The sequence below is a fragment of the Symphalangus syndactylus genome, chromosome 16 (genome assembly GCF_028878055.3).
Source record: "Symphalangus syndactylus isolate Jambi chromosome 16, NHGRI_mSymSyn1-v2.1_pri, whole genome shotgun sequence".
NCBI lineage: Eukaryota > Metazoa > Chordata > Mammalia > Primates > Hylobatidae > Symphalangus > Symphalangus syndactylus.
The window spans coordinates 85,223,689-85,295,777 of NC_072438.2; the positions used below are offsets into that span (position 1 = coordinate 85,223,689).

Here is a 72,089-nt window from a genome sequence, read left to right on the forward strand (position 1 = left end):
CTAAAATGTGAATAGACTTTTCTATTTACAAGTTACTGCACATTGTGGAAGCTGTGTGGGTAAAATCCAATGGGGTATATCTGTGTGTTGAAGGGAGTGCGAGGCACCCGTTAGGAGTCTGATGCAGTCCATCTCTGGTGGTCTATATCCCGGAGTGTGATCATTGTCATGGCTGGAATGGTCAAGGCCTTGGACACAAAGGTTGTAGAAGAGGCTCTGGACATGTGTGAGATTTGAAAAGGAGATGCCCCTGAGAAAGCTTGCCTGCACGTTCAAGTTTAAGGGCCACATTTTTATCAAGTACCAAAAAATTATGTGATTTCCAGCCCCAGACTAGAAAAGTAATCCTGCTCCTGAGGGAAGAAGTACCGGCTCCATCTTCCCATAACAGAAGACTCTGTGTGCTGGAGCTTCCGTATCTCAGTCTACCCTGGACTCACCCTCGATTTTAACACCTTCCTCAAACTCTGGCAGAGTCTCACCTAGATCATGGAAGCAGCCTCTTTCATAATCACTTTGACTAAATATGTGTTCCTCCTTGAGTGAATTGAATCATTTTTCTACATCTTCCTAGTTGGAAGGAGAAAAGTGCATGGTCCCTGAGCACCTTTCGATCCGACAGCTGCTTTGAGAGAGAAACGCCTCCCAAGAGACTGTGATGGTTTCCCACTGAAGCCTGAAGTTGCTCTGCCTTACGATTATTTCTGGGTTTTCTTTTCCTGTCAATTAAGTTACTAGTTCATATTTTCTGTTGGATTTTTTTAAAAAGAGCTTACTGATGAGATTATGGCTTTCTCATAAAAAATACTACTTTGGTGAAAGTATATTCAAATGAACAATACTTGAATTTCCGGTACTTACAAGTACAATAGTTGAACATGGCATGGTAGGTGAAAGTGAGAAGTAGAATTTGACAAACACCATTTTACCAAACATTATGTTCCCTTGAATATGTGACTAAGAAAAACTAAGTAGAAAAAAGAAACACCTTATCTATCTCATTAATAGATTTGTTTAGAAGAAAATATTTTTTACAAAATGCTACCTATGTCTTGATATTCCTAGACATGGCACTAACTTAAAATTTCATTAATCGTCTCTCTAATATTCATGTTACTTGAGAAACTACTACAAAGGATTTGACTGCATTCATTTTATAAGAGCCCTGCCCTCTTCTCCCCTGTATATGTATGTTAGCACTCTGTGTTGTACTCTCTTCTGTAGAAAACACAAATCCAACAATTTATCATTTCAGCTTTTTTAGTTTGGGTACAAATTTTTGTGAGTTATACTTTTAAACTTTTTACTTTGTACTTTTAAAGACTAGACCCTAGATATTATGTGCTTGAGAATAGTGGAGCTAGATTGCTTAAACTTTATTTGGGCATATGCTAAGTACTTTTGTGGGGGCCAAGGCAGGCAGTGAGGATGTTAAGCTTATCCCAAAATATTGAATTATTGAAAATAGTCAAGTACAGTCACTTTACTTGTTAGAAATTTCATCACCACCTTACCAGACACTACATTTTTCTAGGCAGTCTCCAAAGGCACATTATGAGATAGACTTTAAGAATAGTGATGAAGCTCCAGGAAAACTTTATTGTCACTAATATGTAATACAACGAGCCATGAAAGCTAACAAAGATTGTGCCTAGAAAGATACCACCTTCTACAGATTCCTTCCTCGAGAGCTGTGGCTATATAATATTACATATTGAGAAGACTTTGAATGTGTAGGGACACTGAACCTTCCCAGCTAATCCATTTTTCCTCTTTGAGAAACAGCACTGTGTTGCTGCTTCTGAGCTGACCTCTGAGATCTCGATGGGAACTTGTTTCTGTCTTCAGCAGTTCAGCCTTACTCAGACCCCACTCAAAGCATTGAGTTCTATGGGGGGCCGGAAAAATGTTCTAAGCTTGTGTGTCCAATCACCACTGTCAATGCTCTCTGCAGTGGCTCATCCCCACTTCAGGCTGCTTGGGCCAGGTTTTCTTTACTCTAGGGTTAAGAGACTGCTAGGCCTGCCACATCTGCCAGAACACAGCTCCCAAGACTCCTCAGTGCCATGGGAAAGGAATGAGCTGAGAGCAATCTAAAGACTGGGAGATATTAAGTCTCTCGGATCTTACTTCTTTTGGTTGCTCAAGCACTTTAATTCCTGAGAGAGCCCTCCCATCTCCACCAGTTCTTCCAAGAACCTGTGCCCTCCTTGTGTCTCTCTAAGACACACTGGTCTAACTTGTTATATGCCTTTACACAGAAGTTGGTAAAACAAAATGAAAGCTAAACAATGTCAGAATATGGAGGTATGAAACAGAATTTCCCCATGCTTGGTAAAATGTAGAAATTTATGTAATGCTCAGCCAAAGATAGATTCTATGTACAATAAGTTCTATTTTAAGAGCAAAAGCTGAGTGTATGAGGAAATAAAACAACATTTTGTGGAGGTATCTTTGGCTTCAAGAAGAAAGAACAGATGTTCTTCTCCACTCAATGTGAGAGCTGAACTGTGGGGGCTTTTAGATCCTTTTTGCTTATACTCTGTGATTCAGGGGGCACATGGCAAAGGTAAACAGACTGAAATAGCACCGTGGATATCTGTGAGCTGTGCTGGGAAGGTTCACAGTGATTCCATAATAAATCTCAGGGCTTTATTCTGTGATGAAAAGTGCCCTTTTCCACAGAAAAGGTAAAGTAGGGTATGAACAAGTGGAGTGTGGAATAACTTTGTAACTCTTGATAAACCTACTTTGTCTGGAATTTTAATAACTTCTTTTCCTCTGTTGCTGTACTCAGGTTTGATTTTCTGAACGGATCACTGGCAGAATGAATAAAATCAAGAACACTCTAGGCTGGGCACAGTGGCTCACACCTGTAATCCCAGCACTTTGGGAGGCCGAGGCGGGCAGATCACGAGGTCAGGAGATCGAGACCATCCTGGCTAACACGGTGAAACCCCGTCTCTACTGAAAATACAAAAAATTAGCTGGGCATGGTGGCAGGCACCTGTAGTCCCAGCTACTCGGGAGGCTGAGGCAGGAGAATGGCGTGAACCTGGGTGGCAGAGCTTGCAGTGAGCCGAGATCGTGCCACTGCACTCCAGCCTGGGCGACAGAGTGAGACTCTGTCTCAAAAAAAAAAAAAAAAAAAAGAATACTCTAAAGCAATGTTTTGAACTAAATTTGGGTACCTATAGAAGCACCACAGCAAACCTGAACTATCAATACGCTCTTTCTATCTGTGTCTTTTAAACTGCTTAGATGATCATTACAAATGGCTCTTTGCAGAAAGGTGGTTTTTGGATTCTGTTTCTGTCACTCTAGTCTTATAAGATGCTCCTGTATTATGTTACTTTATAATAATGTAAAGGATCACTAGCTGACATAAAGCACAGTAGGCAGGAATATGAGAACAGTCAAATGAGAGAAAAAAATGCTTTGTGATTTTATCTTTATTTCTGCAGGCTGGAAAACAGTTTAACAGTTTAACTGTTTTTAAGATGACTCACCAAAATCCATACCAGAATTTAAAATACATACAAGGACAACAAATCCATTGCCCCTGCTCAGGCACAGCCTTCAGGGCAGAATATCACTTGGGAAAAGTTTTTGGAGGCTTCACTTATTGAAACCCAGACATAAGCATACGAGCTAAGGCACAGCAAGTCCAGGCTTCAGTATGAAACCATAAAACACTCTTGGAAGGGATTTCCCTCTCTGAAAGCAGCTATCTGTCTACAGGATGATCAAGATCCATGCATCTTTCTTCTTCCAACCAGGAAGACACATAAAAATGACTCAATATGTCCTAGGTGACCCAAATATTTAGTCAAGGCGATTATGAAACGCCACAGTTTGAGAAAGATTGTGGCTAAATCCAGGGTAGACAGATGCAGAAGCTCCAGCAAACATAGTCCTATCATAGCAGACTGGATGCAGTACTTATTCCTGCACAAACACACCCTTCCCTCTGGCCTTGGGCCTAGAACATGATTTTTTTGGTAGTTGCTGTTGGGGAAGAGGCCCTTGGGCTTTAACCTGCGAACAGCCTCCCTTAAATGCTTGGGCTGCAGTGGGGGCGTTTCTCCCCACATCTCACACACGTCCAGGGCCTCTTCCACCACCTCTCCAACCAAGACTGGCTATTCCAGCCATGGCAATGGCCACGTTCTCAGGCACCGATCTGCCAGTGATAGACTGCATCAGACTTGCAATGCGTGCTTTTGGGAAAGCTGACCGGCGACACACTTCGTAGTGGGCCAGCTGCTCCTCAGACATGGCAGACAGCAGGGTTGTCATCCTCTGAGCCTCATCTGCATCCACGGTGGGCTTCCTCTCCTTCTTTCCTTTGGTATCTGTTTTCCGTCTTTTGGCTGCAGGAGGAGCTGAGGCTGAGGCTTCATTGTCACCTTCTGTGAGGTCCATGACATCCTGACTCCTGAACTCACCTTCCTGACCCCTGGGTTCTTCCAAGTTCCCATCTAGGTCCTCAGGGATTCCATCCTTGTTGCTGCCCTTCAGACCTCAGGGCATGGCGAACATCTCAGCAGACGCAACTGCTTGCCTGCCTGTCTCCATGGGTGAGATTCAGGTCTGCTCCATGACAGCAGCTGTAGAGGCAGAAGTTCCGACTGGGGTGGTTTGATTATGGATCTGCAGTGAGAACCTTTCAAAGATTTTAGCTGCTGTGTTTCTGCTGAGCCATAGTTTAGCCACAACCGAACACAGCTCCCTGCCTCCCCTTCCCACACACGAACACACACACTGGTTTTTCTCACTTCCACAATGTGAAGAAACTTGTGCATGGAGAATATATTAGTTTTAGATCAATGCAGAATAAATTCTCACAAATTTTGGATATTTAAATCAAACCCCAGCTCACAGGTCAGAAGTCCCACTAGGCAGAGTGACTGCCTCCTGCTCAAGGTGGAACAACGGACCTCTAGGGTGGGCCTGGCTGCGTCGACGTTGCCTTGACCTGGGAAAGGTCTGGCTGTGATCTGATTCCGTGGTGGAATTCGATGCCTTAGGGTTGTGAGACCCAGGCCCGCTTGTCTGTTCTGCCTGCTGCTGTGAGGATGCTCTCAGCTTCCAAAGTTTCTCCCAGGTCTGGTTGTGGGGCTCCCTGGATCTGCAGAGCCGGCATAGAAGAATCTCCCGCATGGGGCAAGGGGGGCAGATCTCCCTCTGGCTGGAGAGCTCTGTCATTTCAGGGGTTATAAGCAAAAACAAATGGCAACTCAAAGAGGGGAAACCATCCAGAACTTGAAAATTAACCCCTGAAATAAAACAGAGATACATAATCTTTTAATAAAAATCAACTACTGTATATAATTATCTCTCATTATGATAGCTCAGATGATTGAATTAGACCCAGTAGTTAATGTCCATTGTTTCAGGGTATTCCTAACCCAATCAGGGATTTGTAGGCACATTAATTTCATGGTTTCATCCACACTCAGGGGAGGGACAGATGCAGGGCGTGCCTCTGAGGGGCAGGAAATGCATGGGACATCTCAGAATTCTGTCTGCCTCAGATATTCTGAATGTTTGCATTTCACAATAATAAAGAACATATTTTCTCTGAAAATATGACATTTTATGAAGTTGCATGTTAGACAACTTAAATGTCTGAGCAAAAATCCCCCACTGATTCGGCAACAAGTCATTTATCAGGTACTCTGAGGATAAACTGGGCTGGTAAGGGGAATATGGAAATATTTATTTCAATTTTTATATTATATACATATATGTATACACAGGTTGCAGAGAAGCACATAGGAGATAAAATTATTTCAAGCACAAAAATATGTATCACATTCGGAGAAAATTATGTTGGGTAAAAATCATAAAATTAGTTCAGAAGATAAAGTAGACACCAAAATACCTGACTTTTAAAGACCTTTCATATATTTTAAAATATTTGGTAGGAGATATGAAATTACTATATTATTGCCACTATGCTGAACATATTTAAAATAATGATCTAGTTATTTTATTTTTAAATAACAAAATTTGCAATATGTCAAACATCTTTTGCAACTATTTAAACTTGTAATGAAAACTTAGATGTCTACATAAAAATATATGAGGACTATAAAGATTTAAAAGCTTTTAAAGATTGAAAACCAATGCCCCCCATACTTTGTTTATGCCATTAATTACTAAACTGAGAATTACTCAACTTCTCAGTTCAATAAATTAATATAAATGTTAAACTTAGAATTACTCAAATTCTAAGCAATTTGCCTTCTCAACATTTCTTTCCTAAATCTGATTTTGCTGGTCCTAAAAGAATCTGAGAACTTGGCAGCACTTCACTGCATATGAAGATATTAGTCTGTACTTGAATCAAGTAGTTGAAGCATTCTTTTGATGGGTTTTATTTTTCATTGAGAAAATAAAAAATAAATTTATATTTTATTATATTGTCCTCTAATTAACATCATACTAAGTATTAAAGAAACTAGATTTTAATACTTCAATGTAAAAATTGGTCCATGTTTATATGGGCTTCTTTGACTTGCCTTCTGGTATTTAATTGAATGCAGAACATGATAGCAAGATCTGGAACTCACGTGACAATGATATTTAATACAAGTTCATTTAATAACTAACATTGTTGAAAATTTTTCCTTGCTATAACATTAAGGATAATCTAATCACTTGGATTACTGGTGCTTCTGGAGTAAGATTAACAATGAGAATAATATAGTGATAGTCTTCAATAAATAGAGCTGAAAATGGAATCCATGACAGTCAATGAAAAGAGTGACTCAAAGTTCTGAGACCTCATTATACCTTGATACTAAGTAACCAGCTTTACTTAACTCACCTGAGGGGGCATGAATGTGGTATAAGAACACCTGCGAAAGTTATGCATCATCCAACACCTTCACTTCCCCATCTCAGCAACACATATTTACATCACAGCCTTTGCAAGCCACCTAAGGCTTTCCCTTTTCAATATTTCCTAGTACCTAAGGCATGAGCAGTAGCTTATAAGCAGAAACAAATGGTAACTCAAAGAGGGAGAACCATCCAAAACTTGAAAATTAACCCCTGAAATAAAACAAACAGAGATACATAATCTATTAATAAAAATCAACTATTGTATACAGTTATCTCTCATTATACTCTAAGGAGAGACTGAATGTATCTAAGCTTTTTATATCCCCCATTTCTCTCTTAAAGACTATGTGGTTCTTTACCTACAGGCTAGAGAAGGGCCTACATTTATGATTTCTAAAATGAAGTGGGGATAGGCCGGGCGCGGTGGCTCACGCTTGTAATCCCAGCACTTTGGGAGGCCGAGGCGGGCGGATCACGAGGTCAGGAGATCGAGACCACGGTGAAACCCCGTCTCTACTAAAAATGTAAAAAAAAAATTAGCCGGGCGTGGTGGCGGGCGCCTGTAGTCCCAGCTACTCGGAGAGGCTGAGGCAGGAGAATGGCGAGAACCCAGGAGGCGGAGCTTGCAGTGAGCCGAGATCGCGCCACTGCACTCCAGCCTGGGTGACAGAGCGAGACTCCGTCTCCAAAAAAAAAAAAATAAATAAAATGAAGTGGGGATGAAAAGGATATATACCCCAAGAAATATGCAAGATAATTGAGGCATAAAGAAAAAAATTAATGTCCATTTATGCTTATTTTTATCTAAAAAGCAAGAATTAAATTTCTAATATTTAATATACAACATATAGCACATAAATAAAGTTTATAAGTAACAAGATATATGCTGGGTTATTCCAAAATATTTTACTGGCTCACGCCTATAATTCCAGCATTTTGGGAGGCCAAGGCAGGCAGATCACTTGAGCCTGGAGACCAACCTAGGCAAGATGGTGAAAACCTGTATTTATTGCAAAAACCTCAATTGCTTTTGCACCGGGCTAATACAAAAATCAATAAAATTATCCGAGCGTGATGGCCTGTGCCTGTAGTCTCAGCTACTTGGGAGGCTGAGGTGGGAAGATGGCTTGAACCTAGGAGGCAAAGGTTGCAGTGAGCGGAGATTGCGGCCCTGCCCTCCAGCCTGCGTGACAGGGCAAGACTCAGCCTCAGAAAAAAAAAAAAGGTACATGATCTTCTGCACAGATTAGATAACCTTCCACGTAAACTATCACAGATGGGGGAGAACCAGCTCACATTTTATAGTGCTCCAGAGAAAAATTAATTATAGACACTTTCTAAGCATCAGTGTCAGGATAATTTTTGAATTGCTTTTTAAAAGGATAAAAGCACTTAAAATTTTTTCCACTAAAAAGTGTCATCATTCTTCATCCCATTATGCTTATTTCAGAGCATTATTCTTGCTCTGAAATCCCTTGTAATGTTTTTAAAGCGTTTCTTCCATTTCTGATCTATGCCCAATTAAATTAAAAAAAAATTTATGCCAGAACTGCCAATATTATTTTGCAGAATGTTTGCAAAAGCATTCATGACAATCAGAGCCTTTCTGGATACATCTATAAAGGTGCTGGCAGAGGAAAGTGGTAAAACTCTTACTCCCCCAAAATAATGATGCGGCTCTAGTTTTCAATTAAAAATAAGAAAGAAACATACCAATTAGGTGGCTGTTTTTCAGATCCTTGACAGGCTCTTTTTAGACATATCCTCTTTTTTGAATACATACTCAAAAAATATTTTCAACAAATATCTATTGAACATTTTTCTACATGCTATGTATTGTGGAGGAAATGGTGTGAATATGTACAAAATTTAAACTCTTCCTCCCTAGACATGAAGGATCTGATATTTTAAAGTATTTTTTATTTTTTTTTAAATGTTATCCCTGGCAGGGGAATTTCTTAACTGTCATGGTCTTTCAGAAAACCGGTCAATGCCTTGGATGCCCTAAATCTACCAAGCAAAGTTCCAGGCATTTATTTCCTACTTGGTTTATCCTGTTGTAAATTCTTTAATTATTACACAGATACTGAATTTAAACACATAATTGAAAGAGTTTATGATATTCAGAGACCATAAGTGTTTCATTTTATTGTCGCAAAATTTCTTGTTGGGTATCAAATAGGTATAAGCAGAAGTTAGCTCTGTGATGACTCTAAAATGAATCTGAAGTTTACAAAAACCAACACCGTGCTTACAAATTATTCTGATGCTTCCTTTTTTAGCTGAACAATATAAAAGGGAGCTGGAAAAGAAAGATGCGTTCCCTTCATGGTAGAACATAGAAGCTACATGGACGGGGAAGATTGATTCCAACTCTTCATTCTACCAGATCTGAATCGACTCTGCTCTCTAGTGGGCACCCCCATCCTTTAACTTCGGGGTATGGAAAGATCAAGACAGAAGAAAATAAGGGGCAAGGGAACAGAAAAGAAAGAGCGGTATGCTCTATAGGAACTGGCATTTCCTTAGGAGTGGAACAAGAAAATTCAAACCCAACTACGCCCCTCCGTCCCCTAACCTCTCCCTATCGAAGCAAGCTGCCTCCTCTCAACCACTGTACCGAGATCTCTAACAATGCTGTGCCAGCTTTCCCCTGCCTTGTTCCTCTAACAGCTCTCCTCCCATCCTTGAATAATGAGAATCAGCTGACAAACTCTGGGTCTAAGAGATCTATATGCTTCATTTGTTTTTAGCATTGGACATGAAGATCCAAGGGGGTGACAATCACAGAGCATGGTAAGAAACACGTATTTATTCCTAAAGGCTTTCAGGTTGACTGTAGGGTGCATTTACATTGGATGATTTGATTTCTGGGGTGTGTGTGTGTGCATGTGAGCATGTATGTGTTGTGTAAGGATTGTATTACCACTAAAACTCTCTGGAATATAGTAAGACCAATTTAGATTTAACACTTCGGTTAGTTGGTTGATTTTATTTTATTTTTTCTCCATAAAAATATATAATTATTTATTTTTTCTCCATAAAAATAAATGATTATTTTATTTTACAATTTCTGTTTAGGTACCATCACTGAGTGTTATTGAAAAGGGAAAAAAATGCAAGCTAAAAAGAAAACAAAGGGAGAAAAAGGTAATTACCAACAAATTGTTAAGAGTATATACATCTGTTTTTTTAACATTGCTTATTAGCATTTATTCCATAAGTATTTAGTGTTCACTGAGATTATAGCAATAATCTCCGGCTTCTCAGCAGACCACCTCCCTCAAAAAATTATATATATGTATAATATACAGTACTTATATCTATTATATATTATACTTATATATAATTTTTATATATAGGTATGTATATCTATATGCCTATATAGATATATACACACCTATATGTGTGTGTGTGTATATTATATATATATATAAAGCACATACATATCAGATGGAAACACGTCAGTTCCTACCCTTAAAAGTGTCTACATCTGTATCCAGATCAGAGTTTTCAGATTTCTCTGTTCTCTTTCATCACAATGATGATTCCTCCCCCACCTATAAATTATTCTCTACCTGTGGTCTAAGTCCCACAGTAGCCTCTCTGAAAACGTCCCTTGTTTATTTATTTCTGTCTTTCCTCTCTACCACCTTTATCCCAGAAGCAGTTAAATACTGTCAAATATCTCCTGCCTTGAAAATAATTAACTTCACTCTCCTCATCTACCCACTAGCTATTGGCTCTTCTCCTCCCACCTAAGAACTGGGCTCCTTCTGAGAGTCGTCAATCCAGCCTGTCTCCTCTTGGTCAACTTCTGCTGACTTCTCAAGTCTTGCTTCTGCCTTCATCATGCCACTGACACTCCTGTCATATGTCAAATGCAGGAGTTGACAATGTTCACCACTCACTTCCTTTAAAAAAATATCCTCTTCCTGTGGCTTCTGGATCATGTTCCCAAGCTATTCTAGGTTGATTTCCCTGTGTTGACATACTTCCTTTTTTTTGTTTGTTTTTTTTTTTTTTTTGAGACAGAGTCTCACCCTGTCGCCCAGGCTGGAGTGCAATGATGCCATCTCGGCTCACTGCAACCTCCACCTCCTGGGTTCAAGTGATTCTCCTGCCTCAGCCTCCCGAGTAGCTGGGATTACAGGTGCACGCCACCATGCCCAGCTCATTTTTTGTATCTTTAGTAGAAACGAGGTTTCATCATGTTGGTCTTGAACTCCTGACCTTGTGATCCACCCACCTCGGCCTCCCGAAGTGCTGGGATTACAGGCGTGAGCACTGCGCTAGGCCGACATACTTCTAAGTCTCCTACTGAGCTCATCCTTTTCTAGTTGGCTGAATGGTCATCAATTATCAGGGTCACTCTCTCAGCCTCTTACTTTCCTCTTTTTCCTGGTTCTCCTGACAACCTCATCCATTCTTGCCTCTTACAACCATCACTATGCTAATGAATACACCTCCCTTTTTCTCCCTTCATTTTCAGCCCATAGAATTTCAAAAATTGAAGAAACACAATGGAAAGAGGAATAACAAAAATATATTCCTCACACCATAGGTCTGGCGCCAACTTTGAAGTTGTTTTATTTCCCCAAAACTTTGTAGCATTTATGCATCTAAACATTGCATTACAGGCTTTGGTTGTGAAGATCTTGATAAAAGCAGAATTCTTTGCACAGTATATGTTTTTAAACTGGAGATTAAATTGTCAACAAACTGCTTATTATATGTTTAGTAATATGACAAGAGGTTAGATGATGTTAACTTTGAATTGAATTATTAAATGTTGAATCTGGGTAATGAGTGCATAGGGACACATTATCTAGCATGTGTTTAAATTTTCCATAATAAAAAGTTTCTTTTTAATTTCTACCCTCATAGTGCTTATGTGCTACTTTACAAAATACAGAATTCTCAATTCAAAGGAATTGAACCAAAAATTGACCTAATCCCATCACCCTTCAATGGGACTAGAGAAACTAAGTGACTTTTTCATGTTTTCTAGTTTCTTACACAAAAGTATTGATGAAAATGACAGCATATAGACTCATCTATTAAATATGAAATTTAACCAGGGCTGACTGTGTATTGAGCCCTTTCCAAGGGTCAAGAGAATTGAGATGAATCATTTGTGCAAAATTTATACTACAGCCTTTGAACCAGTGAACAAGCTAGAATAATGTAGAACATTTAGGGCAGACATCTTTAAGGTTCACTATAAAAATCGCAGAGAAAGGAGCACACCACAAAAGCCTTCCACTCCTGACAACATGGAAAACATGGATCTCTGAATCAGCTTTGAGAAGGTAAAAGCTTTGGGTTTTGTGCTTTGAGGACACCTCATTTAAAAATGAAGGCGCCTTGCGTGTGCACTGAACACCTTCCCAAATGTTGTCACCTTGCCTGCAGAAATTTTTTTTTTTTTTTTTTTTTGAGATGGAGTCTCGCTCTGTCACCCAGGCTGGAGTGTGATGGCGTGATCTTGGCTCATCACAACCTCCTTCTCCCAGGTTCAAGCGATTCTCCTGCCTCAGCCTCCCGAGTAGGTGGGACTACAGACGTGCACCACCACGCCTGGCTAATTTTTGTATTTTTAGTAGAGACGGGGTTTATCCATGTTGGCCAGGCTGGTCTCGAACTCCCGACCTCGGGTGATCTGCCCACCTCAGCCTCCCAAAGTGCTGGGATTACAGGCATGAGCCACCGCACCTGGCCTCCTGCTTGAATATCTTAAACACTCCTATCAACATGGGTGCCTGTAGTGGGCTGAATGGTGGCACCCAAAAAGATGCACATCCAATATCATCTGTCTGGGCTCTCAGTGCAATCACATGTTCTGGGCTCTCAATGCAACCACCTGTATCCTTTTAGGAAAGGGTCTGAGTTTGGGGACAGACACACAGAGGAGAGATACACATAAGAGGAGTAGGTGACATGAAGATTGATCAAGGAGAGACACAGCCACAAGCCAAGGGACAGCTGTAGCCACCAGAAGCTGGAAAAGGAAAGGATCACTTTCATCCCTGGAGCCTCTGGGGAGTAAGGCTCTGCTGATACCTTAATTTCAGACTTCTGGTCTCCAGAATGTGAGGAGAGTAATTTCTGTTGTTTTAAGCTGTCTAGTGTGTGCTGATGTGTTACGGCAGCCCTGGGAAACTAATGCAGTGCTACGTTTCCTTCCTTCTGTTAAAGCTACTCAGCTATGCAACATGCTACTGGCTGCTACCTTAGAGTTGAAGAGAATTTGTGTCTCTAATAACATGATGACAGACTTTAAGAGGATTCCTTCAAGAACTTATTTGCATGAAGTAAAGATTCAGTCTTCGAGTTTTCAATATTCATCACATGAGGCTATGAGAAGGTCCCTTACCCTTCACTGCATGGGCCTCAGTGTGGGAGGGGGTGTGGAGTGAGTGCTTAACATCTGCAGATAGAGCAGAGTTCACCTAAACACTTACTGATCCGTATCATGAGCAAAGTGGTGTGCTGTCACTGCTGCTGTAATGGGCACGGCTGAGGACTGGTCCTATGACTTTCCGCAGCTCAGAAGGATGCTTAATGGCATTTTGAAACAGGACTGCTTCTATAATTGGCAGGAACCTGTGAAAGATAAAAATGTAGTGCTTCTTGTTCAAAAATTATCCAGAATATCAAAACAGGAGAGAATTAAGTCAAGTACCGGGCTCTTCTGAGAATGGGACCCTGTGCAACTGCAAAGATCAAATGTCCGTGAAACCAGCTGTGGTTAGACATACTCAGTTCAGGGAGAGTGTACTATCAGGGAAAAACCTTCAGAGATGATTCTTCCAGCAAAAAAAAAAAAAAAAAGTGGGGAGTGGAACAAGCTTCCCCTATACCTCAGTGTGGCAGAGACCCAGGGGCAGAATACTCTGGCAGCTGGTGAAGACAGAACCTCTCAGAACAGAATGAGAGGCAACGAGCCACTTCTCCCAAACAATTAGAGACGGTGATGGGAAATAAACTGAAGCTCGGCCTGGTGATGGGTATCAGAGGAAAGCAAGAGCGCCTTAGCAACATAATTAACAAAGGCTCTAATCTAGCCTTGAGCAAGCATATGTATTAGCAAGCTAAATATAGATAGATATTAGCACACAGTAATAACATCAAACATATTAATATGTATATGCTAACATATTGAAATTTATGTACATATACATGTATATCTATCTTTTAGCTATTTTCTCCTTATTATCTTTATCCCATAGCATTTAAATACTGCCAAATATTACGTATTACATGTATATACTACTATTTCATATATATTAATATACAATACTATTTTATGTAATATATTTAATATTTTATAAAATTATATATAAGTTATCTTATACAATATATGATTGTGTATGTAATACATGTGGCTTTTTTTTGAGACAGAGTCTCACTCCGTCATACAATATATGATTGTGTATGTAATTCATGTGGCTTTTTTTTTTGAGACAGAGTCTAGCTCTGTCATACAATATATAATTGTGTATGTAATACATGTGGCTTTTTTTTTTTTTTTGAGACAGTGTTGCTCTGTCACCCAGGCTGGGGTGCAATGCCGTGATCTCGGCCCACTGCAACCTCCACCTCCCAGGTTCAAGCAATTCTCCTGCCTCAGCCTCCTGAGCAGCTGGGACTACAGGCGCGTGCCGCCATGCCTGGCTAATTTTTTGCATTTTAGTAGAGACGGAGTTTGTGTTGCCCAGGCTGGTCAGGAACTCCTGAGCTCAGGCAATCTGCCTGCCTTGGCCTCCCAAAGTGCTGGGATTACAGGTGTGACCCACTGCGTCCAGCCAATACATGTGTATTTTATACTATGGAAGGACCTCATGGGTGCACTGAAGGAAGCATTTAGACCAGTGAATTTTTTTTTAACATTTACCTTAGGTTTGGGGGTACAAGTGAAGGTTTGTTAAACAGGTAAAAACGTGTCATGGGGGTTTGTGGTACATAGTATTTCATTACCTGGGTACTAAGCCCAGTACCCAATAGTTATCTTTTCTGCTCCTCTTCCTCCTCCCACCCTCCACCCACAGGTAGACCTCAGTGTCTGTTGTTTCCTTCTTTGTTTTTTGGTTTCTCTTTTTCACAAGACACAGTTTTAGTCTGTCACCCAGGCTAGAGTGCAGTGGCACGATCTCGGCTCACTGCAGCCACCTCCCAGGTTCGAGTGATTCTTGCACCTCAGTCTCCTGAATAGCTGGGATTACAGGCATGCACCACCAGCCTAACTAATTGTTGTATTTTTAGTAGAGATGGGGTTTCATACCATGTTGGCCAGGCTGGTCTCAAACTCCTGACTTCAGGTGATCCACCCGTCTTGGCCTCCCAAAGTGCTGGGATTACAGACGTGAACCACCATGTCAGGCTATTGTTTCCTTCTTTGTGTTTATAAGTTCTCATCATTTAGCTCCCACTTATAAGTGATAACATGCAGTAGTTGGTTTCCTGTTCTTATTTTAGTTTGCTAAGGATAATGGCCTCCAGCTCCACCCGTGTTCTCTCGAAAGACATGATCTCATTTTTTATGGCTGCATGGTATTCCGTGGTGTATATATACCATATTTTCTTTATTTAATCTGTCATTGATGGGCATTCAGGTTATTTCCTGTCTTTGCTATTGTGAATAGTGCTGCAATGAACATTTGTGTGCATGTGTCTTTATGGTAGAATTATTTTTGTTTCTCTGGGTATATAAGCAGTAATAGGATTGCTGGGTCAAATGGTAGTTCTTCTTTCAGCTCTTTGAGGAATCACCATACTGCTTTCCACAATGGGATTTACACTCCCACCAACAGTGTATACATGTTCCTTTTTCTCTACAACCTTGCCAGCATCTGTTATTTTTTGACTTTTTCATAATAGCCATTCTGACTGGTGTGGGATGGTATCTCATTGTGGTTTTGATTTGCACTTCTTTGATGATGAGTGATATTGAACTTTTACTCATATGCTTGTTGGCTGCATGTAGGTCTTCTTTTGAGACGTGTACGTTCATGTCCTTTGCCCACTTTTTCATGGGGTTGTTAGTTTTTCTCTTGTAAATTTGTTTAATTTCCTTATAGATGCTGGATACTAGACCTTTGTCAGATGCATAGTTTGCATATATTTTCTCCCATTCTGTAGGATGGCTATTAACTCTGTTGATAGCCTCCTTTTCTGTGCAGAAGTTCTTAAGTTTAATTAGATCCCACTTGTCAATTTTTGCTTTTAGTTGCAATTGCTTTTGGTGTCTTTGTCATGAAATCTTTGCCCATTCTTATGTCCAGGATGGTATTGCCTAGGTTGTCTTCTAGGGTTTTGATAGTTTTGAGTTTTACATTTAAGTCTTTAATCCATCTTGAGTTGATTTTTGTGTATGTTCTAAGGAAAAGGTCCAGCTTCAATCTTCTGCATATGGCTAGCCAGTTGTCTCAGCACCTTTTATTGAATAGTGAGTCTTTTCCCCATTTCTTGTTTTTGTCAGCTTTGTCAAAGATCAGATGGTCGTAGATATGCAGCCTTATTTCTGGGCTCTCCATTCTGTTCCGTTGGTCTATATGCCTGTTTTTATACCAGTACCTTGCTGTTTTGCTTACTGTAGCCTTTGTAGTATAGTTTGAAGCTGGGTAACATGATGCCTCCAGCTTTGTTCTTTTTTCTTACAACTGCCTTGGCTATTCAGGCTTTTTTTGGTTCCATATAAATTTTAAAATAGATTTTTCTAGTTCTGTGAAGAATGTCATTGGTAGTTTGATACAAATAGCATTGAATCTGTAAATTGCTTTGGAGAATATAGCCATTTTAATGATATTGATTCTTTTTATCCATGAGCATGGGATGTTTTTCCATTTGTTTGTGTCTTCTCTGATTTCTTCAAGCAGTGTTTTGTAATTATCTTTGTAATTTGTAATTGAACAATATTTTGCCAATTCTTTCACCTCCCTGGTTAGCTATATTCCTTTGTATTTTATTCTTTTTGTGGTAATTGTGAATGGGATTGTCTTTCTGATTTGGCTCGAGATTTGGCTGTTGTTGGTATATAGGAATGCTAATGATTTTTGTACATTGATTTTTGTATCCTGAGACTTTGCTGAACTTATTTATCAGCTGGAGGAGCTTTTGGGCCAGGACTATGAGGTTTTCTAGATATAGAATCGTGTCATCTACAAACAGAGATATTGTGACATCCTCTCTTCCTTTTTGGATGCCCTTTATTTCTTTCTCTTTCCTGATTGCTCTGGCTAGGACTTCCAATATTATGTTGAATAGGAGTGGTGAGAGAGGGCATCCTTGTCTTGTGCCGGTTTTCCGTGGGAATGCTTCCAGCTTTTGCCCATTCAGTATAATGTTGGCTGTTGGTCTGTCATAGATGACTCTTATTATTTTGAGGTATGTTCTTTCACTATCTAGTTTACTGAGAGTTTTTAACATGAAGGAGTGTTGGATTTTATCAAAAGCCTTTTCTACATCTATTGAGATAATCATGTGGTTTTTGTATTTAGTTCTGTTTATGTGATGAATCACATGTATTAATTTGCATATGTTGAACCAGACTTGCATCCTGGAGATGAAGCCTACTTGATCGTGGTGGATAAGCTTTTTGATGTGCTGCTGGATTTGATTTGCCAGTATTTTATTGAGGATTTTTGCATCAATGTTCATCAAGGCTATTGGCCTGAAGTTTTCTTTTTTTGTTGTGTCTCTGCCAGGTTTTGGTATGAAGATGATGCTGGCGTCATAGAATGAGTTGGGGAGGAGTCCCTCCTCCTCGATTTTTTGGAATAGTTTCTGTAGGAAAGGTACCAGCTCTTCTTTGTACATTTGGTAGAATTCAGCTGTGAATCTGAATCTGTCTGGTCGTGGTCTTTTTTTTTTTTTTTTGGTTAGCAGGTTATTTATTACTGATTCAATTTCAGAGCCCGTTATTGGTCTGTTCAAGGAATGAATTTCTTTCTGTCTGGCTCAGTCTTGAGAGAGTGTATGTGTTTAGAAATTTATCCATCTCTTTTAAGTTTTCTAGTTTTTGTATTTTATATGTAATTCTATATTATATGTATAAGATACTAAGGAGGGACCTGATAGAAACACTGAAGGAAGCATTCAAACCAACAGATTTCAAAAAAAAATTTTTTTGAGACAGGGTCTCATTCTGTCCCCCAGGATGACTGCAGTGCCGCAATTACAGCTCACTGCAGCCTCAACCTCCCTGGCTCAAGCAATCTTCCCACCTCAGCCTCCCAAGCAGCTGGGACTATAGGCATGCACTACCATGCTTGGCTAATTTTTTTTTTATTTTTTGTAGAGGCCGGGATCTTGTTATGTTGCCCAGGCTGGTCTTGAACTCGTGAACTCAAGCAGTCCTCCCGCCTTAGCCTCCCAAAGTGCTGGGATTAGAAGCGTGAGCTATTGCACCTGGACTAAAAATAATTTTTTATTTTTTATTTTTATGGGTCCATAGTAGCTTTGTATATTTATAGGGTACATGAGATATTTTGACACACACATACAATGCATAATGATCACATCAGAGTAAATGGGGTATCCATCACCTCAAGCATTTATCCTTCCTTTGTGTTACAAACAATCCAATTATACTCTTATTTTTAAATGTACAATAAATTATTGCTGGCTGTAGTCACCCTGTTCTACCACCATTCTGTCTAATTCATTCTGTCTAATTATATTTTTGTACCCATTAACCATCCCCACTTCCCCCTAACCCCACCCCCACTACTCTTCCCAGCCTCCAGTAACATACTTCTATTCTCTATCTTCATGAGTTCAAATGTTTCAAGTTTTAGCTCCCGCAAATGAGTGAGAACGTGCAAAGTTTGAGTACCTGGATTATTTCAGTTAACATAATAACCTCCAGTTCCATCCATGTCCTTGCAAATGACGGGATCTCATTCTTTTTTATGGCTGAATAGCACTTCATTGTGTATATTACCAGATTTCTTTATCCATTCGTCTGTTGATGAACACTTAGGTTGCTTTCAAATCTTGGCTATTGTGAATAGTGCCTCAATGACCATGGGACTGTAGATCTGTCTCTAATATACTGATTTCCTTTCTTGTGGGTATATACCTAGCAGTGGTATTGCTGGATCATATGGTAGTTCTATTTTTAGATTTTGAGAAGCCTCCAAACTGTTCCCCATAGTGGTTGTACTGATTTACATTCCCACCAACAGTGTACAAGCGTTCCCTTTTCTCCACACCCTTACCAACACTCATTATTGCCTGTCTTTTGGATATAAGCCATTTTAACTGGGGTGAAATCTCATTGTACTTTTGATTTGCATTTCTCTGATGATCAATAATATTGAGCAGGTTTTTATACACCTGTTTGCCAGTTGTATGTCTTCTTTGGGAAATGTCTATTCAATTTTTTGCCCATTTTTCAATTGGATTATTAGATTTTTTTCTTATTGAATTGTTTGAGCTCCTTGGATATTCTAATTATTAATCCCTGGTCAGATGGATAGTTTGCAATTATTTTCTTCCATTCTGTGAGTTGTCTCTTAACTTTGTTGTTTGTTTCCTTTGCTTTGCAGAAGGTTTTTAACCTGATATGACCTCATTTGCCCATTTTCACTTCGGTTGCCTGTGCTTGTGGGGTATTACTCAAGAAATCTTTGCTAAGACCAATGTCCTGAAGAGTTTCCCCAATGTTTTATTTTAGTAGTTTCACAGTTTGAGGCCTTAGATTTAAGTCTTTAATACATTTTGATTTGATTTTTCTATATGGCGAGACATAGGGGCCTAGTTTCATTTTTCTGCATACTGATACCCAGTTTTTTCCCAGCACCACTTATTGAAGAAACAAGTCCTTTCCCCAATGTGTGTTTTTGGCACATTTGTCAAAAATGAGTTCACTACAGATGTATGGATTTGTTTCTGGGTTTTCTAGTCTTAAGCCAATGGATTTTATCATGGCTCAAAAACAGAAACAATGAGAGAAATAAGTAGTAGAGAAATAAGTTGTAAAGAACTTGTAGAACACAAGAAGTAGATTCTAGGATAAATCTGAATAAAAATTTTTCTGTATTGTATCCAATTGAGGGCTTTTCACTGATCTTTAATTAGAAGGCAAATGAGTTTATTATCATATGCAATCATGTTTTAAGGTTTTATAGCAATTTAAGCTTCCATTAACTTCCTAGTAAAATGAATGTATTTTATATTACATGGTGTAATTCAGTCATACTCAATCAAATTTTAGTCATCTCAAAATGCCGTGAGGTTTAAAAAAATGTGTAATCACAGTTACAGAGAGCAATGTAGATCACTGTATAAATTCTGCCATCAAAGTCTAGCATTCCACAATAAGCATTTCCAGAAAACAAGAGCCGTTTACAGAATGTTATCACAACCAAAAGTGTATTTCTATCTTGGCACTGTATTTCACCAAGCACAGGGGAGGATAGAACGAAGAGTCAGACAAAGACCCTGCCTCAGAGAGCTTACACTCCAGGAACTGAAACCAAAATAGATACTTCTATATCTATATATCAACCTGCATCTACATCTATAAGAAAAGTGGTAAATTCCAATGGAGCCTGAAATTTAGAAGTTGGGAATAATCTCAATACTTCTTGAATCTCTCGAAATTGTCAATTTTCTCATTCCAATCCAAGTACTGTTAGTTGCCTGCACCCTTTTGTCTGTTCATATAGTGATACGTCTTCATGATGAGCCACCTCCTGGCTCACCCAGGGCCCAGTTCCATTTTCAATAATCGAAATCCTTTTGCCTCTCATTCTCTCAGAGGAAATCACCATCTTACTAATAGCTAACACTGATTGAGCACTCTCCTAATTCCTGGCATGAATTATCTCATTTAGTACCTATAAAAATGCACAAGGGAAGTACTTTAATGTTTTCATTTTACAATTGAATAAACTGAGGTCCATGGAATATAGGAAATTTGCCCAGCATCATGGGTAATAGGTGGAGGAGTCAGCATTAGGGACTGTGCACAGCTTGAACTCTTATTCTGCCTCTTGTACTGCCTCTGGATTAGGGAGAGCAGCTGCACTCTCAGTAGGTGAAATATTGTAACACATGTGCCAGAGTGAGAATTACAGCTTAGAACTGGGCCCCAAGTACAGTAAATTATCAGGGCTTGCATTCTAGATACAGCTTCTTTCAGTGCTTTCTTATCCTCCCTTTTATGTACCTTACATAATTCCTATCTCATACAACCTGGCCTCAATATTTAGATTGCCCCTTCACTGTGTTATAGGGGTATGTTTTGATAGAAAATTTGTTACTGATTATGCACTTTCCCAAGGTTTATTCGAAGCATTGACTCTTTCCCAATGAAAGAATTGCTTCAGCGCATATGCTGTATTTTCCTGGGAGTGGATTGGGGATAAGAGTTCTATTCACATAATCCTGCACCTTCCTTATTCTTGGTAGAGTGCTTTGTTCTGACTACTCGCCTTTGAGGCTGCATCCCCTCCATTCCCCATGCCTCCCCCCTTCCAGGTGCTATAAACCACCATTCTAAAAGTTTGAAACCTTGAACCCCTGTGGCAGGTAATCAAGCGAGGAACTACTCATTTAGTCCAAGCCGAAAACAAATTCCCCTATTCTGTAGAACATAAACAGGGTTACACCTGTATCACACCCTTAAATACTTCTGATCTGAAGAATCCTGGAATTCATACTGTCTACTCATGTTCCTCCCAACATCACCTATGCTACCTTTATCACATATATGTGTTCTTCTTGTTAAAATGAAGGTATATAAAAATGCTGCTTAAGTATAAATAATCAACACACACACACACACACAAACACACACGCACACTAAGAATTCTTCCCAGAATGCATGTATTTATGCCAAGTAAGAGTTAGCAAGAAGAGAGTAAAATGTGTAGAGTTCTGATATGTTGGAGAGCTTCTTCAAAGAATGGAATATGGCCTCAAATTCCACCTGTAAACTGGCAACCTTGATTTACAAACAAGAGAACAGGGTAATATACTCACATAATTAACACTACACAAAGACTGTAAAAAGTAAAGTAATATGTAATGTACCTAGTAAATCTGTGAGTCAACAATCCTTTGTCTTTTCATTGCATTTATGTTCTTAATCATTGGTATTTGCGGGCCTTAACCATTGGAGCTTTGGAGCCTCAATATTTCGAATATTCTGTCTAGAAAATCTTTTACATAAAAATATACTGTCATTCAGCTTTTTCATATCTTTGATTTTTTTTCTTAATTTTTTGATTTTGACCTTCATTTTGGTTCATTCCTTTAAGTATTTCAAACTCATCTTACTGAAGGTACCCTCTCCCCTGATTTCACATCTCAAAGCAAATGAATACAGACACACATACACACACACACACACACACACACACCCCAAGATGGCAAAGGATGAATCCAAACTCACAAAAGCAATCAATAGCAAAACAGACACACTTAAGTACAAATATTTTTACATTCTAGTTCAATCAATGTTCTGCCCACTGAATCATGCTATTCCAGTGGGACATCTAGTACATTGTACTGATCAGCAATTGCCAAATGTTTAACTACGAGTAAAAACAGCTTTGTGTTCAACCTATGAATGATACCCAGGTCAAAGCCAAACAGCCTCCAACCACTGCATTATTATCCCATCTATTGTTCCCAATTCAATGCTGCAGCCAGCCAACGCAAATCAGCCTTTCCTGGTGGGTTTATTACCTTTCTATCACAGCCATACCTCCCCCAGCAAGAATAGGAACCCTGACTAAAGCAAATCACAATGTTACCGTTCTGGAAAGAGGGGCTTGAATGCAGGCAGCCACCAGTACCAGCATTTCCTGCCAGGTCGAAGCACAACTCTGTGTCACAGGACTTCTCAACAAAGACACATTTGGTTACCTCCTGACACAGAGGGTCAGATGGGCTTCATCAGCTATTCATTAAATTTTACCACAGTTCTTCATTTTCTCTGCCTACATCAAGCTTCCCCTATCTGGAATTTTCTCAGATGAACTGAGCTTTTAGCAGCATCCACTCTACTTCCAAATCATCAGTTTATTACAGGATTTATTCACCAAAATAGGTGCAGTTAAAAACATATTCAAATGGTATACTTTTACTTTTGATATTTGCATCAATGCCTTATTCTAGCAATTGTTCTACTGTCTTCAGAGAAAGAGTATTTCAAGGAGGAAATAATTTGATAATTATAAAACGCTGGAGCCAGAAGGGCCTCAATTCCAACTGCTGTCTTGGAATTGTCTCTGTACCTCGGTATAGAGAAGGTATAGAGAAGTTGAGGCAGTTTCAGATCACACTAGAAAACTAGGCTAATATCTCAAACTGAAACTGTAGAAACTTTTCATCACCCACAATGTGTTGCCCCCTTACTGCACCATCAACATGAAGCAGCCGCTATCAGCAACTGGTCATTAGGCATCGGCAAGTGACCTGCGTGATGGGCTGGCTTTTATTCTCACTATTAGCTATTTATTTTCTTCATATTAAGTAACAAAGATAAAAAAGTAATCCAATAGCTCTTGTAAATTTTATTTCCTATTCTTATTCACAAAACAAGTGAACAAGTATAAAGCTCCTATTACACAATAAATAAAAACACTCAGTACATTCATAAGCATTTTCACTCATATATAGATAATGGCAACCAGAACCCTTAGCAATGGATTGGCTTTTTAAAAAAACTAATTTGAGATATTCAAAAAGTCTTTCTTTCATTGCTAATCATTATGGTATCAGAATAGTAACTATATAAAACATCTTTTCATTCTGTAATTATTTAGAAAGAAAAAAATTAAATTAGCATCGACGGACCTGATTACAGAAATTAGTTGGTATCATGGGAATCATGGCATAGCACCATGGTTCTGAGTCTCAGCTGCACATTTGAAACAACTGAGGAACTTTTAAAATCTCAATAGCCAAATCATAGTTACAACTGGTTATTTTTTTAAAAAGTCTATAGAGTTGGGATCAAACCATCAGTAGTTTTAAAACTCCCCAAGAAATTTCAATTTGCAGCCAAGTCTGATAATCACTGGCATAATTACAAGCTTTATATAAAATATATACAACATTGGGGGCGAGGGCGGTGGCTCAGGCCTGTAATTCCAGCACTTTGAGAGGCTGAGGCGGGCAGATCACGAGGTTAGGAGATTGAGACCATCCTGGCTAACACGGTAAAACCCTGTCTCTACTAAAAATACAAAAAAATTAGCCAGGCGTGATGGCGGGGGCCTGTAGTCCCAGCTACTCGGGACGCTGAGGCAGGAGAATGGCGTGAACCCAGGAGGCGGAGCTTGCAATGAGAGGAGATCCTGCCACTGCACTCCAGCTTAGGCGACAGAGCAGGACTACGTCTCAAGGCTGGGCGCGGTGGCTCATGCTTGTAATCCCACCACTTTGGGAGGCTGAGGCGTGCATATCACGAGGTCAGGAGTTCGAGACCAGCGCTGCCAACATAGCAAAACCCCGTCTCTACTAAGAATACAAAAATTAGCCGGGTGTGGTGGCACATGCCTGTAGTCCCAGCTACTTGGGAAGCTGAGGTGGGAGAACCACTTGAACCCAGGAGGCAGAGTTTGCAGTGAGCTAAGACCAGGCCATTGCACTCCAGCCTGGGTGACACAGTGAGACTCCGTTTCAAAAAAAAAAAAAATACACACACACACACGCACAACATTGAATTCTGCATCTGTCCCTTACTTTATCAACCTGGGCAAGTTTGTTATCACTCTGTGCCTCAGTTTCTTTTCAGTAATACGATGGTGATGATTGATGATGATGATGACGATAATGATACTTACCTTGTAGTGTTGCTATGTGGATCATTGTTAAGGTATATAAATCTCTCCCACAGCACAGGACAAAGGACTGGCAGGCAACCAATATTAGATATCAGTTTATGCAAAAATTCTATTTCTACTTGTGGTAGAATAGCTCGTATCAGACTAAATCTCCTATAATAAGAATTACAAACTCCAGACAAATTTTTTTTAAACTGTTTGAAGGCACTGGTGTACAATCCAAAGCAGGCAGAAACTGAAGGAACACAGAAGGTGAGCTCCGTGATTAGTTGGCTTTTCCCCTGATAACACGTTCAGGCTCCCTGCAGTACAAGGAGAAAATGAAAATCAACCAAGAAATGTAATCCTATTGGGAAAAGGACAGGAAGACTGAAGTTCAGAGATTCTAGCAGAACATGAAATTGGAAGAAAAATATTCAGAAAACCGGAGACACAGAGGGGATACTGCCAAATCTGCAAACAAACTCTCCTCGAATCCTTGGCTTTTACCTAAACTGTCTATTTTCATGGTGAGAATCTAAGCAATCCAGAAGAAAGCAGCACCTGAAAGGATAAAGAACTGAGAAACTATCTCAGCAGCTACCTAACGACTCTCCAGCCTGCAGCTCAAGTCTGGCTAGGTTAGAGGAGCTTGATAAATACCGTTGCTGCTCATTAAGACTCTACAAGGACCACACATTAGGAGTAAGAAACACATATCATGACTAAAGTCTATGGCACAGAACTAAGGGAAAAACTAAAACAGATGCCCATTCAAAAACTCTAAAACCAAGCCTCCAAAAGATCAAGGGAATATGCTAGTAACTTAGTCACCTTCCAAAGCAAAATTTAACACTCTATAAAAAGATGACAAAAGGTTTATCATCTTAAATGTTTATCATCCAGTCAAAAATTACTAGGCATATAAAAACACATGGAAATATGACCCACAACTAACAGAAAAAAAAGTAGTAAATAGGAGCAGACCCTCAGACTGGTGATGTTGACATGTTGACTTTGATGTTGAAATTAGCAAAGGCTTTAAAACAGTTAATAGAATTCTGACTAAAAATTTGGGGGAAAAAGTGAACAAAATAGATGAACAGATGTGGAATCTCAGCACAGATGTAGAAACCTAAAAGAAAAAAACAACCAAATTGTAAAAATTATGAAACTGAAAATACATCACCATAAATAAAAAGTTTGTTAAATCAGTTTAATTGCAGGCCAGACCTACAGAAGAAAGAATAAGCAAATTAACTTAAAAACAGAAACATAGAAAAAAAAGAATAAATTCACACACAGGAACAGAGCATACAAGACCTCCAGGGCAATATTTTATCATCTAACAGATGTGTAATTGAGGTTCCAGAAAGAGATTAGAATGAAACAGAGGAAATACTTGAAGAGGTAATAGCTAAAACCTATTCTAAAACTGATAAAAATACATCAACAGATCCAAAAAATTTGCAAACTGCAAGCAGGACAAACACAAAGATAAACCCATCTAGGAATTTTTTGGCCAAACTGGTGAAAACTAATGATTAAAATAAAATATATTAAAAACAATTAAAGAAAAAAATTATGCATTACATTCAGGGTGACAGCAATAAATATGACCGTTGGCTTCTCATGAAAAAAAGAAAGAAGATAATGAAATGATATCTTTAAAATGCTAAATGAAAAATGTTAACTGTTCATTTTTCAAAAATGAAGGTGAATTAAAGCCATTTTCAGACAACAGCTTAGAGAATTTTATTGTAAGCAAAACCTCACTACCAGAAATGTTAAAGCAAGTTCCTCAGGCTGAAGGAAATGACAACAGATGAAAAGCCCAATCTGCAGAAAAGAATAAAAGAGTGGCTGGGCGCAGTTGCTCACGCCCGTATGGGAGGCCAAGGTGGGCAGATCATTTGAGGCCAGGAGTTCGAGACCTGCCTAGCCAACACGGCAAAACCCTGTCTCTACTAAAAATACAGAAATAGGAGGGGCCAGGATGGCCGACTACAAACAGCGACATTGGGTGGCTCCTATTAAAAAAAAAAAAAGAAAGAAAGAAAAAGAAAACATAACAAGCATGTGACTCCTTCACTGGCAACCAAGGTATCCAGGTTCTCTCATCAGAACTGACTAGAAGGCTGGTGTGGCCCACGGAGAGAAGGAAGAGCAGTGTGGTGCTGCAGCCACATGGGGCAGGGGAGCACCCTCCCCTCAGCCAAAGGAGGCGGTGAGTGAGTGTGCTACCTAGCCAGGGAAACCGTGCTTTTTCCACAGAACTGTGCAACCCATGGATCGGAAGATCCCACTTGTGAACCCCTGCCGCCGGGGCCTAGTGTCCCAACCCCAGAACACACAGATTCTCAACAGCTGGAATCTGCTTAAACCCACTGAACCTCTGGGAGGATGGTCAATCAGCAACACAGCTGAGGCTGCCTGCTGTCTAAGCCATTTGAGCTCCTTGGAGGAGGGGCAGCAGCTTGCACTAGGACTTGCAACTGCCTAACACGGAAGCTCCCTGGGTGGGGGAAGGGTGGCATCCATCTCTAAAGCTCCAGGCTGCTCTTTTCCCCTGCTAGAGCCAAGGAGACTGGACGGCTTGCTCCCAAGACTTGTACCCACAGCCTAACACACCAGTTGTGGCAGTCAGCAGCCAGAATGCCTCTTCAGGCCTGACCCTGACCCATCCTTCCTCACTGGGCGGGGCTTCCCAGCAGAACTCCAATAACTCCAGCCAGAGGCTCAGGGAAATAAGCTGAATTTCCCTGGGCCTAGTCCCTAGGGAAGGGGGTGGCCACAGTCTCTGCGAACCTTTCCTCCCAGTAGTTCTGAGGAATCCGGGCAGCCTAGATGAGTGGGTTTCCCCCAGAGAAGCACAACCCCTCCACCAAGACACAAAGTGCTTTGTTAATGGGTCCTGCTCCCCGTGCCACCAAACTGGATGAGACCCTCCAACAGGGGTTGTCAGATACCCTATACAGAAGCGGTCCTACTGGCATTAAGCTAGTGCCCCTCAAGGTCAGAGGTCCCAGAAAAAGGAGCAGGCACCCATCTTTGCTGTTCTCCAGCCTCCTTGAGTGACATCTCTAGGCACCGGAGCGAATCAGATGAATAGAGCCTGAAGTGAACTCCCAGCAAACTGCAGCAGCCCTGCGGAAGGACCTGACCATTGAAAGAAAAACAAACAAGCAAAAAATGACAACAACAGCATCAACAACAACAAAAAGCCCCCACAAAAACCCCATCTGAGGGTCAGCAGCCTCAAAGACTGGAACTAGACAAACTCATGAAGATGAGAAAGAATCAGTGAAGAAATGCTGAAAACCCAAAAGGCCAGAGTGCCTCTTCTCCAAATGATTACAAAGTCTCTCCATCAGGGCCACAGAACCAGATAAGGGATCAGATAAACGAACTGACAGAAGTAGGCTTCAGAAGATGGGTAATAAAAAACTGCGCTGAGCTAAAGGATCATATTCTAACCCAATGCAGAGAACCTAAGAACCTTGATAAAAGGTTAGAGGAATTGCTAACTAGAACAACCAGTCTACAGAGGAACATAAACAAACTAATGGAGCTGAAAGCACAGCATGAGAACTTCGTAAAACATACACAAGTATCAATAGCCAAATCAACCAAGGAAAAGAAAGGATATCAGAGTTGGAAGACCACCTTGCTGAAATAAGACATGCAGACAAGATTAGAGAAAAAAGAATGGAAATGAATGAACGAAGCCTCCAAGAAATATGGGACTTCATAAAAAGAGCAAACCTGCAATTGATTGGAGTACAGGAAGGAGACAGGGAGAAAGGAAATAAACTGCAAAACACTTCAGCATATTATCCAGGAGAACGTCCCCACCCTAACAAGACAGGCCAACATGCAAATTCAGGAAATACAGAAAACACCATTAAGATACTCCATGAGAAGATCAACCACAGGATACATAATCATCAGATTCACCAAGGTCAAAATGAAGGAAAAACTGTTAAGAGCAGCCGGAGAGAAAGGCCAGGTCACCTACAAAGGGATGCCCATCAGACTAACAGTGGATGTCTCAGCAGAAACCCTATAAACCAGAGGAGATTGGGGTCCAATATTTGACATTCTTAAAGAAAAGAAATTTCAGCCCAGAATTTCATATCCAGCCAAACTAAGCTTCATAAATGAAGGAGGAATAAAATCCTTTCCAGACAAGCAAATGTTGAGGGACTTCGTTACCACCAGGCCTACCCTACAAGAGCTCCTGAAAGATGCACTAAATATGGAAAGGAAAAACTGGTACCAGCCACTGCACAAACACAACAAAATATAAAGACCAATGACACTATGAGGAAACTGCATCAACTAGTGTGCAAAATAACCAAATAGCATCATGAAGACAGGATCAAATTCACACATAACAATACTAACCTTAAATGTAAATGGGCTAAATGCCCCAATTAAAAGACACAGACTGGCAAATTGGATAGTCAAGACCCATCAGTGCGCTGTATTCAGCAGACCCATCTCACATGCAAAGACACACGTAGGCTCAAAATAAAGGGATGGAGAAAAATTTACCAAGCAAATGAAAAGCAAAAAAAAAAAAAAAAAAAAAAAAAACACGGGTTGCAATCCTAGCCTCTGACAAAACAGACTTTAAACCAACAAAGATCAATAAAGGCAAAGAAGGGTATTACATAATGGTGAAGTAAAGTGAACGATTCAACAAGAAGAACTAACTATTATAAATATATATGCACCCCAATACAGGAGCACCCAGATTCATAAAGAAAGTTCTTAGAGACCTACAGAGAGACTTAGACTCTCACACAATAATAATGGGAGACTTTAACACCCCACTGTCAGTATTAGATCAACAAGACAGAAAATTAATAAGAATATTCAGGACTTGAACTCAGCTCTGGGTCAAGTGGACTTAGTAGACGTCTACAGAACTCTCTACCACAAATCAACATAATATTCATTCTTCTCAGTGCCACATGGCACTTATTCTAAAATCGACCACATAATTTTAAGTAAAACACTCCTCAGCAAATGCAAAAGAACTGAAATCATAAGAAACAGTCTCTCAGACCACAGTGCAGTCAAATTAGAACTCAGGATTAAGAAACTCACTCAAAACCACATGATTACATGGAAATTGAACAACCTGCTCCTGAATGACTCCTGGGTAAATAATGAAATTAAAGCAGAAATCAGGAAGTTCTTTGAAACCAATGAGAACAAAGAGACAATGTACGAGAATCTCTGGGACACAGCTAAAACAGTGTTAAGAGGGAAATTTATAGCACTAAATGCCCACATCAGAAAGCAGAAAGATCTCAAATCAACACTCTCACATCACAATTAAAAGAGCTAGAGAGACAAGAGAAAACTAATCCAAAAGCTAGCAGAAGACAAGAAATAACTAAGATCAGAGAAGAATTGAAGGAGGCAGAGACAGGAAAAACCTTCCAAAAAAATCAATGAATTCAGGAGCTGGTTTTTTGAAAAAATTAACAAAATAGACAGACTGCTAGCTAGACTAATAAAGAAGAAGAGAGAGAAGAATCAAACAGACACAACAAAAAATGATGAAGGGGATATCACCACTGACCCCACAGAATACAAACTACCATCAGAGAGTACTATAAACACCTCTATGCAAATAAACTAGAAAATCCAGAAGAAGTGGATAAATTCCTGGACACATATACCCTCCCAAGACTAAACCAGGAAGAAGTCGAATCCCTGAACAGAAAATAACAAGTTCTGAAATTGAGGCAGTATTTAATAGGCTACCAACCAAAACAAGCCCAGGACCAGATGGATTCACAGCTGAATTCTACCAGAAATACAAAGAGGAGCTGGTACCATTCCTTCTGAAACTATTCCAAACAATTGAAAAGGAGGAACTACTCCCTAACTCATTTTATGAAGCCAGCATCATCCTGATACCAAAACCGGGAAGAGACGCAACAAAAAAAGAAAACTTCAGGCCAATATCCCTGATTAACATGACCCAAAAATCTTCAATAAAATACTGGCAAACCAAATCCAGCAGCACGTCAAAAAATTTATCCACCATGATCAAGTCAGCTTAATCCCTGGGATGCAAGGCTGGCTCAACATACACAAATCAATAAACATAATCTATCACATAAACAGAACCAAGGACAAAAACCACATGATTATCTCAATAGATTCAGAAAAGGCATTTCATAAAATTCAACATCCCTACATGTTAAAAACTCTCAATAAACTAGGTATTGATGGAACATGCCTCAAAAACAAGAGCTATTTATGACAGTCCCACAGCCAATATCATATTGAATGGGCAAAGACTGGAAGCATTCCCTTTGAAAACCGGTACAAGACAAAGATGACCTCTTTCACCACTCCTATTCAACCTAGTATTGGAAGTTCTGGCCAGGGCAATCGGGCAAGAGAAAGAAATAAAGGGTATTCAAATAGGAAGAAAGGAAATCAAGTTGTCTCTGTTTGCAGATGACATGATTATATACTTACAAAACCCCATCATCTCAGCCCAAAAACTCCTTAAACTGATAAGCAACTTCAGCATTCTCAGGATACAAAACCAATGTGCAAAAATCACAAGCATTCCTTTACACCAACAATATACACGAACAGAGCCAAATCATGAATGAACTCCCATTCACAATTGCTACAAAGAGAATAAAATACCTAGGAATACAGATAACAAGGGATGTGAAGGACTTCTTCAAGGAGAACTACAAACCAGTGCTCAAGGAAGTAAGAGAGGACATAAACAAATGGAAAAACATTCCATGCTCGTGGATAGGAAGGATCAATATCGTTAAAATGGCCATACTGCCCAAAGTAATTTATAGATTCAATGCCATTCCCATCAAACTACCATTGACATTCTTCACAGAATTAGAAAAAAAAGCTATTTTAAATTTCATATGGAATCAAAGAAGACCCTGTATAGCTAAGACAATCCTAAGCAAAAAGAACAAAGCTGGAGGCATCACACTACCTGACCTCAAACTATACTACAAGGCTACAGTAACCAAAACAGCATAATACTGGTACCAAAACAGACATATAGACCAATGGAGCAGAAAGGAGACCTCAGAAATAACACTACACATCTACAACCATCTGATGTTCGACAAACCTGACAAAAACAAGCAATGGGGAAAGGATCTCCTATTCAGTAAATGGTGCTGGGAAAACTGGCTAGCCATATGCAGAAAACTGAAACTGGACTCCTTACTTACACCTTATACAAAAATTAACTCAAGATGGATTAGAGATTTAAATGTAAAACCCCAAACCACAAAAACCCTAGAAGAAAACCTAGGCAATATCATTCAGGACATAGGCATGGGCAAAGACTTCATGACAAAAATGCCAAAAGCAATTGCAACAAAAGCCAGAATTGACAAATTGGATCTAATTAAACTAAGGAGCTTTTGCACAACAAAAGAAACTATCATCAGAGTGACAGGCAAACTACAGAATAGGAGAAAATTTTTGCTATCTACCCATCTGACAAAGGTCTAATACCCAGAATTTACAAGGAATGTAAACAAATTTACAAGAAAAAAAAACCCCATCAAAAAGTGTGCAAAGCATATGAACAGACACTTCTCAAAAGAAGACATTTATGTGGCCAAGAAACATGAAAACAAGCTCAACATCACTGATCGTCAGAGAAATGCAAACCAAAACCACAATGAGATACCATGTCATGCCAGTCAGAATGGTGATTATCAAAAAGTCAGGAAACAATAGATGCTGGTGAGGCTGTGGAGAAACAGGAATGCTTTTACACTGTTGGTGGGAATGTAAATTAGTTCAACCATTGTGGAAGACAGTATGGTGATTCCTCAAGGATCTAGAACCAGAAATACAATTTGACCCAGCAATCTCATTACTGGGTATATACCCAAAGGAATATAAATCATTCTACTATAAAGACACATGCACATATATGTTTATTGCAGCACTATTTACAATAGCAAAGATATGGAACCACTCCAAATGCCCATCAATGATAGACTGGGTAAACAAAATGTGGTACATATACACCTTGGAATACTATGCACCCATAAAAAATAATAAGATCATGTCCTTTGCTGGGACATGGATGAAGCTGGAAGCCATCATCCTCAGCAAACTAACATAGGAACAGAAAACCAAACATTGCATGTTCTCACTCATGAGTGGGAGTTGAACAATGAGAACACATGGACACAGAGAAGGGAACAACACACACCAGGTCCTGCTGAGGAGTGGGGGTAAGGAGAGGGAACTTAGAGAATGGGTCATAGCAAACCACCATGACACACGTACACCTATGTAACAAACCTGCACATTCTGCACATGTATCTCATTTTTTAATAGAAGAAATAAAGAAAAATAATAAGAAATAAATAAAATTAAAAAACAAATACAAATACAAAAATTTGCTGGGTGTGGTGGTGCGTTCCTGTAATCCCAGCTACTCAGGAGGCTGAGGTGGGAGAATTGCTTGGGCCCAGGAAGTGGAGGTTGCAGTGAGCTGAGATCTCCCCAACACACTCCAGCCTGCGTAATGGACTGAGACTCTGTCTCAAAAATAGATAAATAAATAAATAAAAATTAAAAATTAAAAATTAAAAAAAAAGAAAAAAGCACAGGAAATGGTATTTGGGTAATAAAGACCAAATAAGGGTCAGTTTTTTTTGGTTTTTTTTTTTTTGAGATGGAGTTCACTCTTGTTGCTCAGGCTGGAGTGCAATGGTGCCATCTCAGCTCACTGCAACCTCCGCCTCCCAGGTTCACGTGATTCTCCTGCCTCTGTCTCCCAAGGAGCTGGGATTACAGGCGTACGCCACCACACTTGGCTAATTTTGTATTTTTAGTAGATACAGGGTTTCTGCATGTTGGTCAGGCTGGTCTCGAACTCCCAACATTAGGTGATCTGCCCACCTCAGCCTCCCAAAGTGCTCAGATTACAGGAGTGAACCACCTCGCCCAGCCAAGGGTCAGTATTTAAAGGTCAGTTGGTTGGCCAGTCCATTAGCTGGCTGGTTAAATAATACTACCAGAATCTCAACACACTCAGATGCTCATGCCATGAATAACACCCAGAAACTGAGGCTGAGATTACAGCTTTACATCACCCATCTCATTCTCATGGCAGAGCACATGCTCACTGGGTGACATGAAAGGCATAGTCATTTTCTATATGTAAATTCTTATTTCTTGTCAAGCTGTAGTAGAATCTGCCTGTCTTAAATGGGCATATAACATGAATCCATTGTGTCAAAAGAGTTCATTCTTGACAGCATAGCTTTAGCATTCACTGGGTCCTAGAAATCGGGAAAAGATCCATGTATTCATGAACAATTAAGGACATTAACAACAAAGAAAATATAGATAAATATTTCTTATGAATTTCTTTTTTTTTTTTTTTTTTTGAGACAGAGTCTCGCTCTGTTGCCGAGGCTGAAGTGCAGTGGTGCAATCTCGGCTCACTGCAGCCTATGCCTTCCAGGTTCAAGCGATTCTCCTGCCTCAGCCTCCTGAGTAGCTGGGACTACAGGCCATCATGCCTGACTAATTTTTCTATTTTTAGCAGAACGGGGTTTCATCATGTTGGGCAGGCTGGTCTCAAACTCCTGACCTCAGGTGATCCGCCCACCTTGGCCTCCCAAAGTGTAAGATTACAGGCATGACCTACCAAGCCCAGCCATGAATTTTCTTTTTTTGTTTGTTTTGAGACACGTTCTCACTTTGTCACCCAGGCTGGAGTGCAGTGGTGTGATCTCAGCTCACTCAGCCTCAACTTTCTTGGGCTAAAGTGATCCTCCCACCTCACCCTCCCAAGTAGGTGGGACGATAGGCGGTACTGTACCACCACGCCTGGCTAATGTTTAGTATTTTTTGTAGAGATGAGGTTTTGCCATGTTGTCTATGTTAATCTCAAACTCCTGGACTCAAGCGTTCCATCCACCTTGGCCCCCCAAAATGCTGGGATTAAAGTGTGAGCCACCACGCCCAGACATAAATTTCTCATAGTACTTTTATTTTTAGTTTGTTTTTCCTCTTGTCTGTTCCTCTTTTCTTCCCACCAAATGGAGGAGAAGATAGGGAGTAACCCATCAGAAAAAAGACTGGGCTGAATTAACATGGTTCTGGTATAAAGGATTAAATTGAAGGACACCAAAATATATAAATATAAATTCTCCTTATAATTTAACTTGGGAAGAAGAGTCGGTGTGCAGTGGCACTTCAGTTCCAAGGCAAACATGAATCCTCTCCCTTCCCTTCTGAAAACTTCCACTTCCCTTCCCTCTTCTTTATGGTTCTTCCTATTGCCAATATCATCATTTTGCCCATTTGCTGTCCAAAGTCCCTCACGTTTACCAGAACAAAACAAAAACAAGCAACACTTCTCTTTCCAAATCCCTACCTTATCTCCTTTCGATAGAGTTTTTATCTGATGAATAATTCACATTCAGTTTGGCCAAGAAAAATACTACAATGCCACCTGGGTAGAATTTGTAGTTTAAAATAATTTGCTACTCAAAATAGTCTTTGCTTATAGAGGAGCATGCCTCAGTTCTAGGTTTATTCCTTGCAACCCCAACACATCCTATGCTGTGTTTTCATGCACACTAACGCACACCCATTGTAGTAAAATCAGAACTAAATAAAAACAGCCATTCTTTCAGGAGAATACAATAACTGGCTCAAAAATGCAAGTCACAAATACAACAGTAAGGAGAGCCTTTTAGACTTTATTTCTGGCAAACCACTTGAGCCAGAGCCCAGAAAAAAACGCCATTACATTTTTTAGTCTAGTATTTCCTGCTAAAATTATTTCAAATAATAAATGTAAAGGAAGCCACCAAATTGATTTCTTCATCCAGTTTGGGGATTTTGACCAACTTCTATATGGCCGTACAATCAATCATGACTCCCATTATGGATGTCCAACCTCACTATTATCATAGCTAAGTGGTTCGGTTAATTCATTCTCAAATCAATATTTTAGTTATAAACCATCACCTCAGGCTCTTATAATTTTATCCTGTTTCTCTCCATTGTCATCAGTTTTCTGGTAAATTTCATAATTCCCCAGAGCTTGAACTTGCCTCAACAGTGGCTCCATTTTTAATTGCTAACATTATTAGAGAGATGGACTTCATTATTGAAAATTGAAACAGACAAATAATGAAAGTTACTAATTAAAGTGAATTTGCAAGATGTTAAACATATCGACATGTAGTAGACATTTAATAAATATTTGATGAATGTATAAATGAACTAATGAATAAATGAATGAGAAAATATTTCTAGGCTTTAATATAAAGAAATGATACTTTGAGGAGGATTACACCTTTTTCTTACCTGAGCATAACCATCCACTTTGAGAGTGCCCCTCTGGTTTCCCTTTATAATTATAAATATATTCCAGTTTGAATTATGCATCAGAAATTTACTTCTCTCCATTTGTTCAAGCACCACACCTAGGTCAGGCAGAACTTATTTTCTGCAAACCTCATGCTCAGGCCTTGTCGAAATTGCACATCAGTTCTGTGCATACACAGGAAAGAGACGATCCTGTGGCACTGGGCTTGGAACCAAGCTTCATTCTTGTACCTGACACCCCACAACCCAGCACCTGTGCTGATATCCAAAGCTTTCCTTCCTGGAATCTTTGACCAGGCTTATTGATCTTTTCTTCCCAGCGTATAGGTCTAGACTCTGGGTTCACCACACATTTCCTCTGGGTTTCTGATCCGTTGCCTGACTTCCCCATTGCCTGCCTTAGCTGCTGAGACCCATTGTGCACATTGACTGCTCCACGATCAACTAACTTCTATGAGCCAGAAATCTTGACCTAGTCCAAATTTCAGAACCAACCTCCTCATCCTATTATGTGCTTTTGCCATGTCCAATGCCACCTAGAATTTTAGCTGTTCATGAAAGGAAAACCAGGGCAGATGCACTGCCTTTATGAGTTAGTGCCCGAACTGGCCTTTCTCTTGTCTACAATAGAGTTGCATCTCTTTCAACCCCATTCCCACCCTTACTACAATTTCTCAGTAATGAACCTTGCTTCCTCAGTAGTGAGCTTTGCTTTCCCTGAGCTTTGCTTTCTCAGTTTTCTCAGTTTGATGAACCACTTATTCAGGTCTTTCCAGTTCCCACCGGCCTCCTTTATTTCCCAATTATGACTTTGTCCTCTTTTTTGGCCAGTGATTCCTTGGACTGGTACAGTAGTGAAAACAAGCAAATAAAAATAAGCAAGCAAAGAAAAACAAGAAAAAGCCAAAAAATGCTTTTTTTCTTGGATCAAAACATCTCATACTTACAACCTGCATAGATAATACGGACTAGGCACAATTCCACAGAGATCTCCGGTGTAAAAAATGCTTTTGCTGCAAAGGAGGGGGAGTGTGATTGTCTTCAGCTCCTCATGTTCTGAGAGCAGGTACTGCACTTTAGTGCAAATTAGAAAATTTCCCTGTTCAGGTGGATGATTCCAAAAAAAAAAAATACTCGCTCTGAATGTTTGATGCATCGCAAGTTGACCCAATTCTATCAAACAGAGCCCAGACGACCCTGCCACACCCTGAGCTAAGTACTTCCTAATTATAGTTGAACTTTCGTGTGATACCTAGAAATCCAGAATCCAGTGGAATAACGTTCTAAAATATAATAGAAGTTATAAAATATGTGTGTGTTCATGTAAAGCAGGCTTCTTGATTTTCCGTTTTCCTCCCCCTTAAATTCTGATTACTTATTGCTCCTTGTGGCAGACTATTTTTGGAAAAGGCACAACAGTTGCTTCATATTTAATACTGAACAGGAAAGGCGAGATGTTGAACTAAAATTTTTATTTTTCTGTGTACATGTCATTACATATTTGTCTAAACCCCTATGATATACAACTCCAAAGAAGCCTAAATTAAACTCTGGGCTTTGGGTGATAATCATGTGTCAGTGTAGGCTCATGGATTGTAGCAAGTGTACCACTCTGGTCAGAAGTGTTGATAATGGGGGAGGCCAGGTGAGGGGGACAGGAGGGATATATGGGAAATCTCTGTTTTTTTCTCTCAATTTTGCTGTGAACCTAAAAGTGTTCTTAAAAAATAAAGTTTTTAAAAAATGTTTTAAATTATTCTCATTCTGACCATCTAATTCCTAACAAAAGACAAGCATGGCTGGAAAATGGCATGGAAGATGCAGACAAACACACAGGAAGAAAGCGTGCTTGCTGCAAGTTTCTGTGTCTACTTGAGAATTTCCGTATGCAAACGAAAAAAGAGAGATTGCAGACTAATCAGATGAACTCACTTTATTTTACATTTTTACAGTTGCTGTGTATTCTTCCCCTCAAAGTAAGAAAGAAACCCTCATCAGTGAGAAGCGGGAGGTTGGAAGAGGAGTGATATAAAAATCTTAGATAACTGACTTCAAGAATTCCAATTTATAGTGTTTCAAACTGTTGCAAGCATTTTTCTCTTTTCAGATAGAGCAGACTGAAGACTGACTTCCATCCAAATTTTGAAAAATAAAGTTGATCCTCCAACCGGGTAAGACAAGAGAGAAAATTCTTGTTTTATAAACTAGAAGGCATATGACAAATGGAACAGTTTTAACCAAAGACTTTTTTTTTTTTTGCACTATTTTATATTTGGTACTACAATATGGAAGTGTCTTGTCCTTCACATGCAATTAGTGCCGTGGGAAAGTTGCTCTGCGATTTCTACTCACATTCCAGTCTTTGAAGGGACTCAAGACAAATATGACCCATGTGACTCATTTTACACTGCTGAGAGAAATAGGCTGTTCAAAATCCATCCTTAGATTTTGAGAGCCATGATTATAAAAAGTCACATGAAAACAAATACTTGAGAAAGACTTCCCTAGAAAATGTATCAATAATTGAGAGAAGGAAAAACTTTAAAATCAAACATCATAATTAAAATGAGTAAAGTACACATTTTAAGCGTAATTCATAACTGAATTACAAAAATAATTGTCATCATAGTTTTACTGCTTAATCAATTTCCATACTCAAGTACACTAATTCCCACCTTTTTTTGTGTGTGACTTTTCTTTCCTTTGAGGCAACTTCATCTTGATGTTTTTTCAAATTTATTCTATTTATCTCATTTACGTGAGATCATGAAAATATTATTTGGTCTTTCTGCTCCAATGGATATGAAAGAGAAGGAAACACCAAAAAGAGGACCCTTAAAAGGAAAACAGAAATCAAAGCAAATAACCCAGGAAAAAAATAAAATATTAATGCTTATGATAATTAAAAAAGTAAATAAAATAGGAAACTAGCAAAAACTCCTCAGTAGAAATTATTCACAAATTGCTCAATATCAAGGCTTACACACATTACCGAAATCCGTTTGGTCAAAGGGTACATGTAAGCCTTTGGGGGTGATGGAAGTGTTTTGGGTCTTGATGGTGATGATGATCTTACAGGCATGTTAAACTGTCAATATTCATCAAACTGTACACTGGATGCAATCTATTACACATAAATTACACCTCAATAAACTTGATTACAATAAGAAAGCAAAACACTTCTTTATGGTGCTTAGATAAAAGTTAAATGCACTGAAAATAAACGAACTATGAGTGATAGCAAATATTCATATTTCACGAAAGCCATTGCTTTAAATGTACACTTACACTCCAATATTTCTCAGTGAGAGGTTTCAAAAATTATGATATGTAATAAATGTGAGGTATCATAGGCACCATATTCATTTGCAATCACAAGGACAAGCAGATGTAGTAGTTTTTGACTTTTTGTTATTTCAACTATATATCAGTCTGTTTTCACACTGCTGATAAAGACATACCCGAGACTGGGAAGAAAAAGAGGTTTAATTGGACTAACAGTTCCACATGGCTGGGGAGGCCTCAGAATCATGGCAGGAGACGAAAAGCACTTCTTACATGGTGGCAGCAAGAGAAAAATGAGGAAGAAACAAAAGCAGAAAACCCTAATAAACTCATCAGATCTCGTGAGACGTATTCACTGTCACAAGAATAGCACAGGAAAGACCAGTCCCCATGATCCATTTACCTCCCGCTAGGTCCCTCCTACACTTGGGAATTCTGGAAGCTACAATTCAAGTTGAGATTTCGGTGGGGACACAGCCAAACCATGTCAATCTACAACTTAGAGTTCCATCCTCTCAATGCTGGAAAAGTTGGAATGTTTCATATTTTATGGTAGAATAGAGTCTACGGATTGGAAGATAAGACACTAAAGTGCATTAACCATCAAAAACTGTGAAGGAGGCTGGGCGCCATGGCTCATGCCTGTAATCCCAGCACTTTGGGAGGCCGAGGCAGGTGGATCACGAGGTCAGGAGATCGAGACCATCCTGGCTAACACGGTGAAACCCTGTCTCTACTAAAAATACAAAAAATTAGCCGGGCATGGTGGCACACGCCTGTAGTGACAGCTACTCAGGAGGCTGAGGCAGGAGAATCGCTTGAACCCAGGAGGCAGAGGTTGCAGTGAGCTGAGATCACGCCACTGCACTCCAGCTTGGGCGACAGAGCACTACTCCATCTCAAAAAACAAAACAAAACAAACAAACAAACAAACAAAACTGCGAAGGGTCTGAGAGTTCACCCTTCTTGCAAACTAACCAGTTAGCCTGACAAAAGTTTCATGAATGCTGGTAGAAGACACAAGACTCCTGGGTCACAGACAAAGAATAGTTTAGTACTCATGACAATGGCAGTAGCAAAAGTATTAGCATTTTTTGTACCAGTTAACCAGGCCTCCATTTTTGCAAAGTGATGCAAAGAGGACCAGATGGTAGCTACATGTTCAGTGATTGTGCTATAGAAGAGGAATATTTAATTTAGGGAATCTGAATCCTTTATAATGGGCAGTGAGCATGCCTGGCCTTTGCTCCAGAGAGAGACACTGGTTCTATGTTCCAAGACTGTTCACAACACAAATATCCCTGAAAAGATAATTCAGAATGAAGGACAGTTAGTTGCTCACTCACAAGAGATGCAGAAATACAAAAAGTCTCTGGAGAATTGACCTCCAACAATAAGAATTCAATCATTAGAGAAAGTACTTCAGGGTACCCTGAATTCTTCAAAGAAAATGTTGGCTAATTTATTAGAAATCTCTGCTTTTCCAGGTCCAAGTTTTACATTAATACGTGTATATAAAAATGTATACATTTTCTCAATTTGAGTCAGAATACCAAAAACTACACAACAACACTTGTATTGATTAACAGAAAACAGACGTGGCAAGGATTAGCACACTACATGCATGTGCTGGACCTCCCTGTAAATCACCTCATGTAATCAATGACAATCCAACTGTTACCATCTATTTCAAATGATGAGTTCTTGTCCATGAAATTTATTTCTTATTTATCAAGGTAACAGGAGTAGAAATGAATCAATCTTCAAACCAACTGCTCATAATCACAAAGTACATTTTATTAATGTGCTAGAAGAACCAATATTGGAAAGTTTTATTTGGCTTCCAACTTGACCCTACTTAGAAATAAGGTGACAGTATATTCCACTTCAAAAAATATGTATTCCCCATCAGCTCAATAGCCCAAGCCAAAATATACATCATCCTAGATTCCACTCTCCTTGTTACTCTTCTCACATGTGGTCAGTTGCCCACTTCTGCCATCTTTGTTTAATAACTAGTTATCATATCTGCTTCTGAACAAGACTGTGCCTTTTATTTGTATCAACTGCACCTCCCATTATGCTGATGCATAGTAAGCATACAATAAAGATTTGTGAAATGAATAGATCTACTGCTTTATCAATGTCAGAAAATAATGCACATGGGAATGTAAATTGGTACATCCATTATGGAAACCCATATGGAGATTCTTCAAAAAAATTTGAAAATAACTACCATATTATCCACCAATCTCATCTCTGAGCATACCGCATATATCCAATGGAAATGAAATCCATGTGTCAAAGAGATATCTGCACTCCCATGTTCATTGCAGCATTATTCATAATAGCCAAAAGATGGAATCAGCCTAAATGTCCAACGATGGAGGGATGGATAAAGGAAATGTGATATATATGTACAGTGGAATACTATTCAGCCTTAAAAAAGAAACTCTGTCATTTGTGAAACATGGGTGAACCTGGAGGACATTATGTTAACTGAAATAAGCCAGGCACAGAAAGACAAATATCACACGTGGAATCTAACGAAGTTGAACTCACAGAAGCAGAAAGTAGAATGGTGGTTACAAGGAACTGGTGGGGAGGGAGGTGGAGGTTGGAGACATGTTTGTCAAAGTATACAAAATTTCAACTGGACAGGAGTAGTAAGTCCAAGAGTTCTATTGTGCAATATGGTGACTACAATTAATAACAATGTACAGTATTGTATTCTGGAAAATTTCTAAGAGAGTAGATTTTAAGTGTCCTCACCACAAAAATCATAAATATGCATGTGAAAATTAGCTACATTTAGCCATTCCAAATATATGCAGATTTTAAAATATTACATTGTACACAATAAATGTATACAATTTTTGTTTAATTTTTTCAAATAAGCTTTTTTAAACAGAAAACTCCATTAAAAATGAAAAGGAAATTGTAAAACCACAGTGCACAAAGAGAGATATGGAAAAAATTGATTTTTCCTGGCAAACGTGCGCTTTATCTTTCTAACAACTATAGATATTTTCACATAATCGATAATACAGGCACACATTTTGTGTACTGGTAAACACAAACCCCATTCAAAATGGTGAAATTTTTTCCTGCAGCTCCTGTTAGCAACCTGGTTGCACTTATCTGTTAAACATTAGTTTCCTAGAGAAGAAGATACTATCATTTCAAACTGCAGCAAACAAAATATTCTACAGGACATATAAATCCTGTATAAAACCTGAACTTTGAGCTACGAAATTCTGGTGGCTTTCTCAACCCAGTCAGTTTGACGCTGTGAAATCCTAGACTATACCAGAAATGCTCATTCATTTTAAGGTATGTGTGTTTATTTAGGGCTATTTTGCTTTTAACCAAGTGGTTATCCTCAAAATATACGGCTTCTGTCGGGGAGGATAAAAGGAGAAAAATGAAAGTTTAATCTCCAGTTCTCATGGGAAAAATCTGAAGAGCAGTTGTCCTCCTTTAAAAAAAGTTAATAAAAAATGTTTTCATGAAAAGATAAGATCCTGGCATGTTAAGAAAATTTAACCATTTTAATCTGATGCAATAAGTTCCTCTAAAATAGATACTGCATTTGCTATCCAATGGGCAGTGGTTTGGGAGAGCATTTCTGAAAGATCCTTCGGTTAGTAGTTGTCCAGGACAGAATTTACCTCGGGAACAACGATATCCACACACAGTGACCGTTCCCACCATTCTTTTGACTACACAGCTTACACTAAGGTAATAAAAACATCAGCTATGTTTTCAGGATGCAGTCAAGACCCCATCCAAAAATAAAATAAAACCTACATTTTAAATTAACTTAAATGTCTATATTTTATTCAATTTGCTTCTTCAGTGCTAATGTTCATCTGTCAAATAAAAACTGTACAATGTTTACAGTCCAAATAAGAAGAAAATGAAGCACAATGATCAGGAAGCTTCTTCAGACAAGTTACATTCATAACTCCAACCGTAGCATAAAATGTTTGAAACTTAATTTTTCAGGTTTTGATGCACTTTTCCAACATATATGTCTAATTTTTATATTTTAAATCACATAAGCACTACAGGAACAAATATAAATAATAAATAAAATAATCTTTCAGCCTACCTATCCTGACTTCATACCCCCAAACACTTTTTTCTACACATTTGCATAGAAAATACTAGAATGTTTGAGTGTCTATTATATAGAGTATCATTTATTCAACAGAAAGAGCTACCAAGTGAAATGGTACACATTAGAAGAGAGTGATTTCGCAATTGCTGGATCACTTGACTGTGACTTGAGAGAAGGTTTCTAGAAGAAATTCAAAGTTTGGATGAATGCCTGAGGGTAGTCTCTTCTTACCTTAATCTACATGTTTCTAACCCATCATTATCTCAAAGTTATGACACACACATACACACACACACACACACACACCCCACACACAGTTTCTCGACTTCACTGAAACCCACTGTCCCCTAAGGATACTGCTTCTCCTCTCAAGCAGGGGCTGGGAGATGTTTTCCGTCAAACTCCAAATATCCCAGCATCAGAACCAAGGCAACGTCCTCCTGACTACCCAGTGCCACTTGCAGACAAGTGACTGCACTCTCTTTCGTAAGCTGCTCCTTTGAGTAGTTGACAATAAGAGCCTCTTCTCCCTCTAGTCCTCACTTAATCATTTGGTCATTCCTTAAAGAATTTAGCACCCAACTCATAGTCTCCTTTTCACCCAACCCTACCATCGTGCTAAGCAGATTTAACATCACCTAGATGCACCATCAACACCTTGCCCAGCAGTTCCTTACCCTGATACCCACTGATAGTTGTCATAATTCACCTCAAGCACCAACTTCCACAGTCACACCATGAATTTGGTCAACATTGGAAACTGCACTTCAGATAATTCTACAATAATATAAATACCTTCACAAACACCACCACCACCACCTTCAACTTCCCTTTCCAATGGCCTTGTTTTCGTTCCCTCATACAACACTTCTACCTATCAAGAACTGCAATCCAGTGACACTTCGACTTTCTCTACATTCATCAGCCTCCTCAGCTCTCCACATCTCTCCATCAGTACAATGTCACCTCCCTCCCCCATGTCCACCTCCAACTCCTGGCTTCGTATTTTATCTGGCCTATTCCTATTCATCCTTACTCATAGCACTTTCTTAGAAAGGAGCTATCCAGACTTCTAAGCTAGATGAAGTTCTTCTGTTAAGCCATCTTGTAAGTTCTTTGTGCTTTTCTTAGCTATTCTTCAAACACAACAATGATCATATTGCAATTAATGTCATTGTGGATTTGAACATGGAAGGTCTATTTTATCCTAGATTGTAAATTGGTTAAGAGCAGAGATCATGACTGTTTTACTCTCAATTACCTATGTCAACCAACACCATGCCTGGCACATAGAAGGCACTCTAGAAATATATGTGGAGTCACACACACACACACACACACAGACACATTCTTATGCATACACACTCATACACTTACCCATGAAGATTTCTTCCAGTAAATGGGTATCTGTATTATGCAAGCAACGTGAAATCAGAAAGAATATTTTGGGGTTTTTGCTGCCTAACACCAAAACTAATTGCAGCCACTCTTCAAAAAAGTGCAATAACTTTATAAACAGCCACATCCTGATTCTTACTGTAGAAAGCTCTCCATTCTCTGCTGAATATTCATCTGTTGGGAGGGACACTCGCCTAGAAGCTCAGCACTTTCTGAAAAGAGAAGCAGCAGGAATAGAAGATGTGTGGAGAGGAAAGAAAGTCAAAGGCAGGCTCCCGCAATGCAAAGGTGCCAGGAAAAGGGGTGCAATCCCAGGCTGTGTAACACAGGATGGAGGAGGGAGATCTCACTTTTGTTGTAAATAGCAGAATTATTTAAAGGTAGCTACATTAGCAATCAGATCTCAAAGATGGTGGAAACCAAAACACCTCCTTTCTCATTAAGGGTAGGGGGCTCCAGCATAATTTCTCTGGACCAGGAAGATGGAGGAGTCTTACTTCTCTTCCCTTCCAACTGCATCCCCCACTCAATCCTAGATTGCACAAAGAAGTCAACACTACCTCCCCCAACACGTTCCAAATCCCTATCTTCACAGCATTGTCAACTGATTCTCTTCATCCAATCTCGGAAACAGTCTGGAAAAAGAAGCAGAAGAGAGAAGAAAGGGGAAAAGTTCAAAAGTACTTTAAACTCTGCCAAAAAAAAATCAATTAATACCAATATACACCGAGAAATGAATGACAGAAATCATCGCAGCAAGGTATTTCCTCATGACTCCTTCAACTGGCCAGAGCCAAACCAAGATGTGCAAATAATCTGAGCAACTGTACACTTTGGCACACCTTTGTGTGCCTACCTTCGACATGTATTTACAGAAGTTGGAAATTGAACAGGGCCGGACCAGGAAAGAACTGACAGAAATGTTCAACTGCATGACCAATGTCCTGAGCTTTAGTCCCAGAGTTGTGTGTTCTACTCTGAAACCCTACAAGTCATAGGACCCATTCACCCCAGAGCCAGTGTAGCCTATTTCTTTGAGATCTCAGTCCCATCCCTCTAATGGTATCGAAGTAACCTCCATTTACATATAGTGCACTTTTTGAAAGGAGCCATGATAGACTTTAATCCAAATTAACAAAAACAAAAACTGGAGTCCAAAGAACTATATAATTAGCATAAATACTGGGACTACACCCTGCCACATAATAAAACAGAAAGCATCAAAATATATAATTATGTATAGCACCTATACACTAGCATAGGTCAAACAGCTGAATGATTTAAAGGAGTTTTGTTTTGTTTTGTTTTAATCAGTCAACTAGGTACTTCTTTTTTTTTTCTTTTTGGATCAATGATAATAACTCAATCCTCTATTTGACAAAGAAGAAGGAGAAGGAAGAGGAAGAAAAAGAAAGTGGGATAAAGGATCAGAAAGGGAGTAAAATAGAAAAAATTAGAGTATGACTCCGGGGTAGACCTGTTTTGTTGTCGCTGGGTTGGTTGGTTGGTTTGTCTGTTGTATTTTTCGTATGTTTCGCCATGTTGGCCAGGCTGGTCTCGAACTCCTAGCCTGAAGTGATCAACCCGCCTCGGCCTCCCAGAGCGCTGGGACTACAGGCGTGAGCCACCACATCCAGCCCCCACATTGCTTCTGGCCTCCGTGGTAGACCTCCCAGACGGGGTGGTCGGGCAGAGGTGCTCCCCACATCCCAAAAGGGGCAGCCGGGCAGAGGCGCTCCTCACTTCCCAGACGATGGGTGGCCGGGCAGAGGCGCTCCTCACTTCCCAGATGGGGCGACCGGGCAGAGACGCTCCCCACCTCCCAGACATGGCGGCGGCCGGGCAGGGGCTGCAATCCCAGCACCCTGGGAGGCCAAGGCAGGCGGCTGGGAGGCGGAGGCTGCAGCGAGCCCAGACCACACCACCGTACTCCAGCCCGGGCAACACCGGGCACCGAGTGAGCGAGACTCCGTCTGCAGTCCCAGCACCTCGGGAGGCCGAGGCAGGCAGAGCACTCGGGGTCAGGAGCTGCAGACCAGCCTGGCCAACATGGCGAAACCGCGCCTCCAGCGAAAGGAGAAAAAGCAGGCAGCGGTGGTGGGGCGCGCCGGCAATACCTGGCAGCCCGCAGGCCGGGGCAGGAGAATCACGGGAGCCGGAGGCAGGGGGGTCTGCAGTGAGCCGACTAGATTCCAGCCCAGGCCACAGAGGGGAAAGGAAGGAAGGGAGGGAGGGAGGGAGGGAGGCAGGCGGGCGGGCGGGCGGGCAGGCAGGCAAGTCAACTAGGTACTTCTTAATGCAGTCACTTTGGCATGATACAAACAAAATCTTTCAAACTACAACACATCTTAGAAACAGCAAATACTACTGCTGTTCACACAGCAAGGAAGGTTACAAGTAAATCTCGCAATATCTCAGGTGTAAAGAAGTATTCTAACAAGTTCCATTTGTATTAAATCAAATCACCAGACTAAGGCATCTATTTTGCACCATTTACTCAGAGCAACAGACAAAAAGACAGGGCTTTGGGTTTATTTACATAAACATTCTTCCACAGGTAGTCAGAGGAGGAAGGAGTACAATGTAATTTGATGGTGGATGAATTTGCCCAAAAAGGAGACTAAAAAAGAAAAGTTATTGTGACCCAACACTCGCTCTTTACTTTTTAAAGTTGTGGGGAAAAGAAATGGCAAAGCTTTCTATTTCTGTAAGCTTTTGTTCTAAAGAATTGAATCAAAAATAACAATACCTAATCATCTCTAAATTACTTTAACTAAAAACACCACTAAAGACCTTATAATTTTTTTTAAAGAGTTCATTCTCATAATTTCTTCCTTGGCCCTGAAAACGATGGTTTAAAAATAGCTTGATTTGCATCTTATTCTTATAATGACTTTCTACAAATACATTTTGAAATGCTTACTTATGGAAAAGCTGTTGCCTGCTTAGCTTTCATCATGTATGAGATCGCACTACTTCGCTCACCTGGAACTGTCCTGTTCTCTGTTCCCAGCAACGTGAAGGACCGTCCGATAAGGAGCCTCCTTGCTAAATGTTACGTTTAAAGTATGTATAGCTACATGTATTTTCAAATGCATAACCGATTTCTCAAGAGAGAAGGGAACTTATGCCAGAAGCAAGGAAAAGATTGAAAGGCAGGGCTGGAAACAGAGCTGGCCCAGTAGCAGCTCCAAATATGGCAAAATGCTAGTGTTATTTAAGACACCAATACAATATCCCTGATGATGAAACAGGAAACGTTCCCTTGCCCCCCTCGCAGGCTGTGCAACAGGAGGAGTGACTCGCTTCTTCTGTGCCCCGCTGCTCAAACCTCTAGGGGAGCATGCTGACGACTGGGTTATGGGGCCCAACCCAACAGCAGTGTCTAGGGGTGAATGTTTACAGCTGAAGCCCCAGTGGGCACACGTGTGTTACAGGGTGCTCTTTTAGTTTTGCCATCTGTAGGAGACTTGTGTTAGTCAGCTCAATTAGACCCCCTGGCTTATCTCAAGGACAGAGGACTTTCTGTATCCCAGGGTCCTTGCCTTGGTGTACAGGAAGAATCAGATCACACGTGGGCTTGGAGAATGAGTGCTTGGTTTTATTGAGTGGAAGTAGCTGTCAGCAGACAGGGGAGGCAGAAGGGAGATGGAGTGGAAAGGTGTATTTTCCTGGAGTCAGGCCACCTAGCGGCCTGGCTCTCCTCTCACCGCGCAGCCAAACTCCATGTCCTTCCGCCAGTCGATGGCCTGCCAGGGTCAGCCTGTGGGCGTGCTCTTCTTGACGTCCTCTGGATGTCCAGCCGCTTGTGTGAGTGCCCACTAGGGTTTCGGGGTTTTTCTAGGCACAGGATGGGGGCGTGGCGGGCCAGGGTGGTCTTGGGAAATGCAACATTTGGGCGCAAAGGCAGGAGTGCCTGCCCTTACCTAGGTCTGTGGACACAGGCACTGGGGTGGAGCCCTCGCCAGAGACCTGCCTTTCTCCTCCCAGCACTTCCCTGCCCCCTCCCTTACCAATAACATCTCCATTTGTAGCTGGGTAACCAGGGTATTCTTCATATAGCTGCAAGTGTCTGGCTAATATATTGATAGAGTTTGGATCTGTGTCCAGGCCCAAATCTCATGTTGAATTGTAATCCCAGTGTTGGGGGTTGGGGGTAGGGCCTGGTGAGAGGTGACTGGATCATGGAGGAGGATTTCTCATGAATGGTTTAGGACCATCCCTTTGGTGCTGTCCGCAAGACAGCGAGTGAATTCTCGAGAGAGAGTTCTGATTGTTTAAGAGTGGGAGGCACCTCGCTCACTCTTTCTTGCTCCTGCTTCAGTCACATGAGGTGCCTGCTCCCATTTCATCTTCCACCATGAGTCAAAGTTCCCTGAAGCCTCCACAGTAGACCCAATATGTTTCCTGTACAGCCTGCAGAACCGTGAGCCAATTAAACCTCTTTTCTTATAAATTACACAGTCTAAGGTATTTCTTTATAGCAATGCAAGAACAGCCTAATACACACATTATGTCTTCAAGTGGGGGTGAAGACATGCTGAACATTTACTTCTTGAAATATCCACTATATAGTCAAGGTGTTGTATGTTTAAAGCATGTATGTGTATAGCTTACACTATTAAAAATTATTGTTTTAGAATAGAAAAAGGAAGAGTGATAAAATATTAGGCCGAACCATATGAAATTGCTGATATTTTATAATTTTTAGGCAACAAAATTCTCGAATGAGAGCTTTGGGTCCAATAAGTTTGCTTTGCCCCAGGCAACTTGCCCCACTAGTGTAATTCAGGGTCAAGCCATGTTCAAGGCCATCAGACTTTTTGCATATCCAAGCATGACCACTCCATGCTATATTATGCTAAGACAGTCTCTGTAACTTTCTCTGCTTTGAGTTAAGTTACATAAGTCCTCTTTCTGTTACCCAACCTTTGTGGGTGCCAGGTCCCTGAAAGGAAGCTATAGGAGCAGGTAAAAATTCTTTCCATATTTATTTGTGTGGAATTTTTACTTTTTGACTGTATACCAGATGTAAGGAAGTGTTCTTGCTCTAGGGCCATCTGTCATTGCAGAGGTAGGATAGATTCACATAATGATAGAGTAGAAAAAATAAGTAAAGTGACCCAGGTTTAAATCCTGTCACCTGCTGTTATTGGTTGTGTTTCACTTCTTGACCTACAGAATCCTTGTCTATAAAACTGAACTGGGTACCGTGCCTAGTCATGTAAGTTCATTGTAAAATTCAAACAAAACAAAGTCTGTCAAGGATTTTGAAATGCCAAGATACAACCATGTGATCAGGGAAATTTACATAAAGAACAGAGTTGGGATAACATGATGTTAGAAAAACCAGAGAGCGGTCAGACACAATGGTTCACACCTATAATCCCAGCATTTTGGGAGGCCAAGGCAGGTGGGTTGCTTGAGTCCAGGAATTCAAGACCAGCCTGGGCAACAAAGCAAGACCTTATCTTTACAAAAAAAATTATTAAAAAAAAAAAAAAAACAGATGGAAAACCAGAGTGGGCCAAAGTTAAGGGCACTAGAAGTTCAATTCCAAAAGGAATATGTATTCAGAACACATCAAAGGGTCTACTGGAATTGGAAACACAGTCATCATTCTTAAGGATAAGGACAGCCAGTTCCTTAGATGCAGGTCCTCTGAGTCAGTGGACTCCACACACCTGGGCTTGCATCCAGATTATCATTGACTTCTGTACTGATGCTTGCAGGGGAGGCTCCGTGGACTCCCTGTATCTCTGGACACACAGAAAAAAAGGACAGTCAAGTTTTTCATGTGGGACAGTAAGAATTTAATTTGTAATCTCTATTTGTCACATATGTCCATACTTTTCTTTGTGATAGTCTCATCTGAAGCTTCTGGAAAAATAGGGGAAGATCTTATGGACTGTTAGGTTGGAAGGATATAGCTGCCCAAGGCTTCTTAAAAGTTGACCCTAAGGGGACTTGTGGTTATGAATAGAATGCCTTTGGTTGTGGGAGAATACAATCCTGTTAGACTAACTAAAAAAGATAAATTAATTGCAAAAAAAAATCCATTTAAAGAGATCAGTGAATTATGGAAACAAAAAGAATTAAAAGAACAAAAATTCCAGAGAGCAGAGTGTTTTGCCAAGATTAGCTACCTTTCACAGGCTATTTTCTTTCTTGGGATATTTGCTGATTTGAAATACAGATCAGATCTGGTTCATGCAGAAGCACTGTAGGAAGGAAAGAGAAGCCAGCAAAGCTTGTGGCATTCAAAGAAGCAACCACAACAATTTGGAAACAAAAGTATCCCCAAATGCCTTGCCAATTTTCCTCATAGTACCCTTGCTAAATTGAGACTGAGTAAAAGGTTAGGAGTTTCTGCAAAGTAAGTTAAAATCTTCAGAAGTCCCATAATAATTGGGAGGAAAAGTTCCACTGGAGGAAAGGAGTCTGCTCAGAATGTGGCTGGTCTCCCCAAGATGCTCATCAAATTTGGATGGAGCATATGGCAGGATATTAAAAAGCCTGAAACTTCCATTGTCTTTCAGAGCTGTCAATCAACAGTGTGGAAGAGACAGGCCTGAAGAATAAAAACATAACTAGAAGTAGAGGGGATCTTACTAAAATGTCAACCCAGTCTTGATCTAGCTCAGCCTCTTGGATTGGGGTGATGACCTCCTCACCTTATCTGCCCCACAGAGAAAGCACAGATTCCTATCTGGTCGAAGTAGCATCATACAGAGCTTTGACATGTGCTTTGTCCACAATATCTGGCATACAGTCACATATTACTAACATAAAAAGAGGCAAGAGATTGCGATCAATTACCAGGTGAAACATACAAACAATATAAGCAGATGCAAAGAAAGAAAATGATATTTTATTTAGCATTTAAAATTACATTTTGATACAATGATCAATATATTAAAAAGATTGAAAGACAATATGAATGAAAGTGATGAAAAGATGTGGGGTTTAATCACTGAATCAAAATCTATAAAAAGTAATCATTCTAAGACTGAAAAATACAGTACTTGAAATGAAGACCTCATTGGATGAGTTGAACAGTATAGCTGAAGATTGGCTCAGTGATCCCAAAGACAGATCAACATGAAATATTTGACTAGAGTACAGAGAATACAAAAGAATACACATATCAGTCACATGCGAGTCATAGTGCAAACCCCTTTATTCCTATTATTGGAGTTACTAAAGAAAAAAGAAAGAATAGGGCAAGACAAATATGTAAAGAAAACACAGTCAAGAATTTCCCAAAACTCTTAAAGCTAGCAATCTTCACATTCAAGAATCTTAGCCAACTCAGGATAGCTATAAAGAAAACCACAACTAGGCATTTTACAACTAAACTGCTGAAGATGAAAGACTTGCTGTTTCTAATGGGCTAGATGATCAATGTGCCACAGTCCTTATTTTAAACCCAAACAAAATATTTCACAAATTATTTGAATATCGCTAGTTTAAAAAGGAAATTCACTTCAACAAAGTCAAAACAAGGAACAGATGAAAGATGGATAAATTGTGTTTATCATTTGAAGGTTGTAGCTGCTTTTCAAAACAAATAGAAACCATTTGTTTCTAACTGTCTCATAACTGAGATAAATAAAACCAATTTTAAGGAGAAACTTTATGCCTGACTAGTATGACTTAATTGGAACATTGAGAAAATAATTCAAAAGAAGTAGAGTTTAGAACTTTACATCTTAACTCTTACTTTGTTTTGTTTTGTTTTTTGTTTTTGAGACGAAGTTTCCCTCTTGTTGTCCAGGCTAGAGTACAATGGTGCCATCTTGGCTCACTGCAACCTCTGCCTCCTGGGTTCAAGCGATTCTTGTGCTTCAGCCTCCTGAGTAGCTGGGATTACAGGCATGTGCCACCATGCCCAGCTAATTTTTGTATTTTTAGTAGAGACGGGGTTTCACCATGTTGGTCAGGCTGGTCTCAAACTCCTGACCTCAGGTGATCCACCCGCCTTGGCCTCCCAAAGTGCTGCTACCGCACCCGGTCTTAACTCTTACTTTGTATGTTGACTTTAGAAAGCACAGATATACACTGCAGAAAGCTTGACTGAGATTGCTCACATACCAGAATAATAGAGAATCAGGTATAATTGTGGGTAGAATCAGAAGTAAGAAACCAGCGTTTATTGAGCCCTTAACAGTGTCAGGCATTAGACTACATTTCTTACAGAGAGCATTGCAGATATGAAATGAACTTCACATAGATCACACGTGGATGTGGAAATAAACTCATTCATTAGCCTGAATGCCCATAAGGTAAATCATTTCAGACAGTACAATATCTTCAGCTCCATCTCAGTTCTTTTTTCATTCCATTGAGAAATAAACATTCATTTTAGCTGCCAGCTTCTGGATTTGTCTGAAGTGTTGCAGATGCGAGTGGAATCAGCCTGGATTCCCATCCATTTCTTTCCTCAGGAACTAAGCTTGTGTTCCTCTTCTTCTTCCTCCTCTCAGAAATTACCAAGCCCTCTCTCTCTTCACTTGCACCATCCCTTCCCCACCCACAAGCCTGACTATGAAATGGGATGTCACCCTACTTTTGCCTCCCCTTCCAGCACATATATTCATTTCGTCTTAAACTGTTTCCGCTAATCACTTTGGGAAACAGAGATAATTAAAATCATAAGCATAAAGGGAAAAAAAATGAAATCATAAACATGAAGGGATTCAAAAACTCATCATTTGCCTGGAGCCGTGCTTCCTGGAGCACTCTTTATTCTACATCTCAAATTATAACTAAGCACAGTTGGGATTCTGCCCCTCTTCCCACACTGTCTCAGCTAATTTATTTCTGGGTCCTATTCATTGATTGAATTAAATCCTACTGACGTCATGAAAACATCCAATGTTTCCCTGCTCCAAGTGCTCAACTCACAACTCTGAGGCCCACCAGAAGAGGTCTCTGCTGACTCTACCAGCTATTTCCTCCATAAGGTGGGAATCTCCAAGGTAAACAATCCACCAGCATCTGGTACCTCTCCTTACCCTGCTTCCTTGGAAGAAAGGGAAAAGAGAATTTAGCAGAAAAAAATTCCTCAAACATAACAAAGTGTCCCAGCCTCTTTGGACAGACCTATGTACCCATCTGTCGTAAGTAAACCCATACAGCAAGAATGTTGCCATGTCTTTAAAAATTCCTGAGGTCCAGCTGGGCGCAGTGGCTCATGCCTGTAATTCCAGCACTTTGGGAGGCCAAGGTGGGTGGATCACGAAGTCAGGAGACCAAGATCATCCTGGCCAACAAGGTGAAATCCCATCTCTACTAAAAATACAAAACTTAGCTGGATGTGGGGGAGCACGCCTGTAATCCCAGCTACTCAGGAGGCTGAGGCAGGAGAATCACTTGTACCTGGGAGGCAGAGGTTGCAGTGAGTGGAGATCAGGCCACTGAACTCCAGCCTGGCGACAGACCTACACTCCGTCCCAAAAATAAAAATAAAAATTCCTGAGTTCCTGGCTTTCAAACCCTCAATGTGTCTCCCCTATTCACTCAATTGAGTCATTATCTTTCCAAGTTAGATACATAGGAGATACCTTTTCCTCCTTCCTTATCCTTTCCATTTGATCTATGGTCATCACTTATTCCCCTGTTTATTTTATTGCCCCCTTTTATCCTCACTCTTTTTCTCTTGTATGTTGAATGTATTTGCTAGTTATATGTTAGTCACCCTTGAATTATCTTGAAAGAAACTGACGACAACTGATGTTTCAAGGATTGACTTTCTATACCTGTTCTGTACTTTCATTTTAGTGATCATTTATTCTATTGTTTTAGCTTAAAACTGTTGTTTTCATACCTTAAATAACTTTGTTTCCCACACAGTAAAGAGTTTTTTTTTTTTTTAGCATTTCCTATTTAATGCTTTATAAACACAATAACCTAGGAAACGGGGTGACTTTATATCTACCTTCCGCTCCTCCAGCTTTGATTCCTGGCACACAGCATGAAAAGCAAGCAGAGGAATCTAACAGTTAGCAACTTTCGCCACTTTTCATCTGTTCTTCCCCATTATTGAATCTATCTAAAGAAGACATCACTGTGACTGCCGGGAGATGTCAGGCCTCAGAAAGGAAGTTGAAAATTATGTAAGAAATGAGCCCAATGACCTCCATTTCCTTGCCTCCTTGGTAAATAATTTGTGGTTTTCCGAAACTGGAGGCATATTTTAGAGTTCAAGCAAGCTTGGCAGTAAATTGTCCCAAGGCTCATAAAAATGTGCACACAGGGTTTTGCAGACACCAAATCAAATAACTAAAGTGAAGTGAAACCAAAACAGAGCAGATGCGTGTATGCACAGGCATATCCTAGTCCCAGAACTGCAGACAGAGTTGTCTATCTTTTACTGTGTAACATAAATTCTAGAATATTAAACAGTTCAGTGGTAGGGAGGTTCAAGTCGCTCTTCCTTTAACCTCCAAAATATTTCTAACATCCAGTTTTGACTGTTTTCGTAAAAGAGATAGCTCATGGGTTACACCTTCGAACTTCGGAACAATTCAGGGCTTAGCAAAGCCATTGTCCACTGTTCTCGTCTTCTGCATGTGCTAAGAGAGGTTGGGAAGGGAAGTCAGAGCTGTTAGTGAAGAAACTATGAGGACAGAGGTGGGTCAAGCAAAGGCACATACTCTGGTGTTGGAAAAAAAGAAAAACAAACTTAAGGATCCTAGCAGGCTACAGATCACAGGGATTAAGAAGAAATTGGCTCAAACTTAAATACTAAGTGTTCACTTCTATTTCCCTTCTGAATAAAACATTAAGTGATTGCGCCAATACCCTCCAGCAGTTAGCAGAAGAGTTCCAACTAGAATACAGAACTCAAGACGGTAATAAGTTCACGGCTCAGTGGACATATACTCAGATCGCAAACCCTTACAAATAGGACTTTCTACATCCTCCCAGTCCCTCCTAGGTTTTTCTCAAGGCACCTACCAGAATGATCCTCTTCAAGAGAAACCAGGTCATAAGGCTTGTTCACTTCTCAGCTGCAACCATGCAATGGACCTTGAAATCACACAGAGGGAGAACCAGAGCCTCACAATGGCCTCCAGGGTGGCCACCATCCACCGAGCTTACACCTCCACCCGCCCTGCCACCCTCACCTCTCAGGCCTCTCCAGCTGAACCCCTTTCTCACTCTGTCCCAACCGGATGGGGCTCATCGCCGCCTCTGTGCCTTTGCACTTTCTACTCCTCCCCCAGAGATCTTCTCACCCTGTTCTCTCAGACATTACCTTTTCAGGAGGCCCCTCTGACCATACCATCTAAATGGGTAAATGACAACTCTTCAAGACTCTCGTCTCCCACCTGGCTCTGCTTTTGCATACGGTACTTACCCCGTTCTTTTTTTTTTTTTCTTTGAGATGGAGTCTCGTTCAGTCACCCAGGCTGGAATGCAGTGGAGCGATCTCGGCTCTCTGCAGGTTTCACCTCCTGATTTCAAGTGATTCTCATGCCTCAGCCTCCCAAGTAGCTGAGATTACAGGCATGTACCACCACACCTGGCTAATTTTTGTATTTTTAGTAGAGACAAGGTTTCACCATGTTGGCCAGGCTGGTCTTGAACTCCCGACCTCAAGTAATCCCTCCACTTAGGCTTTCCAAAGTGTTGGGATTACAGGCATTAGCCTCTGTGCCCAGCCCTCGCCTTCTTATATTCTGTATATTTGTTGTCTCCCTCACCAGAGTGTGAGCTCTGTGAAGCCAAGAGCTTTCTTCCCTTTTCTTCACTGCTGAATCCCAGCATAAAAAATTATGTCTTGTACACAGTAGGATTCAACAAGGAGATCTATGTGTTATTTATATGTTTTTATATATCTCATTTACATATATGTTGTTTACATATATATCTTACTTACATATATCTCATATAGGTATATACACAAATGGTCCCTAACTTATGATGGTTTCAACTTTACAATGGTGTGAAAGTGAAACACATTCAGTAGAATCTGTACTTCAAGTAGCCGTACAACCATTCTGTTTTTCATTTTCAGTACAGAATTCAATAAACTAAATGAAATATTCAACACTTTATTATGAAATAGACTTTGTGATAGATGATTTTGTCCAACTGTAGACCGATGTAAGTATTCCACATATACATGTTAAGTGTCTAAGCACATTTACAGTGGACTAGGCTAAGCTATGGTTTTCGAAAGGTTAGGTGCATTCAATGCATTTTTGACTTGGAATATTTTCAGCTTACCTTGGGTTTATCAGAACATAACACATCATAAGTTGAGGAGCATCTTTCTCTCTCTCTGTCTCTTTCTCTCTCTCTCTCTCTCACTATATATATATATATATATACAGATACACACATACGTATATATATGTACACACTATATATATGCTCTGTATATATATATATATATATATATAGAGAGAGAGAGAGAGAGAGAACTCTGTTCTCTGAGTGTGTGTGTGTGTGTGTGTGTGTATGCACAGACAGAGAAGAGACAGAAAGAGAAATCAAATCATCCATGGCTAAATTTAAGAATAGATTTGTGTAATGATCTTTATTTTCCCAATCAAAAAGTTAATGAAGAAATGGAACGGACAAAAACAAGTACCAAAAAACATTATACTTAATTAAGGTTTTTCTCTTTTGATTTAATGACTAGACTTATTATAACTTCTTCTTATGAAATAAATTATTGAGCAGGACACAGCTTTGTTGGGGACCAGGAATTTTCACACATTCAGAAGTCTATCCTAGCCTATCCTCTGGGTCTAATGGAAAGTTACTTGCTCCACGTTTATGTGAGCCAGGAACCAGCAGAAGTGGGTGGGTAACTTCAGTCAAAATACAGGGAGATTTTAGAGGATGATGGCTGTCGGAAGTCCAGCTGCATATCTGGAAGCCATCTCTTCCTTGATTCATGACTTTAACGACGAGTGGACATTTTTGAAAAGGTACATGGTGGTTTCTTTATAGTTTGTCAGAGTGTCCCAGACACAGGAAGCAAAGTGGGTGGCAGAGGAATCTAAGGGTGGTTCGTGATGACTGTTTGATCCAGCAGAGACTTTTTAGACTTCTAAAAGGTTGGCATTTTATGGCCTATTTAGTCATGTAAATCCTCATGGGCCTTTGACCAGCAGAAGTGGGTGAATAACCACAGAGCAGTTCAACCTGAACTTCCAACTAGAAAAAAGAAAAAGTGAGGGGGCAGGGGTTTGCTGGTGAATGACAGTCTCTTCCCTGAAAAATAAAACAAAAGTTAAAATAAAACAAAATTAAAGACTACTGAAAACTAATCTAATAATATTGAAATTTCTTCCCCAAAAATATCAGCTTTAAAGAACTGAATAGAGAGTGGTGGAGAGACTGAGCTTTCCCTTGTTATTGTTCTCTTTTGATCATTTCACTTCTCCTACTTTATTTTAATAATGCGTCCAAAGACTGATTTAACCTCTCTCTCCCACTTTAATAAAGGTTCATTAGTGGATTAGGAAAGATTTGAAACCAAGCCCAGTGGAGTCAGCAGAGACAAGTTCCAAACAGCCATTCAGCACATTTTGAAAAGCGCCAAGCTAGCAACTTGGAAAAGAGCCACCAATAAAATGTGGGTGTGCTTGTGTACATGGAGCCCCAGTGGAGAGACAAAGCACCCCCACTTCCAGGAGGGGTAACATGGCTCACTGAAAATGTTCAAGGCACAGATTGTTGTGTCTACTTTGAGCCAACCGCAACAAAATAAATATAGCCCATCCACATGGAAAATAAGGGAGAAACTGATGACCACATATATTATTATAATCAAAATAAGTGATTAAGTGCAGCCACTTGTGCTACTCTGGGATCCCAGCATCCTCTTTGAAATCTACAAGCCCTTCTCTATAGTAGCAGGTCCCAAGGTCCTACCTGGCCTATAGAGAGGGTCAATCACAGGTGTTTGCAAGCATGTAGGTGGTTTACATATCAATGCTTCACTTCCTTCTAAGCCTTCTCCAAGGGTGAAACTAAGGAGGGAGCTGTTGACTTCATCCTTTTTCCCCTGTTTCCACAGGTCTTATCAAAATTATTTCTGATGATATTTTCAATATGTACATAAAAATTCTACTTCTATTAGTATTACCAATAATGATAACAAGCTAACAATTGAGCACTTGTGAATTTTTCTAAGAACATTACAGCTGTTAGCTCATTTAATATTCAGAATCCTGTAACACACTATAACCCACACTCTTGATTGTCTGACTTAAGCCCTATCTATAATCTCCTTTCTCTCCCAAATTCAAGCAAAGGTGGTCAGGAGACACAAATCAGGCCCATAAGTGAGTTTCTGCTTATTGGAAATTTGAGAAAAGCTTTGATTTTCTGATAAAAAGGCCGACTCAGCTAAAATTCTCCCATGTCTCTTTTCCCTTCTTTTTGTATGAAAAGTAGAATCGCACACACAGTATGGCAGAGACAAAAAACCTCATTTCTCTCACACTGTTGATCAGCAGCACCTGCTCTTTGGGTTTCTCTTTGTTTAAGCTACTGTAAGTCATACTTTCTGGTACCTTCAGGTGAAGATATTCCTATCAGGTGCCATTTGCAGGTGAGGAAGCTGAGACATGATAAAATGAAGCCATCTGTCCAAGATCACCCAGGTGGGAAATGCAAAAGCTTAGTTTAAACTCAAACTCTTTTTTCCCAGAGCCCACATTACTAACCACTATGGCATGCTGTGATGCCCCTGGCAACCATTAGATTAGGAATATGGACATTCTAGGCTGGCCCAGTGGCTCACACCTATAATCCCAGCACTTTGGGAGGCCCAGGTGGGCAGATCACTTGAGCTCACAAGTTCGAGATCAGCCTGGACAACATGGCGAGACCCCATCTCTACTAAAAACGCACACACAAAGAACTCAGGCATGACGGTGTGTGCCTGTAGTCCCAGCTACTCAGGAGGCTGTGGCAGGAGAATTGCTTGAGCCCGGGAGGCAGAGGTTGCGGAGAGCTGGGACTGCACCACTGTACTCCAGCCTGGGCAATAGAGCCAGAAAGGAAAGAAAGAAAAAGAAAGGGAAGGGAAAGGAAGGGAGGAGGAAGGGAAGGGGAAGGGGAAGGGAGGCCGCGTGCCACCACGCCTGACTAATTGTGTATTTTTAGTAGAGATGAGGTTTCACCATATTAGTCAGGCTGGTCTCAAACTCCTGACCTCAGATGATCCGCCCGGCTCGGCCTCCCAAAGTGCTGGGATTATAGGTGTGAGCCATTGCACCCAGCCTATTGTGATTCTTTTACTCAAGTTCTCTATACAACTTTGTATTAGCTACAGAAACACAAAGTCAAGTTCTGGATCCTCCTGCCTCTGCTTGCAGCTCCGTTGCCATCTTGCCCATCCTGGATCTAGCCAATTCCTCCCTTTAATTCTTTACTTTTAAATTATTTTAATCTGTGGAATATGCCAGTATGCCAGAAGCTTCCTAACTGTATTCATTTATATGATGCCAAGGGAAAATGGAAAGAGGAAGAAAGGAAAGGGGGTGGGGGATGGGAAGGGGAAGATGAGGAAAGAGAAGGAAAGAAAACATTGTTATAACTAATTTTATCCGAAGTGATACATTGTGTTGGGATAACCTTTTTAACTTTCTATTTGGAAAAAAATTTTTAACATTACAAAAAAGTGGCAAAAACAAAAATAGTACAAAGATCATCCATCCATTTAGCCTTTACCCAGATTTTGCTGCTGTTAACAGTTTATTCCCATTTGCTTTGTCATTTGCAATAGATGATAGATGATCAATAGATCAATAGATTGGTAGGCTGACAGATGATTGATAGACAGACAGATAAATAGATACTTTTTTTCTGAACATTGTTTTTTACCCCTAAATACTTCAGTGTATCCTACGGGATATTCTTTTCTACAACAACAACAACCATAGGCTTATCAACTTCATACATTTGTATCGATACAATAATTTTTTCTAATCTAACAATCATATTCTAGTTTTGTCCATTGACCAAATAATGTCCTTTCTTGCATTTTCTCCCTCCAGTGCAGAATTGGTAGAGCTTCATTATAAAAGTGTTTGTTGCTGCTGTTGCTGCTGCTGCGACTGTTTATATAGTAGTTAAATTATTTGATGGAAAACTTTTAGCCCTTGAATAGGGGCCAACCCGTGGACAGCCCTTATCAGGACTCAGGCTTCCAAGAGTGGTTCATACTTGACCTCATCTCTTCCATGCCTACCCTCTGTTTTATCCTTTCCACTCCTTTTTGTTGCAGAAAGAAACAAACAGCAGGGCTCACTTTAGACCCTGATGAGCTGGGCTCCTCCCTCAGTCCTCATGACTCATGGGCCCTTGAAAATGTCTTTCATGATAGTTTCTGAGACCCCCACCCCCACCCCCAACCCTCTGGTTCCTGGGCCTGGCTGGAGCTGGTAGTGTGGTCTAGGCAGGTTTCCTGAGCCCAAATGAGGATTTGCTTGTACCCAGTCCTCCTTTCTCCCCTTTAGAGTTCTTTCCAACCCACTTTCTTATGCATGGGGTGGGCTTGACAGTCCAAAGAGCTCCAGAACTCGTGCCTGCAAGGTCATCCTGGGGCGCTGGGGCTGACCTCCAGTTCCAGAAAAGCAGCCTAGTGAGTGGATTGATTCTGCTGACTGGCACAGGATTGCTGTCATGGGATGGTGTCCGATTGGGCTGCCAGAATGGTGCTGACATCCTGATTTTGAATGACTCTCACTCCCTTGGTCACAGGATGAGTTCAGGACTCTGGGCTCCCAACAGCCATCAGCCAGCTCTTGGGTTCGAGCTGCATGTGAGGTTCCCTGCCTCCTCAGTTATCCCCCTTGCTGCTACTGTGGTGCTGTTTCTGCTCTGCAGCACCCACGGTGGCAGGCAAGATTTATGCTGTGCACCCCCTGCTGCTGAAACCCAGGGCCATCCCCCATCCCTCTGCAGGCTGCATCACAGTGCTCGAGGGTGGCTTCACCCACCTCCTCCAAGGGCTTTCCAGATTGTTGTTCTGCAACACCAGCAGGCTCTTCCAATCCATGTTCATTCTTTCCTCCAGCTGATGTGGTGACTGTGCCCTCCCAGGTTACGCTGAGTCAGATAAGGGTCAGGGATTCCTTGCATAAATGGGATCATTCTTCTTGCTCCATCACTGGAAACAGTGTGAGGAAACCAGGGGTGCAGTCAACATGAAAAGAGATCACATTTTAGGAGTGCTGTGATTACAGCCTCAAGGGTTCAAGAGAAGACATAGTTGGAAAATGTGTTGTTCTATATTTATACCATAAAGTTCCCAAGGGTAAATTTAACATGACCATAAAATAAATGACCGTGCACATTTTCCTGCATACTCTGTGCATTTGTGGTCGCCTTCAAAGAAGCACCGGCATAACCTCTGAAAAAGCCATCGGAAGCCAGTATTCACAGGCAGCAGGATGGATGGTACAGCATCATGAGTAATGATGTAGCCAGCATGAAACAAATAGCACTGGGGACTTTAGAGGCAAGAAGAGTCAGAATGTCTCAACACAGACAGGTTCTGACAAGCTATAGGTCTTGAATAATAAGATTGTTACCGTTTTCTCACAGTGGGAGACATGAATTACTCAGGAACAGCACATTTGACAATAACTAATAGGAAGAGATGATTCCCGGATCCGGAAGGAAAGAGGTGGAGTCGGGATGCTACAAAGAATTATCAAGTAGTCTGGACAATAAACAAATACATCAGTACCTCTTTACCCATAATTCTAAATCTTCAGTGATCAATCACTAAACCTTGTATATGTTTAAAATTTTGCAAAGCATTTTTCAAAGGAATTGCTTGTATAAATGAGAGACCCACAAAAAATATACTTGCCCAGAGTCCCACATATCCTAGTGTGGGCCCTAAAGAGGTAGGGTAGACACGTTCTCCATGTCCTAATTCTAAGAAGGGCATCACAAAGTGTGAAAGTATTCCAGAGACAACTCTGAGTGTTTCTTACATATTGATCAATTCCCATTGACTTTTAAGCATTGTAGAAAGTAGAAAAATTACAACCGGAAAATGTGTCTGGAACACAGGCAGATACCCACTGAAACTTGAGACCAGAGTAAGAGAGACTGACTTCAGCTCAAAACAGTGAAGTCTCCAAGGCCTCATGCACACCCTTTGAACAAAGAAGAAAATATGGCTGTGCAATAAGCACAACTTGAGGAATAGCACATGGGGGATAGGCTGCCAGTCTAGCTGGAGAAGGAAGTATACAATCCCATTACTGCAAGCTAAGGAGAAGGACAATTGATCATGACAAGATTCTGTGGCAGTGTCTAAGGAGTCACTGTACTTTATTCAATAGTAAAACAAAACTCGGAAAAGAAGCTGATCTGTTTTCACAACTAGGTGAGCCCTAGTCACCTGTTCCTTGGAAACTGCTTCATTTTCTTTCTGCTTCTTTTGTGCTACACCCACGTTTTCTTCCCCTTCCCCGCCGGGTCTCCTGTTCTGCAGGATTAGAGCTCAGCCCAAAGCGGTATGTTCTGTTCCTCCCTGGCAGCAACACTTCCACACTCGGAAGTGCCAACCTATGCGCAATTCTTCTCATGTCAGTTTCATTGTTCTTTCCCTCCTTCGCTTTGTGATAATTATGCCTATTGGTATCTCCATTTATTTTTCCGAAGAGCACTAAGAAATGTATAACCCCAGAGCAACAGAAGCACAACCCACCACTACTTCCTTTTTTTGGAGTCTCTGGCTTGGATCAAGTTACCATTTGCTGTATTCATATGCAGGCAGGAAGAATTACAGAAATAAATAAGTTAACCCTCACTTCAACAATGACTGGAAACCATGATTAATTCAAACAAAAGATATGTGCAGTGACTTTAACATTTAGAAGGGCCAAATTATGCTATCCTTCCTTTATTGAGTAAAGCATACTCTGCTAAGGAGAGCCTAATTTCTGTGTTTCTGTCACTTAATTGGTAGTAGAGGATGTCTACAGCTTTTTTTGGAAAACTTCAGACATGACAGGGAAAAAGAATAAAAAATCAAAGAAAACAAAGAGTTTGGTAAAACTGTGAGAGGAAAAGGAGGAAACAGAAAGAAATGAAAGAAAGCGGTATGTCTGATAGAATGGAGAAGGAGTCAGTTCCATGTAGATAGAAAGACTCTTGGGATATGGTTATTGGCCAGATGCCATATATGTTGTATATGAAACTGGGATAGCAATGGCAGAGGTTGTTTTGAAAATGAATTGGCTAATGGGAATTTGCTGCACGTCTATCTTGCGCTATGTATAAGGAACATTTCAAGCCCAGTTGTTACACATCAGTACTTTCTCTTATTGTTACATGTCAGTGTCCCTCTTTAAATCACAGTGAGGGCTGGGATGTAAGAAAAATGAAGCCTGGGTTCACTTAGCACAGTACCCTTTTTTCTCAGCAATTCTATTAACATGACAACTGCGCTACATGTCATAATACAAATGCCAACAGACAGCTGGACACGAGGGCTCCTGTAATCCCAGCACTTTGGGAGGCCAAGATGGGAGGATTCTTTGAGCTCAGGAGCTCAAGACCAGCCTGGGCGACATAGTAAGACCTCATCTCCACTAAAAATAAAAAAATAAAAATTAGCCAAGCATGGTTGTGTGTGCCTGTAATCCCAGCTACTCAGGAGGCTAAAGTGGGAAGATCACTTGAGCCCAGTAGTTCAAGGCTGCAGTGAGCTCACACAACTGCACTCCAGCCTGGGTGACAGAATAAAGCACTGTCAAAAAAAAAAAGGCTAACCAAAGAATTTGAACACATTGATTTTATTCTAGCTTTACAAGGAATTTCAGTATATGAAGAGATTTCCTTGCTTAAATTATTTTGCTAAAATGTTTAAATAATAGCTGGCATTAATGAGTGAGCATGATGTTCTAGGTATACTTTCAGGTACCTTAAATGTAATAATTTGTGGAAACCTCACAATAGCTCTACCCTCATTTTGCAGATGAGGAGACAGGCTCAGAGGGCTAAGCAACCTTCCCAAAGTTTCCCATCTGGTAAGTGATGAATCTGGGTTACAACCACAAAGCAGCTTATTCGAAGCTACTTTTGAACGCTCGGATATTCCAACACATTAAATCAATTAGCATCAACTAGCATTTTTAATGACTTCTTGATTTGGTTCTACTTGCTACATCTGCAGTCATTGTCATACATCCACAAAATAAATATGCTTTCTCACTCTCCTGATTTTTAAAGTGCTCTGTTCTCCTGAACTTGACAAAAGCTGAATATTCATTCAGGAAGCAAATAACTGGTGAAATCTATTAAACCATCCAGAGACTTTTCCATGCCATAGATCTGAAACTGTCATGGGTAGTTTAGTAATTTTTGAGAATCCACAATGCCCTTAGAACTGCACAGAAGATGAAAGAATATTATCTCTACCTCACCCTCTTAAAAAAGCCAGAGAAAAACCAGTAGAACTTCTTGTTCCTGTATCTGGTGGCACATCATATGCTTTTAGATATGATCATCGAGACAAGCAGAGTTCAATTTTCTTTTTAAGCCCCACTCTACAACCAGCAGAAGAGAAAGTTTTCTAAATCATGCAGACCCATGTTACTTTTACAGTGGAGCTGGTGAGGGAGTAGGGTGCTGTTTTTAATTCTGGAAACCAACACACACAATGGAAATCTGATCCTACAAAACCGTACCTCTGGGATAGCATCACCTTTCAGTCTCATAACATTTAATTGCCTATATAATTCACACTTTTAGAATATAATTATGGGTTAATTTCACATTTGCACACAAACTTCACACAGGCATAATAAATCAATTACAGCAACCTGAAAAATCAAAGACACGTCTCTGAGGTATCTACTTATCCACAAGCCTGTTTAGAAAAATTTCCCCTCCCTTTTTAGTTTGTCTCCAGGGCTAATACCTAAATCCAGAAGCCTGAACCATCCCATCATTTCCATATCTCTTTTACTCAAGGAGAGCTCTAAACTCCGTTTTAGGACTTTTTCTCAAACAGGTTGTCTTAATGGTAATATTCAAATAAAAGTAGAAATAGTTCAATATTAATAACTAGTCTTTAGTGGGCTTTATCATTTGCAATTTACTACCTCATATATTTTTCTTGTAACACACCAAGCAACCCTGTGAAATGTCATGTGAGTGACATGCGATTATCAGCATTTTACACGTAAAAATGTGACCTGAGAGAGGCGATGTAATATTATTACTGGTTACATGGCTGGGAGATATTACAGTCAAGATTCATACCTAGGTTTTCCGAGGCTGAAATGTTCAGCAAAAATCCACTTTAATTTGAATCAGGCCATATGTACATACATTTTATTAAACAAAAATCTAGAAAATATCCCAAGAGTAGATTGTAAGCATCCCCTGAGGTATTTTCTATGAATTCAAGTATACTACAGCTACCACCACATAAAAGACAGACATGAAACCACACTCGAAATGAAAACCAACAGAACTATTTTTATTACCCACGCTTTGTATAAAAAGCAAGAGGAGAAAAAAGCCTGAAGATCAAATGACAAAGAACTTTCTAAATCTGTCACTTAGTAACATATTGCTAAATTCTTGTTTTCTTTGTCCCAATATGTTAAAAGTCTGCCTTCTACAGAAGATTTTATATTCTTTCTCTCTCTCTCAACACTCTACCTTCTTGAGTGCAATGGGAGAATGACAGGGTGACTGATTAATACATGCATAATATGAAAAATGTGTAAGACATGTGTAAAGAGAATTTTTTTTTGTCTTTGACATTGCCTGTGTTCCTCCCATTTTTACTGATTTTTCAAGTATGGGTATTGTATAATGAAGATCCAGGATACTGCAAAGCCAATTAAACACAAAGGACATAACTTTCGCCTCGGGAGATGCACACGTGCCCACAAAACCCGCCACTGAGCTGCCTCTTTCTCTATGTCTTCATTTCAGACCATCTCTAAAACATTTGTGGGCAGCTTGTAATTCTTGCCAAATCCATATTTAACCTTCTGCAGTCACATCAGTGGACAGGGCTTTGGCATTCATTGCCTAGAAAACAGATCCATAGACTACATTTTGAAGGGCATCAAATCTTCCCAGTCAGGGGCAGAGAGGCAGTGGGCCTGAGAAGATCCAGCATCAGTCAGATCAAGCCTCACTGTGCTGCCTGCGCCGGACCAAACAGAACCTTTCTGGGGCTTCCCAGGCATCCCTCACCTAACGGGGGCTGAGTTGCTGTGCTTCTCCTGGGCACTCAGAAATGCATCAGCCTGGACCAATAAATCAAGGCCGAAGCTCAAACTAATTACAGTCTGTGTGTGGCCAGAGCAATCTCAACAAGTCCCATGATTAAACTTCAGAGGAGTTTCGAAACGTCTGCAGATAGACACATTCCAACCCAGCTGTCTTTTCTCCCTTCAGCATCTTCAACAAACTCTTGGGCAAGATTACAGGAGAGTCTCCCTTTCTCTATTGTATATTTCTGTAACAAGTTGAGTCTCTTTAAATGGTAAGCAGATACCCTTCTTATTCTTATTAAAAAAAAAAAAGCTTAAAAATTACCTCCAGCCCAATATTCTTTTTTATCATTGCTGTATCTGAATAACACGTTCAAATGAAAACTGTGTTGCCTCTGTTTGTATCACAATCATTAAGGGCTGAGCTGCTTCCAAAGACCACAAAGAATGTGCTTCTCTTCAATTTAAATGATTATGTCAATGTGGAATATGAGTAGGTTTTGTTGGGGTCTTTGAAACCGTTTCTGGGTGGCATATCATAAAGCCTGTGCCATTCACAGCCAAGAATAAAATGACAAGTTGTAAATGAGTAAAGTGTAAAAGTGCATGCACTGCAATTTGACCCTTTCATTCAAAAGCTGAAAAATCTGGCTTAGTTCTGGAAATTCCTTCAATAGACTGAGTTGGAAAATTTCCACCAAACTGTAGGTTTATTTTAGAAATAAAACACACCATATCACACATCCAATGTCAAAAATGTTCTTGGCTCTACCTTCAAAGGCTACCTCGGACCTAACCACTGCTCACTCCTTCTTCTGCTTCCACACTGGCTCAAGCCATTCTCCCTCACCTAGGCCACAGACTCTTTGTGATTCCGTGTAGCCCCTCAAATGTCTATTCCAAACACAAGACCCTCTGAAAACATAAGTCAGATCATGTCACTGCTCTGCCCAATACCCTACAATGGTTCCCTAGTTCCCTCTGAGGAAGAGCCAACACCCATAAAGGCCACCAGGCCCTCCTTGAATTGTCCCCATTAGAGCTCTCCTTCTCATCCCTGATCCGGCATAATGGCTTCCTGCTGCCCTCAATGATGCCTTGGCTGCAGCTCCTCTCTGCCTAGAAACCTCTCCTCTACATATCTGCATAGCTAATTCCCTTCACTTCCTTCATATCTTTGCTCAAATTATCCCATTTCGGTGAGGCCTTCCCAGACCTCCCTATTTAAATGGTAACCACTGCCTTTCTTCTCCCCCCACTACCCTACTCCACTGTTCCCTGTTGCCACAGCATTTTGTCTCTTCTGGGATATTATATAAATTACTATTGTATTATGGTGATTGTTTATCATCTGTCTTTGTTCATTTGGTTCACTTGTATATCTCAAATCACCTGGAACCATACTTGACCCATAGTAGGGGCTCAGTAAATATTTGGTAATGAATGTTGAAAGAAAGATGAGTTGGAAATAGCTAAAATTATGCTATCCCTTACCAATATACCAATATACTCCACTGCAAATTTTGGAATTTCCTTTTTCTTACATACAGTTCTTAATATTGATTCACCTCTCTAACACAATCCACAAAGGAATAAAAGAAGATTCAACTCTTCTCTTTCTGTTCCAATCAAAGTTACACTTTTTGAGGAGAGAAAGTGGAAAGTAGGCCTGTGAGCACAAATTTTTTCTCCATTGTGCATAAATGTTTGCATATGTGTATCTGTTGTTAGAATGGCCTCATAAATGGTAACAGCAAGTCAGAGAAAGCCAAGTGAGCTATCCAAAATTCAACTGAATATCATCTTAAATATTCATCAGAGTTGTAAGGTCTTAAGACCATGAAAGAATGCAGAATCACATCAAGAAAAAAAATCTTTACCACTTAATAAAAACTATACTTTCAAATATCTTGAGATTCCATCAATTGTCTTTAGATGGTACAATGATCTTAAGAAGTCAAGGAAAAATATATTTACAACTCTTACAAAACAAAAAAATATATATTAAATTCCATCAGGTGATCAACCTGGATAAAATCTGCAGATTTCTGTGAATAAAGAGAAGAACTGGGGAGCTATGTGTTTGAAACATCAAGCCAGAGGAATGGGCTATGGGACCAAAGAGGGCCACCCTTATTACATTTCAAAGTCCATGAAATGACAACTGTAACACGGGGCTCCATGTAACCCATTGTGATCATTCACAAGACTCCCAGTCTTAAGTAACCTGAATTAACAGGGAAGGAGCCTACTATCTTCCATAAATTGGGAAGCATCTTTGAACCTTGGGAAAATGTAGCATTACCAAATAAAATTTTAAGAGCCTGAAGATCTTGGCATATTATTTGTGTTAAAACAGAATCGAGAGGCCAGATGTAGTGGTGTGCACCTGTAGTCTCAGCTACTCATAGGACTGAGGTAGAAGGATCAATTGAGCCCAGGATTTTGAGCTCAGCCTGAGCAACATAGCAAGATCCTACCATTAAAATTTTCCTTAAAAATTTTTCATTAAAAAAAAATGTATTTATGCCTATAATCTCAGCACTTTGGGAGGCCAAAGCAGACAGATTGCTTGAGTCCAGAAGTTTGAGACCAACCTGGACAACATGGTGAAACACCTCTACAAAAAATATGCTGGGTGTGGTGGCATGTGCCTGTAGTGCCAGCTACTCGGGAGGCTGAGGCAGGAGGATCCCTGAAATCCAGCAGGTGGAGGTTGCAGTGAGCCGAGCTCACACCACTGTACTCCGGCCTGGGTGACAGAGTGAGACCCTGTCTCAAATAATAATAATAATAACAATGTAGAAGAATGCCTGGCACAAAAAAAGGTGTTCAATAAACATTGGCCGTCATTATATTAAAATGGAATCTATATGCATTTAGTGTGCTTCTCATGACAAACTTCTCAAATCAAACATTTCAAAGTATTTGGAATGATTTGGCCTGTTGAAGTGACACTTTAATGTTCATTTAAAATGTATGTTTGAGTCACTGACTTAAACTTCAGGTCTTAAGATAAAATCATACTAAGTCTGGGCATTATACTAGAATATCAAAGATAATTAAGGCTCTCTTTATAAAGTATAGTTTTATATTTATAATAGTTATTTGGGATGAGGGAAAGTTTTATTTGTTAAGGAAGATAACAAAATTAAAGTAAAAACTATAAAATGTATAAATGCTTATTTACTAGAGTAATATACCAGGATGAAATGGGATTTATCTAGGTCTATAAATGGAACCAACATTATTTCCAGGCCCTTTAGAAATTATTGTGAAAATCTGCTAAGTAGAATAGAATAGAATAGAATAGAATAGAATAGAATAGAATAGAATAGAAAAGAAAGTTTGTGGGCCGGGTGCAGTGGCTCACGCCTGTAATCCCAGCACTTTGGGAGGCCGAGGCAGGCAGATCACCTGATCTGGAGAGTTTGAGACCAGCCTGACCAATATGGAGAAACCCCCTCTCTACTAAAAATAGAAAATTAGCCAGGTGTGGTGGTGCATGCCTGTAATCCCAGCTACTTGGGAGGCTGAGGCAGGAGAATCACTTGAACCTGGGAGACGGAGGTTGCAGTGAGCTGAGATCGCGCCATTGCACTCCAGCCTGGGCAAAAAGAGTGAAATTCCATCTCAAAAAAAAAAAAAAAACAAGAAAGTTTGTAAACCGAACTTTAAAGATTCAAAAACAACTGGAGTTTTGAATTCCCAACTTTCATAAACTAAATACTAGTTGGTTCAAAATAAAAGTAGACAATTGATCTCTTCCAAATTTTATACACCTTTCTGCACTCAAAAAAGACTTTGGGAAGAGTAAAAAAACAATGAAGATGAAAACCTAAATGTGTGACTCTTAACCAAGGAAAGCTGGTGTCAGGAGAGTGGGATGTCCTCAGTGTGCAGGGACTGGAGAGGGAATGGGTGGGTAGGGAATGGGTGGGAATAGTGGCAGTGTCTAGACAAGTGGCCCAAAAATAATAGTATTTGGGCAGAAAGGGAAATTTTCCCTGAACAAGAAAAATAATCATCATCATCACAAAATACTCAAAGTGCTCTGGACACCATGAATGAGGAAGAAATGAACCCAGGTAGGACTTGCCAGACTGGGAAGGGAAGGAAGTTGCCCAATGCAAGTTCTTGGAGAACCACAGCTGTGACAGAGAACAGAGTTGGGGACTCTGGATCTGAGCACCCTTGCTCTGCAGAGGCTCCCTTTATCCTGAGACTGTGCTGTTGCAGCCACAACTAAACCAACAGGATTTCTTGGTAGACACTCCATAGCACATATTCAATAGTGAATGTGTGCGGATATAACTTTCTGTTAACAAGTTCATTCTCCAGGACAGTTTAAAAGATCTGAACTCTGAACACCAAATGCTGAAAGCTTTCTTGAATTCTGAAGGGTATGTACCATAAATCTAGTAAAATTTAGTCAAAAAAAACTTAAAACACCTTGAATGTCTACACGTAAATAATAATACTGCTGCTTGCCTTTATTTAGTTTACGAAGAGCTCATTTTCTGCATTCTCTCCTCTGCTCCTCAAAATGGCCCAATTATCAGGTGGACCAATCAGGCCATTTTTAACTTGATTTTGATTAACATTTTAGTAATGTAACTAAATGCATGCACATACACACACACACACACACACACACACACACACACACACTCGTTTTCTCCTGAACTTTTGCAGGAAAAAGCAGAATTCCCATGATGAATTGGCTTTCTGGGCATCAAGTGGGGATGAGCTGCTGAGAGAGGCTGGCACTGATGGCCCTGGGCCTGGTTAATATCCCTCTGTTTGGGAAAGGGTTAGATTCTCCTTCTGGATTTCAGACAATATAGATCTCTAAGACTGTGGAGCCGCTATCGACCATAAATTTCCCAAGGTGGGGGCCACCTCTCTGGCCAGCCAGGTGACCTTCCCTGGGTGAGCTTAACCCTATTCTCTCCTTTAATGCCTAGGTAAAGGAAACATGAATTCTGCATTTCAATGTAACGGAATGAAAAACATCCCAGACTGGAA

At 40.2% G+C, this 72,089-nt stretch overlaps 1 long non-coding RNA gene and 1 pseudogene across 1 annotated transcript; both read right to left on the reverse strand.

Moving 5' to 3' along the window:
* Positions 1 to 3,746: 3,746 nt before the first annotated feature.
* LOC129464651 (TATA-box-binding protein-associated factor 11-like protein 12) lies at positions 3,747 to 4,673 on the reverse strand (annotated as a pseudogene).
* Positions 4,674 to 6,848: 2,175 nt separating this feature from the next.
* Positions 6,849 to 49,216, reverse strand: LOC129464475 (uncharacterized). Its single transcript, XR_008651604.2, has 3 exons — positions 47,815 to 49,216; positions 13,317 to 13,458; positions 6,849 to 7,062 (listed from the first exon to the last, which is right to left on the reverse strand). It is a non-coding gene; the product is annotated as an uncharacterized lncRNA (long non-coding RNA).
* Between the last annotated feature and the right edge of the window lie 22,873 nt (positions 49,217 to 72,089).